This window comes from Oncorhynchus masou, chromosome 25 (assembly GCF_036934945.1).
Source record: "Oncorhynchus masou masou isolate Uvic2021 chromosome 25, UVic_Omas_1.1, whole genome shotgun sequence".
In the NCBI taxonomy this organism is placed as follows: Eukaryota; Metazoa; Chordata; class Actinopteri; order Salmoniformes; family Salmonidae; genus Oncorhynchus; species Oncorhynchus masou.
Window position 1 is genome coordinate 37,863,633 of NC_088236.1, and position 72,089 is coordinate 37,935,721.

The following is a 72,089-nucleotide window of genomic DNA, read 5'->3' on the forward strand; positions in this document are numbered from 1 at the left end:
AGTTTCACTTACGTTAGTGCTCCAATAGTGTTAGTTTCACTTACGTTAGTGCTCCAATAGTGTTAGTTCCAGTTACGATAGTGCTCCAATAGTGTTAGTTCCAGTTACGATAGTGCTCCAATAGTGTTAGTTTCACTTACAATAGTGCTCCAATAGTGTTAGTTTCACTTACAATAGTGCTCCAATAGTGTTAGTTCCAGTTACGATAGTGCTCCAATAGTGTTAGTTTCACTTACAATAGTGCTCCAATAGTGTTAGTTCCAGTTACGATAGTGCTCCAATAGTGTTAGTTTCACTTACAATAGTGCCCTGTCTCATTGGAGTATTATTATTTATTTTTTGTACAAAAGCTGCTGACAAGTAACACATGTCTGTAAAGGCAAAATATCTGAAAAAACAACAACAAAGAAACAGACAGAGAATACACAGATGTAGGATATTATTTTGATCACCCTGTTGCAGGAGAACGTTTAAAACTAGTTGTGTAGTTGAGGTTTAAAAAGCCTTCTGAAGTTTGTAATTTCCACTTTGGAACCAAAAATATCCATGAATCACATTTTCTGTTGCTGCTGTAGCAAACTGGCTCAATTTAAGATCCTAAATCTGTAAGTGCTTGAGTGAGAGATGAAGTAAAATCTTAATGACTTGCTAAACTGCTTGCTAGGTAAATGGCCTGTTGTTAGGTTAAAGAAAACACACACCCCCAGGCTCTCAGCAGATAGCTGTTAGTGTGCCCACCTGCTGGCTTGCTACCCACGCCAGATGAGTCCAGGCCCTAAAGTGCCCATTCACATGACCACTAGCAGGTACTTCCACTGCCAGTTGGAAGCCATGGCCATGGGACCACTTTCACTATCACAGTTCTTAAGTAATCTGTGTTCTTTCTGCCTGCAGTTTTACATTGACATTTGTGTCAAATTTTCAGGCGTTTACGTTTAATGGAAATGGAAGTGTATGCTTTCAGTTGTCTGAGGTGACTTTTTTCGTGTCATACAGATATTCCGTGAAGGAGTAGATGACTATTGATACCATCTGAGGTGAATTTATCATTACATTATTGTGATTTGAACTCTTTCCACATAGTTTCACTATAGCTTCTCACGCCACTGAGAAAAACATACTTTAGACATCTCCTTACCCCATGCAATATGAACCTATACCCTAACCCTGCATCACATCAGAGTAAATGCAGTGTCTTTTTTGTTGTTGTCAATTTATCATTATCACATGTAACTAATCTACTTTTATATGCATGTCCAGCATGAGGATTTTAAAGCTTCTTGAGATAAAATACACTTACATTCCCCCTCTTCAATCCTGTAATGTTTACAAGCGTGAAACACACACCTCTATGAGCACAAGCTGTGTCGCATCACATAGTGATTCTATCCTTACATGGCCAAGTTGAACTTAGCATGAGCATGAAAGCCCATATGATCAGACAGGCAGCTTTCTTCCAGGGGGGCTGATGATAACTGATCTTCACAGTACAAAGCTCTGCAGGCCTTTTCATGTCACCTACATTGAGTGGAGGGGCTGCTGCTGCTGAACTGGAGGATGAAGTGGCTGGCCCATTGAAGAGAGTAAAGAGGCCAGTAGCAGACAATGCTCCACTGCCATTGCGGTGCCACTGAAATACACAACCAAAATAGGAATTAGAGAGAGAGAAAGAGAGCACAAGAGAGAGAGAGAGATCTAGTGAGAGAGTGTTAGAGAGAGAGCGAGCTAGAGAAAGAGAGAGATAGATAGATAGAGAGATAGAGAGAGAGAGAAATAGAGAGAGAGAGAGAGAGAGAGCGAGAGAGAGAGAGAGAGAGAGAGAGAGAGATGGGGGAGTGGTGCTAAGTGAGCTCTTTCATATATTGCGTGGAGCATTTAGAAAATGCATGCACACATGCACATGCACAAGAGAACTGCAACAGTGCTACAAGATTGGCAACGCCTTTGGATGCAAAATAATACTATGAATGTTATTAGTTACACACTATAATAAATCCACTATCAGACAAATAATTGCAAACAACATAGGGCAAATGTGAAATAATCCCCGCTAGGCCCCTGATTAAACTGGTCAAACAATCAAGCTACCTTTTTCAAGTCTACTCATCTAATCTCTGATTCACCGCATAAAATTAATATGATATGTGATTGTCGCACTGTTTTTCAGGACACACGCACTGCTGTTCCCATGGACAAGCCTCTCTGGACTTCAGCGTCAGGTGGAGCCCTGCAGTAGGATGCTGGGGTCTATGTCTGTCTGTGGTCCCCCTGCTGTGGCCTCTCACCTTTGGCTGCTCATTTTCTCCTGCTCTCTTCACAGTCAACCAGCCCTGTCTGACCTTGGTGAGTGAGAGGCAAACTGAATACAGAATACAGTGAATACAGTGCTTTCGCCTTTGTTGCTGTTATGGCAGTTTGATGTCAAAGAGTGGAGCCAAATTTGGTCATGCAAATGCTGTTGCCAAATTATTGCACACTTATTGTATAGACTGGTTGCTGCACAATGATTGCATAATACTGGTGTTTTTTTTTTTTTGGTCATATCATTAATCACATTTACAGAACAGACTATACATTTTCATGAGCAATATAGGACCACACTTTATGGCCTGCAACACTAATACTACGAGTTATTTGTGTATCAATGAAATACTGATACTGTCATGATTTCTGCAATGATCGAGACTAGTTTTCTAAATAGTCCCCATGCTAATTTCCAGACCTCATGTATACACGTGACAAAAGGCCTGAAAAAACCCCTGCTCCAGCTTCATCTGTCTCCTAGCAACACGCAGCTTCACAAACACTGTTATCTGATTATCAAGGTTCTCAGATAAATTGACAGTTTGGGAACCTTCATTCATTAGATCTTTTGTAAATTCATATATGAATGTGAATCATCTTCTGTTGTTTTATTCTGTAGAGTAATAACTCAAAACAATACTCACTTTTACTGGCTGCTTCACTGTCAATGATTGCAGCTAATGTTTTGATGTAAAGTATTCATATTACATACAGTATCTAGACATTTGGGTGCCTAACTGGTGCATTAATCAGCTCTGTGTCCTTTCACACGAAGAGTTACTGACAAGTAGAGACTGACTGAGTCTCATGTGTTACTTAACCTACAGTATAGGATCCTAGTGTTTAGCCGGTTGGTATCTTGAGGAATAGACACTGCCTGGAAAGCAGTTTTACCAATCAGCATTCAGGATTAGACTCTGATTAGTGAAGCCTCAGAATTAGTATGTCAATTTGCTGCCTGTTCGCTCTCTCTCTCTCTCTCTCTCTGGTTTGTGTCTCACACTTCTGTCTGTGGTCAGTGTTCTCCACCCGTCCAGAGGATAGTGCTGGTGTGCTGGGTGCTCCCCTCACACTACACTGTGCAGTGTCTGACTCCAGCCGCCAGGGGGCACTGCCTGTTCGATGGGAAAGGGCCAGCGGAGAGGCAGCAGCACTGAGTCCAGGTCCTGACAAATGGATCCACCAAGTGGCCAACGGATCTCTGTTCTTCCCCCAGCTGAGAGAGGGGGACCTGGGGAGATATGTCTGTAGTGCGGGCATCGGAGACAAACACATCAGGACTGTTGTCCAAGTGATGGAAGCTGGTTTGTTGGCCTTCTCACCTCTTGTGCATGCCTCTGCTGAAGCAATACAATGCATTTACATTAGCTTTAGTACACAGAACATATTTGGCTTGTATGTGATGTCTGTTTCAGAAATGAGAAAAGCATAGATACATTTGATCCTTTGTTTGACACTGTGTGTAGAGCTGGAGGCAGTGTTCTTTAGTCCTCAGTCTCAGACGGTCAGTGAGGGTCAGGCAGTGTTCCTCCATTGTGTCTCAGGGAACAGCTCACCCCCTGCACACATCACCTGGCTCAAAGACAACACACTCTTCACCAAAGGCACTCAGATGCAGGTATCGAATGCATTAGTCTGTGCATGGATTTGATTGCATGTCTTTTTTGTGTCTTTGTATATGTGGATATGTGATTGTGTGTGACTGTGTGTATGTCTAAATGCACACTATGTTACTCCAGGGCCAATATGGAGGGGGTAACCAGAGGAAGACCTCAGGCACTCTGCACCTCTCTAATGTCTTAATAGAGGATGAAGGGGAATACGTCTGTGTCACACACAACGCCTTAGTGAACAACAGCCTGGAGAGCAAAGCAGCTACACTCACTGTACAAGGTGAGACAATGCACAGCCTCTTCCCTACTCCCTGCTTACCCCCTCTCTCTGCCCTGTCTTCTTAGAACAGCATGGATGACGGAACTAGAGTTGTTGCCGGTCTTTTTCTGTTTTAGCCAGCTCCTGTATCAATCTACACTGCCTTCAGAAAGTATTCATACCCCTTGACTCATTCCACATTTTATTGTGTTACACCCTGAATTAAAAATAGATTAAATAGATTTTGTTCTCATCTACACTCAATACCCCATAACGACAAAGTGAAAACATGTTTTGATATCTAGTCTACTGAACTATATGGAAATGTTTTAAGAAGGTCATACCCATGAATTCTGAAGTTAAAAAAAAATATAGACTTTTTGGGGGGGATAAATAATTGTTTTTGGCCTTACTGCTATTAGCCCATACAAAAGCAAGGAACAACAGATAGTCCCAAAAACAAATCAAATGGAAGTTTGTTCTGAAGAGGCTGTCCTATATCTTAGAGATATAAGAATGATCAGGAAACATTTGTTTCAGTTTTTTCTTGTGTAATTAACCCCGCATTTTTAGCACTGAACAGTCTCCATGTACATATACTTCCATACATTTTTTCAACTGGTACCTTCAGATGAGTCTTGTGAGGCCTGTGGCAAAACGACATGTACGTGTTTGTGAGTCTCAGAGGGGGTCATAGTGTGCAGCCCAAATTGTTCGGACGCTACAGACCGAAGTTGGCAGATCAGCGGTACCGACTTCAGACGAGTCCCAAGACCCTTGTGTGGGTCGGAGAACAAAACAGAGAACCCCATCGTGTTCGGGATAGTCTCGTATTTTCATAGAGTGGTAATTTGTAGACCAGAATACTTTGTAGGCTAAACCGTTTGGACGCTACAGGGAATTTTTGTGAGAAGACCGATTTTCGGGGTGTCTCATGGTCAAATCAAATTTTATTGGTCACATGCACATATTTAGCAGATGTTATTGCGTGTGTAGTGAAATGCTTGTAATAAAGTATGTAAACATTATTAAAGTGACTAGTGTTCCATTATTAAAATGACCAGCTTTGATGCACCAGGCTGTGGCTCGGGTGGTTGATGTCCTTGATGATCCTTTTGGCCTTCCTGTGACATCGGGTGCTGTAGGTATCCTGGAGGGCAGGCAGTGTGCCCCCGGTAATGCGTTAGGCAGACCGCACCACCCACTGGAGAGCCCTGCGGTTTGCGGGTGGTGCAGTTGCCATACCAGGCGGTGATGCAGCCATACAGGATACTCTCAATTGTGCATCTGTAAACGTTTGTGAGAGTCTTAGTGGCCAAGCCAAATTTCTTCAGCCTTCTGAGGTTGAAGAGGTGCTGTTGCGCCTTCTTCACCACACTGTCAGTGTGGGTGAGCCATTTCAGATCGTCAGTGATGTGTACGCCGAGGAACTTGAAGCTTTCCACCTTCTCCGCTGCATTCCCATCAATGTGGATCGGTGCCTGCTCCCTCTGATTATTCCTGAAGTCCACGATCAGCTCCTTCGTTTTCTTGATGTTGAGGGAGAGGTTTCCTTCCTCTCCGGCAACTGAGTTAGGAAGGACGCCTGTATCTTTGTAGTGACTGGGTGTATTGATGCACCGTCCAAAGTGTAATTGATAATTTTACCATGCTCAAAGCCATATTACATTTTTTTACCCATCTACCAATTGGTGCCCTTCTTCATATGGCATTTAAAAAACTCCCTGGTCTTTGTGGTTGAATCTGTGATATTCACTGCTTGAGTGGGTTACAGAGATGAAGTAGTAATTCATAAATCACGTTAAAGAGTATTATTGCACACATAGTCCATTCAACTTATTATGTGACTTGCTAAGCGCATTTTTACTCCACAATGTGACTTCTTCTCGAAGAAGCTCAGCCTGGCGGAGCGAAACTATGATGTTGGGGACCGGGAGCTATTGGCTGTCGTCAAGGCCTTGAAGGTGTGGAGACATTGGCTTGAGGGGGCTAAAAACTTTTTTCTCATCTGGACTGACAACCGCAATCTGGAGTACATCCAGGCGGCGAGGAGACTGAACCCTCGCCAGGCAAGGTGGGCCATGTTTTCCACCCATTTTGTATTTACCCTTTCCTACAGACCAGGCTCTCAGAATGTTAAGGCAGACACATTGTCCCGGCTGTATGAGAGCAGCGGCCCATGGATCCCACTCCCATACTCTTGCCTGGTGGCACCGGTAGTGTGAAAGCTGGACGCAGACATTGAGCAGGCATTATGTACAGAGCCCGCTCCCCTTCAGTGTCTGGCTGGGCGTCTGTACGTTCCATCTGCTGTCCGCGACCGGCTAATATAGACACCTGCCCAGAGGTAAGTTACAACCCTTATCCGTTCCACAACGGCCATGGTCGCACCTGTCGGTGGATTTCCTGTCTGATCTTCCTCCTTCGCAGGGTAACACCACAATCCTGGTCGTTGTGGATCATTTTTCTAGTGTCTGATCGGGGTCCCCAGTTCACGTCGAGTGTTTGGAGGGCGTTCATGGAACGTCTGGGGGTCTCGGTCAGCCTTACCTCAGGTTTTCACCCAGAGAGTAACGGCAGGTGGAGAGAGTTAACCAGGATGTGGGTAGGTTTCTGAGGTCTTATTGCCAGGACCGGCCGGGGGAGTGGGCAGCGTTCGTGCCCTGGGCAGAGATGGCCCAGAACTCGCTCCGCCACTCCTCCACTAACCTTTCTCCCTTCCAGTGTGTATTGGAGTATCAGCCGGTTCTGGCTCCTTGGCATCAGAGTCAGACCGAGGCTTCTGCAGTGCACGACTGGTTCTGGCGCACGGAGAAAACATGGGACGCCGCCCATGTCCATCTTCAGCGTGCCATACTGAGCCAGAAAGTTGGTGCAGACCGTCACCGCAGTGAGGCCCCGGTGTTCGCACCAGGGGACCGGGTCTGGCTCTCGCCCCGAAACTTGCCCCTTTGCCTGCCCTGTCGGAAGCTGGGTCCGTGGTTTGTGGGGTCATTTAAAGTCCTGAGGAGAGTGAACGAGGTATGTTACAGGTTACAGCTTCCCCCCGATTACCACATTAACCCCTCGTTCCATGTGTCTCTCCTCACTCAGGCCGGTGGTGGGGTACTGTCACGACTTCCGCCGAAGTCGGTCCCTCTCCTTGTTCGGGCGATGTTCGGCGGTCGACCTTCTAGCCATCACTGTTCCATTTTTAATTTTCCATTGGTTTTGTCTTGTCTTCCTTCACACCTGGTTCCAATCCCATCAATTACATGTTGTGTATTTAACCCTCTGTTTCCCCTCATGTCCTTGTTGGAGATGTTTTATTGTATGTTATGTGCAAGTCATGTGTTGGTGTGCGACAGCTTTTGTACCCACTTATATTATTTTTTGTATATTTTGGTTTTTGGAGTTTTATGAGCGCTTATTAAACAACTCCATTTATACCAAGTTCGTTTTCCTGCACCTGACTTCCCTGCCACCGACACGCACCCATTACATGAATAAGGCTTGAAATGACTTACAGTGCCTTGCGAAAGTATTCGGCCCCCTTGAACTTTGCGATCTTTTGCCACATTTCAGGCTTCAAACAAAGATATAAAACTGTATTTTTTTGTGAAGAATCAACAACAAGTGGGACACAATCATGAAGTGGAACGACATTTATTGGATATTTCAAACTTTTTTAACAAATCAAAAACGGAAAAATTGGGCGTGCAAAATTATTCAGCCCCCTTAAGTTAATACTTTGTAGCGCCACCTTTTGCTGCGATTACAGCTGTAAGTGACTTTGGGTATGTCTCTATCAGTATTGCACATCGAGAGACTGAAATTTTTTCCCATTCCTCCTTGCAAAACAGCTCGAGCTCAGTGAGGTTGGATGGAGAGCATTTGTGAACAGCAGTTTTCAGTTCTTTCCACAGATTCTCGATTGGATTCAGGTCTGGACTTTGACTTGGCCGTCATTGGGCGTGCAAAATTATTCAGCCCCTTTACTTTCAGTGCAGCAAACTCTCTCCAGAAGTTCAGTGAGGATCTCTGAATGATCCAATGTTGACCTAAATGACTAATGATGATAAATACAATCCACCTGTGTGTAATCAAGTCTCCGTATAAATGCACCTGCACTGTGATAGTCTCAGAGGTCCGTTGAAAGTGCAGAGAGCATCATGAAGAACAAGGAACACACCAGACAGGTCCAAGATACTGTTGTGAAGAAGTTTAAAGCCGGATTTGGATACAAAAAGATTTCCCAAGCTTTAAACATCCCAAGGAGCACTGTGCAAGCGATAATATTGAAACGGAAGGAGTATCAGACCACTGCAAATCTACCAAGACCTGGCCGTCCCTCTAAACTTTCAGCTCATACAAGGAGAAGACTGATCAGAGATGCAGCCAAGAGGCCCATGATCACTCTGGATGAACTGCAGAGATCTACAGCTGAGGTGGGAGACTCTGTCCATAGGACAACAATCACTCGTATATTGCACAAATCTGGCCTTTATGGAAGAGTGGCAAAAAGAAAGCCATTTCTTAAAGATATCCATAAAAAGTGTTGTTCAAAGTTTGCCACAAGCCACCTGGGAGACACACCAAACATGTGGAAGAAGGTGCTCTGGTCAGATGAAACCAAAATTGAACTTTTTGGCAACAATGCAAAACGTTATGTTTGGCGCAAAAGCAACACAGCTCATCACCCTGAACACACCATACCCACTGTCAAACATGGTGGTGGCAGCATCATGGTTTGGGCCTGCTTTTCTTCAGCAGGGACAGGGAAGATGGTTAAAATTGATGGGAAGATGGATGGAGCCAAATACAGGACCATACTGGAAGAAAACGTGATGGAGTCTGCAAAAGACCTGAGACTGGGACGGAGATTTGTCTTCCAACAAGGCAATGATCCAAAACATAAAGAAAAATCTACAATGGAATAGTTCAAAAAATAAACATATCCAGGTGTTAGAATGGCCAAGTCAAAGTCCAGACCTGAATCCAATCGAGAATCTGTGGAAAGAACTGAAAACTGCTGTTCACAAATGCTCTCCATCCAACCTCACTGAGCTCAAGCTGTTTTGCAAGGAGGAATGGGAAAAAATTTCAGTCTCTCGATGTGCAAAACTGATAGAGACATACCCAAAGCGACTTACAGCTGTAATCGCAGCAAAAGGTGGCGCTACAAAGTATTAACTTAAGGGGGCTGAATAATTTTGCACGCCCAATTTTTCAGTTTTTGATTTGTTAAAAAAGTTTGAAATATCCAATAAATGTCGTTCCACTTCATGATTGTGTCCCAGTTGTTGTTGATTCTTCACAAAAAAATACAGTTTTATATCTTTATGTTTGAAGCCTGAAATGTGGCAAAAGGTCTCAAAGTTCAAGTGGGCCGAATACTTTCGCAAGGCACTGTAATGCATCCACCTGACAGGTGTGGCATATCAAGAAGCTGATTAAACAGCATGATCATTACACAGGTTCAATTGGCATGCTGACTGCAGGAATGTCTATTGAAGCCTGAAATGTGGCAAAAGGTCACAAATTTCAAGGGGCCGAATACTTTCGCAAGGCACTGTATATGCTTTCTAAATATAGCATAATCAAATTATTAAATGACTAACAATAAGATTTCACCTTCCTTATAACTGTATAATGCCTATTTGTATGTTTAGCGTTTGAGAAAATGTACATATTTTCTAAAGGTCTCTCTTGATCAACGTCTCACAGAGCTCTAGCTTGGCTTGCTGAACTCGTTAGGAACTCGTCGTTTTTGTTTAATATTAACAGATTAATGGCTAATAAATCAATTTCTGAATGTGCTTCTGTGATGAAACCACTCTCTCCTGCTGAGCTACGATGTAATGATTGCAGGCATGTGCTTTGTCCGTGGCTGTGATGTAAGGTTTAGCCAGGAGTTGATGGACATTCAGAAGTGCAAATGAAATGGTAGGAGGGACATCCCAGCTTCAAGTCACACAGGCTCAGAAAAAGTACTCCTGGAACTACACACTACTGCCTAATTCTCACTTGAAACATTGTGTTTGCGTTTATTGGCTAAATTATACATTCTGTTAACATTATGACACCAAAGTGATCTGTTCATGAATTTTGTAGTCTATGACATTTACATATGATCATTTTTCACTAAGTAGTTGGGTGTAGTGAACTACTTTTTACATTTACATTTAAGTCATTTAGCAGACGCTCTTATCCAGAGCGACTTACAAATTCCAAAGTAACATTAGTTACGTAAGCTCGATTTTTCTTAAGGGTCGTTTTAGTGTAGCTTAACTTCTTTCAGTGTGGAATAATTGGTAGCTTGGTAAACTATATTTTCAGAGTAGCTTCCCCAACACTGACAGGAAGCCACTGTAGAGTGTTGCGACACACCCCCATGTTTATCTGTTGAACATTACACAGGAAGTCCCCCCCCCCCACACACACACATGTACTGTATCTATTGCTCTGCAGGAGTCCCTACAGGGCTGCAGATCACTCAGGGCCCTGACAACCTCACCATCGCCATGCAGGCAGAGGTCTCAATGTGCTGTGCTGCCCGAGGCTTCCCAGCTCCCACAGTGCAATGGTTCAAAGACAGCCATCTTCTGGTGAACAGCTCTTGCTTGAGTTTGCAGAACAAGGGACAGCTGCTTGTGTTCAAGTGAGGCAATCTTGAGGACACTGTGACATTATCATTGTTTTTTTATATATCTTTAAATTCAATGTAAAAAGCATCTGTGCTCCTCATTCCCAGGAATGTGTCTGAGGAAGATGAGGGTTCCTACCACTGTGAGGCCAGGAATGAGAGGGAGACTGTCAGATCTCAGCCTGCCTATCTCCTCCCAGCAGGTACTGTATACCATGCTCTGGTTGTTATTATTCCAACCTAAATATCAATACTATCACTATCTTAATTGACATACAGTACCTCTCTCCCTCTCCGCAGAGATGGAATGGAACTTTGTCCTGCAGCCCACTAACCAGACAGTGAGGATGGGAGACTCTGTTACTCTGGTCTGCAGACCCCCCTACAGCAGGCCTCCAGCCACGGTGTCCTGGTTCAAGAACAACCGCCTCCTCACTCCCAAGACACACTTCACTGTTGGGCCTAATGGAGACCTCATCTTCCACAGGTGCGTGCATGTGTGTGTGTGTGTGTGTGTGTGTGTGTGTGTGTGTGTGTGTGTGTGTGTGTGTGTGTGTGTGTGTGTGTGTGTGTGTAATGTGCATGCATACTTGCATGTGTGTGTGTATGACTATGTTAGTGTATCATATGATGATAGCCATCCAGTAACAGACAGTGTAAGCCATTTTTAACTGCTTGTTTCTCCAGTGCCCATGACACAGACAGGGGAGTGTACTTCTGCAGAGCGTCCAACATCCACCTGTACAGATCTGTGACCTCTCGAACAGCCAGACTGACTGTTCTCGGTAAGACATCACACATGACGTAGGTTTATTATTCACTAGCCTTGCGTCTGTATAGGAGATATTATATTCTGTGCCTGTATAGGAGATATTATATTCTGTGCCTGTATAGGAGATATTATATTCTGTGCCTGTATAGGAGATATTATATTCTGTGCCTGTATAGGAGATATTATATTCTGTGCCTGTATAGGAGATATTATATTCTGTGCCGGTATAGGAGATATTATATTTTGTGTCTGTATAGGAGATATTGATAAAGCATGTTTACATTCAGTAGGCATATACAATTGCAATCATCATCTGAGACACAGTCCATTGTCTGAGATATATTGATACAGAAGTAAGTTCAGCCTACTCTTCCTCCTCCCCCTGATCCCCTATTGTCCTGCCAGCTCCTCCCTCGGTGAGGCTGTGGCCCCCAGTGGTGATGGTCCCTGTGGGGGCCCAGGTGGTGTTCCACTGCCAGGTTTGGGGACATCCCCTTCCCTCCATCGTCTGGTCCAAACAGGGACGCTCTATGCAGACTGGTGGAAAGATCTCTGTGGGGTATGTTCAGTGTAACAGAAGTGGTTCTGTGAGGTTTTAGCTCATTGGGCCGAAAACAGTCTTGTGTTACTGTACACTAGAAAACATTTTTGATGTCATCAACCAATCTTTTGTCAGGAACCTTTAGCTTGACAAGGACAGGAGACCACTTCCCTTTCTGTGATAATGACCGACCAACTTCTCTGTTGTCAGGGTGAGAAACGCTACCCTCTACATCCTGTCTGTCAGGAGCTATGACGAGGGGACTTACACCTGTGCAGCCTCTAACACTGTGGGGCATGACCGGAGCACAGCTACTTTACGTGTCGCTGGTAACTTCCCTCACCCAGTACAGTACACACATTCTGTTTGATGTTAAACTATAGTACTGCATGGCTCATGCATTTCTGGATGCCAAATAGAGCAGACTAATGTAGAGACACAGGAGAGGAGTTCTTCTTTGGTTGATAGTTAATCCATGAGGTGCTCTTTGATCATGGTATTAAATACTATAGAACAAAAAGAAGTTGATGCTGGGTAGTGAAAGATGCCTGAAAAGCCTTTGTATAAAACAAACTTCCAGAAGTAATCAAGGCACTCGAATGTAGTGGAAAAATGTAAAAGCCTTTATTGTTTTAATTTAAAAAACACTAATGTGTTTTGGCTACAACAGCCTTCATCAGGGTGGCAAAGAATAGTGGTGGACAAATGTGTGTATCCCTACTCTAACAAGAAGTGACTAAATTTATTACCATATGTACACTGAATAAAAATGTAAACGCAACATGTAAAGTGTTGATCCCATGTTTCATGAGCTGAAATCAAAGATCCCAGAAATGTTCCATACGCACTAAAAGCTTATTTCTCTCAAATTTTGTGCACAAATTTGTTTACATCTCTGTTGGTGACCATTTCTCTTTTGCCAAGATAATCCATCCACCTGACAGGTGTGGCATATCAAGAATCTGATTAAACAGCATGATCATTACACAGGTGCACCTTATGCTGGGGACAATAAAAGGCCACTCTTAAATGTGCAGTTTTGTCACACAACACAATGCCACAGATGTCTCAAGTTTTGAGGGAGTGTGCAATTAGCATGTTGACTGCAAGAATGTCCACCAGAGCTGTTCCCAGAGAATTGAATGTTAATTTCTCTACCATAAGCCGCCTCCAACATTGTTTTAGAGAATTTAGCAGTACGTCCCACCGGCCTCACAACCGCAGACCACGTGTATGGGCGAGCGATTTGCTGATGTCAATGCTGTGAACAGAGTGCCCCATGGTGGCGGAGGGGTTATGGTATAGGCATGCATAAGCTACGGGCAATGTTCACAGCTGCGTTTTATCAATGACAATTTGAATGCACAAAAATACCTTAATGACCCATTGTGAGGCCCATTTAATTTAAGGTACTGTATCTGTGACCAACAGATGCATATCTGTATTCCCAGTCATGTGAAATCCATAGATTAGGGCCTAATGAATTTATTTAAATTGACTGATTTCCTCATATGAACTGTAACTCAGAAATATCAATACAATTGTTGCATGCTGCGTTTATATTTTTATTCAGTATAATTGATGAAGTAAAAAAAACTTGATCATTGGCCTATATCAGAGGTATGGACAACAAAGTTAACTTGATCAACATTACCTGGAAGTGAAGCTCAGGCATGTGATTAAGGTGTTTATTACCTGAATGAATGTACTGAGACGATGATAAGGATTGTCTGATGTGGTGCTCCCTCCCCTTTCCTCCCCCTCTCTGGCTCAGTGAGCCCCATCATATTGTCCTTCGTTGGGGACGTGAGCAGCTCAGAAGGGTCCTCTGTGGTCTTGCCATGCAGAGCAGTGGGGGACCTCCCCATCAGGTACACCTGGACCAGAGGACACTCTCAGACCTCTATCACCCCAACCCTGAAGAGGCATGTAGATGGTGAGCCAGTCACATTTAAAATGTACACCTGCTAAGTAGGAAAAACAAGCACATTCCCCTATAGAAGCAAAGCCCTTTCTAATTTTATAGAGGCAAAGCCCTTTCTACTTCTATGGCGACAAATCCCTTTCTACTTCTATAGAGGCAAGGCCATTTCTACTTAAGTAGAAGAGGTCAGATTAGTGAAAGCAACATGTTGAAGCTCTCCTTAGCTTTTCAGTGGTCTGAACAGCTTCTGCAATATTGGTTAGGGGAATGTGCTATAGGCTAGGGGTTATTTTTGTACCTGGCTATAAAGGCTGTTGTTGCCATGTTCATTCAGTGTTTGGTGAATGTGTGACTTTGTGCTTTCACGTGTGTGCAGATGAGGGGGCTCTGCATATCTCCAGGGTTCAGTTGTCTGATGCAGGGGACTACCACTGTGCAGCTGAGAACAGAGCGGGACAACAGCAAAGAAGAACCACCCTCACCATCTCTGGTATTATCCATGTCTTCATGATATCTACAGTGGAATACACACACACACTGTCAACCTATCTGTCCTCATCATTATCTCCTCTATCTAAAGCTGAAGATGACCTGGCTGACAGAGACAAGCAGCATAGACAGATTGCGTCTGCAGTGAGTAATAATTGAGGTTGATGTGAAAGTCTCTAACGCTTGTTTGCTGATTTGTTTACCATTGTTGAACATCGTGAGTCACAGCTTTGTTGCGATCTCCAGTTGTGTGTTTATTTCTAACGGCTTTCAGTGGTTCAGTTGGTATGCCTTTCTGACAATGTCATATTTCATGAATCTGACAAACATCTTCCCACAAATGGCAGGTTCCAAACACTGAAGCAGAGCAGAGAATTCCTCTGTCCAGTAACGTCCTGAGTCTAGCTCAGCGTTCTGAGATGACCCAATTACAGGCAGGAAGCACAGGTGTGTATAGCCCAAAACTTAAATCATATTATGCTATGCATGCAAATCCTTGTACGAACTACCTTTTTCAGTATTTACAAGGCTGAGGCAATATTGTAATGTGTTATGTTATGTAATATGCATGTGTTGGGGTTCGTTTCCTTGTTCAGCATTGACTCATTGGTGAAATTAGCATTATGACAATATATTTAATTAAATAATTCAAAACCCTTTATTAATGCAATTGCAGACAGAAGTTGACAACAGAAACATAACGCATGTTTCCGAGTGAGTTCTGCATGGAAGAAAAAGTTATTTTATTAAACCTGAAGTCCAGCCCTAGTGATGTCACTGCCTACGTCATTATCTTCTACTCCTGAGACCAAAACATTTACATTACATTTACATTACATTTAAGTCATTTGGCAGACGCTCTTATCCAGAGCGACTTACAAATTGGTGAATTCACCAAAACCATGCCTACTCAACACTAAACACAAAACCTCTTGTTTATATAGCGATCTAAAATCTTAGAAGTAAAATGTCCAAGTTGATTTATAGTGGAATGTCTGACTAATCTCTTATCTCTTACAGTCCCCTGCAGAGTTCTGTCTTCACAGTCACACATTTCTCAGACAGTTTCTTCATAAGAGGCAGTGAGCCTAGAACAGTTCTGTGAAACAATATTAAACCTCCTAATGTATGTATATATATATATATTGTTAATCTGTCACGTTCTGACCTTAGTTCCTTTTTTATGTCTCTATTTTAGTTTGGTCAGGGTGTGAGTTGGGTTGGGCATTCTATGTTTTTGTTCTGTTTTGTTTTGTATTTCTGCTTTTGGTCTAGTATGGTTCCCAATCAGAGGCAGCTGTCAATCGTTGTCTCTGATTGAGAACCATACTTAGTCAGCCTGTTTTCCCACTATGATGTTTTCTGTCTCTGTGTCTGCACCAGACAGAACTGTTTCGTTTTCGTTCGTTCTCTTGTTATTTTGTTTTTGTGTTCAGTTCAAATAAATATTAACATGGACACGTACCACGCTGCATATTAGTCCGATCCTTCCTACTCCTCCTCAGAAGAGGAGGAAAACCATTACAGAACTACCCACCACAACCGGACCCAGCAGCGTGGTAACCAGGAGCAGAGGGTTCTGGGCTCCTGGACTTGGGAGGAGATACTGGAAGGCAGGGGACCCTGGGCACAGGCTGGGGAATATCGCCGCCCCAAGGAAGAGCTGGAGGCAGCGAAAGCTGAGTGGCGGCGATATAAGGTAAGGCAGCGCAACAGACATGAGAGGCAGCCCCAATTTTTTCGGGGAGGCACACGGGGAGATTGGCAGAGTCAGATGATGGACCTGAGCCAACTCCCCGTGCTTACCGGAAGAAGCACAGTACTGGTCAGGCACCGTGTTATGCGGTTAAGGGCATGATGTCACCAGTACGCGCTCATAGCCCTGTGAGCTATAGGCCAACCCCCCGCAAGTGCCATGTGAGAGTGGACATCCAGCCAGGGATTATTGTGCCGGCTCAGCGTGTTTGGTCTCCGGTACGCCGTATCGGCCCAGGGTATCCTGCGCCGGCTCTGCATACTGTGTTTTCGGGGCGCTGAGAGGGTGCAGTGTGTCCTATGCCTGCGCTCCGCCTGTGCCGGGCGAATGTGGGTATTAAGCCTAAGGGAGAGGTGCGAGTGGTATGCACCAGATCTCCGGTGCTCACCCACAGCTCGGTCCATCCGGTGCCTCCTCCAAGCACCAGGCCTCCTGTAAGTCTCCCCAACCTGGTGGGTCCTGTGGCAGCCCCACGCACCAGGCTGTCTCTCCGTCTCCTCCCTCCAGGTTCTCCCATCTGTCCGGAGCTGCCAGAGCCGCCCGTCTGTCCGGAGCCGCCGTGGCCGTCCATCTGTCCGGAACCACCGGAGCCGCCCGTCTGTCAGGAGCCGCCGGAGCCGCCCGTCTGTCAGGTGCCGCCGGAGCCGCCCGTCTGTCAGGTGCCGCCGGAGCCGCCCGTCTGTCAGGTGCCGCCGGAGCCGCCCGTCAGTCAGGAGCCGCCGGAGCCGCCCGTCAGTCAGGAGTCGCCGGAGCCGCCCGTCTGTCAGGAGCCGCCCGTCAGACAGGAGCCGCCGGAGTCGCCCTTCACTCAAAAGCCGCCGGAGCCGCCCGTCAGTCAGGAGCCTCCGGAGCCGCCCGTCAGTCAGGAGCCGCCGGAGCCTCCCGTCAGTCAGGAGCCGCCAGAGTCGCCCTTCACTCTGGCACCGCCTGAGTCGCCCTGCACTCCGGCACTGCCGGAGTCTCCCGTCTATTCGGGGCCCGCTGCAAGGGTCCCCAGTCCGAGGTCGGCGGCGAGGGTGGGGTTGGGGTGGCATTCTATGTTTTTGTTCTATGTTTTGTATTTCTGCTTTTGGCCTGGTATGGTTCCCAATCAGAGGCAGCTGACAATCGTTGTCTCTGATTAAGAACCATACTTAGGCAGCCTGATTTCCCACTATGATTTGTGGGTAGTTGTTTTCTGTCTCTGTGTCTGCACCAGACAGAACACTACAATGAATACAATAGTATTCCTACCATAGTATACAGTATAGTATTTTTCATGTTTGCTTTGGTACAATTTTCACAAGTATGTGGTACATTGTCACAACACTAAGCACAAAAATCAAAACAGATCATCAAAATGGCTTGTGTGAATTACAAGTTAAATAATCTGTCTGTAAACAATTGTTGGAAAAATGACTTGTGTCATGCACAAAGTAGATGTCCTAACCGACTTGCCAAAACTATAGTTTGTTTACAAGATATCTGTGGAGTGATTGAAAAACTAGTTTTAATGACTCCATCCTTAGTGTATGTAAACTTCCGACTATATTTAAGCAATATAGACAATATACCACGGCTAAGAGCTGTTCTTAGGCACGAAGCAACCATATTGCCAGGATACAACCCTTAGCCGTCGTATATTGGCCATATACCACAAACCCGGAGGTGCCTTATTGCTACTATAAACTGGTTACCAACAAAACATGTTTTGTTATACCTGTGGTACAGTATATGCCCGATTGTACCATTGCTTTCAGACAATCAGCATTCAGGGATTGAACCACCCGGTTTATAAAAACAATATCTTCCCTCATTATCTGAATTTCATTGATATATTGTAAGCTGATGAATCTCAAGCAGAGAGACCGGCAATACTGTATAAGTTGACAAGTCATGAAGAAAAGGTGGTCTTGTACAATGTTGCATGAGGCATAAATTGCATACAGCACTGTATTATATTTTTACAGTGGCCCACTGCTTTACAATACCCCATACTGTGTTGGATCTTGTCTAGCCATCTTGTCTGAAGAGGACCACAATGGAAATAAGTCCCAGACTTTATTGTGTGTTATCCTTGATGATTTTATTCATGTGCATGTATGGCTTTTAAGTTTTATGTGTGCTTGTTTTTTTTAAATGGTCAAATTAATAAATTAAACAAACTGATCCACAAGATCTCACGGTTTGACTAATTTGACTTCAGATTCTGACGTTTGTCAACGTTTCTCCAAACGGCAAATTTCGAAGTTGCTCCAAACGTTTCGAGGTGTTTTGGACACCCTGGGTTTTCTCCTCCTGCAGCTCCTGCACCCCACATTGTTTAGGAATTCATTCCAAATGGTTCATTTAACAGTTAAGGTTTGGGACATGACACGTGTTATCAGTTTAGAGTTTTGTACTTCGAGAATATACCACTGACAAATATGATAAAGTGATTGACTATTTTGCTTAGAAACCACAGGAAGCAGTGGTATTCTTGTTTTTTTGACTAGCATGCATTGTTTTGTTTGACACCACTCTTTTCATTCATTTCTAGTTTCATTCCAAGCATCTCAAAGAGACTTGAGCAACGACATCACCCACGTGTCTGCCCCTGACACTTTACGACTGCTCTCGTCTCTCAAGAAGACAGCTTTAGGACGAGCAGGTCTCAGCGGAGGACAGACAGGATTGCTGGTACTGCCTGACCTTCACTCTCAGCTCCCATTGGACCAGGCCTCGGCCAAATCAACCCAGCCCACAATCACACAGATCCAGCTTCCAGTGCAACAACCCCCACATCCACCTCTATATCAACCCTTAGACCTACGAAGCCAGCCTTCAGTAACTCATAGAGTCGCCTCACTTACCCAGCTTCCAATAATACATACCCAGCCAACATTAGCACATAATCCACTCCCAGAGACACAACGGCAGGTTTTAGTCCCACATAGCCAATCTCAATTAACACAGTCCGTATCCCAAAGCATCCACAACCAGCCATCAGTCATGCATATCCAGCATCAAGTCACTGGCCAACCAATTAAGCCACTAAAGCCCATCACCAGTATTACCCAGTCTCTGGTCCCACGCCCACAACCTTCTCCAGACTCTCCCACCCACCTTTCAAACCCCTCTACCCAGAGTCCTGAATGTCTTACCCAGCCCAGAGAACCTGTGACTCAGTCTCTACTCATGCAAACCCTGCATCCTTCTGACTCAATCACTCAAATTCACCATCCTGCAACGCAAAGTTATCCTTCATATTCACATAAACAGCATCCTAGCCCTGTCACCCTGTTTTCAGTCACACAAATCCAGCCTGAACCTACACAAACTCAGTCTGAACCTACACAAACCCAGCCTGAACCTACACAAACCCAGCCTGAACCTACGCAAACCCAGCCTGAACCTACGCAAACTCAGCCTGAACCTACGCAAACTCAGCCTGAACCTACACAAACTCAGCCTGAACATACACAAACTCAGCCTGAACCTACACAAACCCAGCCTGAACCTACGCAAACCCAGCCTGAACCTACGCAAACTCAGCCTGAACCTACACAAACTCAGCCTGAACATACACAAACTCAGCCTGAACCTACACAACCCCAACCCCAACCTACACAAACTCAGCCTGAACCTACACAAACCCAGCCTGAACCTACACAAACTCAGCCTGAACCTACACAAACCCAGCCTGAACCTACACAAACCCAGCCTGAACCTACACAAACCCAGCCTGAACCTACACAAACTCAGCCTGAACCTACACAAACCCAGCCTGAACCTACACAAACCCAGCCTAAACCTACACAAACTCAGCCTGAACCTACACAAACCCAGCCTGAACCTACACAAACCCAACCTAAACCTACACAAACCCAACCCCAACCCCAACCTACACAAACCCAACCCCAACCCCAACCTACACAAACTCAGCCTGAACCTACACAAACCCAGCCTGAACCTACGCAAATCCAGCCTGAACCTACACAAACCCAGCTTGAACCTACACAAACTCAGCCTGAAACTACACAAACCCAGCTTGAACCTACACAAACCCAGCCTGAACCTACACAAACCCAACCTGAACCTACACAAACCCAACCCCAACCCCAACCTACACAAACCCAGCCTAAACATACACAAACCCAGCCTGAAACTACACAAGCCCAACCTGAACCTACACAAACCCAGCCTGAACCTACACAAACCCAACCTCAACCTACACAAACCCAACCTCAACCTACACAAACCCAGCCTGAACCTACACATACCCAGTCTGAACCTACACAAACTCAGCCTGAACCTACAGAAGCCCGACATGAACCTACACAAACCCAGCCTGAATTTACACAAACCCAGCCTAAACCTCGACGAACCCAGCATACACATCTCCTGACCCAGCCTTCAGTCTCAATCACACATGCTCCTGACCTGAGCACCATACCCCCCATCCCTGACCCCAAAGGCCCTAGTGCCCCATGGACCACACCAGACCTCCTGCAGCAGAACATGAGTCAGCCCGCTAAGCCAGTTCATCCAGCCAAACCAACCAGGCACAATGACTCAGAGCCCATAGAGTGGCTGAAGAGGAACACTTCTCAGTCCCCCATCAGGACCAGTGAGGACCCCAGGTAGGGCACCAGTGGCAAGAGGTGGGAGACGGAGTTGACCTTTATTTTGAAATCATCCCAGTTATCTACTTACAGCATAGATAGTTTTTACTGTATCTGCCAGTGATGGAAAAGTACCCCATTGCCATACTTGAGTACAAGGAAAGATATCTTAATAGAAAAGAGAAAGTCACCCAGTAAAATAATACTTGAATAAAAGTCTAAAAGTATTTGGTTTTACATATACTTAAGTATCAAAAGTAATGTAATTGCTAACATATACTTATGTATCGAAAGTAAAAGTATAGATCTTTTCAAGTTCCTTATATAAAGGACATAATTTACAGGCAAAGCATGTGTTTAAGTGAGTCCGCCAAATCAGAGACAGTAGGGATGAATTAGACAATTTATCTGTCCTGCTAACCATTAAAAATGTAACGAGTACTTTTGGGTGTCAGGAAAATAATTTTCTTTAGGAATGTAGTGAAGAAAAAGAAAAAGTAGTCAAAAATATAAATAATAAATTACAGAAAAAAAAAATACAGAAAAAAACTACTTAAGTAGTACTTTCCAGTATTTTTACTTAAAGTACTTTATACCACTGGTATCTGCTTACAGTGTGCATGCATTCTTTGCAAAGCAAAATATACAGTAATACTCAATGTTTTGAGTGATTATGTGCGATGTGGACAATGGTGAATAGGGGTAATGCAATATTAAGGCTTAATCAAGAGATCGCTTTCTGTGAATCTGAGGGGTCGTATCAGGATCTACGAGATCATTTACCACTTTATATATGGGGCTCACAGGCTTAAACTGCTGACAAGACTCCAGATAAAACTCTGCAACCACCACAGCTGCTATCACACTTGGGGATCTATTCAATTTGCATCGCGGGAGTTCAGCTTTACGGCGTGACTGAAATTTACAGGCAATTTTCCTGCTTTAGCGGAGACTTCATTCATGGTACATGCTGCATATCAAGGCTCAATCAGAAATGACCTTTACACTTCTGTTGCGGAATCTGTAACTCTTCAGTAATACAGACTGAATAGAACCTTTGATCTTGCTTAAATATTTGCACAGTTGAGACATACATGTGGGTGAATTATTCTGTTGGCTGTAATGACTAACGTTTTTACACAACGAGGCCATGAATTTGTTTTACTCCTAATTATTTGGATTGGATAATGTTCAAAGAGAAATGTACATCACAACTGAACGTCCTAATATCTAAAGTCTGTCTTTTACCTATTGTATTTGGAGGTACTTCGACGAAATGCTGCATTTGGACATAATTATGATCACCATTAAGAGTGACAACAATGGAACAATCTTTCTCTTGCTCTCTGTCTCACTCCCTCTCTCCCCCAGAGTAAAGCCTCCTCCTCCATGGCTCCCAGTGCTGGAGAAACATGACATCCCCATCGTGGTGGGAGTGGGCGTGTCTCTGGCCTTCATCTTCATCACCATGGCCTTCTACTCCCTGGTCCAGAAGAAAGAGCCTGCCCCCGCTATTAGAGGTCAGTGGACTGACCAGCTCAATCTCTGCTGGATCTCAACCCTAATGCCTATCTTTTATCATACTGTTTTCATGGTTCAAATTACTCATGGGCAGGACACTTGTAAAAAACCAGGGCACCGCCTATTAAATGTGAGCACCCCTGCAATCATAAACAATCTTAACAACCAGAAATTGCAAGATTCTGACAGTGATTTGAACCCTGGGCACGGAGTTAGAAAAGGGGAGGTATACTGAGCAAAACTTTAAACGCAACATGCAAACTGTTGTTCCAATGTTTCATGAGCTGAAATAAAATATCTCCGAAATGTTCCATACTCACAAAAAGCTTATTTCTCTCAAATTTTGTTTGCAAATTTGTTTACATCCATGTTAGTGAGCATTTCTCCAATCCAAGATACAGTGCCTTGCGAAGGTATTCGGCCCCCTTGAACTTTGCGACCTTTTGCCACATTTCAGGCTTCAAACATAAAGATATAAAACTGTATTTTTTTGTGAAGAATCAACAACAAGTGGGACACAATCATGAAGTGGAACGACATTTATTGGATATTTCAAACTTTTTTAACAAATCAAAAACTCAAAAATTGGGTCGTGCAAAATTATTCAGCCCCTTTACTTTCAGTGCAGCAAACTCTCTCCAGAAGTTCAGTGAGGATCTCTGAATGATCCAATGTTGACCTAAATGACTAATGATGATAAATACAATCCACCTGTGTGTAATCAAGTCTCCGTACCTGCACTGTGATAGTCTCAGAGGTCCGTTAAAAGCGCAGAGAGCATCATGAAGAACAAGGAACACACCAGGCAGGTCCGAGATACTGTTGTGAAGAAGTTTAAAGCCGGATTTGGATACAAAAAGATTTCCCAAGCTTTAAACATCCCAAGGAGCACTGTGCAAGCGATAATATTGAAATGAAAGGAGTATCAGACCACTGCAAATCTACCAAGACCTGGCCGTCCCTCTAAACTTTCAGCTCATACAAGGAGAAGACTGATCAGAGATGCAGCCAAGAGGCCCATGATCACTCTGGATGAACTGCAGAGATCTACAGCTGAGGTGGGAGACTCTGTCCATAGGACAACAATCAGTCATATATTGCACAAATCTGGCCTTTATGGAAGAGTGGCAAGAAGAAAGCCATTTCTTAAAGATATCCATAAAAAGTGTTGTTTAAAGTTTGCCACAAGCCACCTGGGAGACACACCAAACATGTGGAAGAAGGTGCTCTGGTCAGATGAAACCAAAATGTAACTTTTTGGCAACAATGCAAAACGTTATGTTTGGCGTAAAAGCAACACAGCACATCACCCTGAACATACCATACCCACTGTCAAACATGGTGGTGGCAGCATCATGGTTTGGGCCTGCTTTTCTTCAGCAGGGACAGGGAAGATGGTTAAAATTGATGGGAAGATGGATGGAGCCAAATACAGGACCATTCTGGAAGAAAACCTGATGGAGTCTGCAAAAGACCTGAGACTGGGACGGAGATTTGTCTTCCAACAAGGCAATGATCCAAAACATAAAGAAAAATCTACAATGGAATAGTTCAAAAATAAACATATCCAGGTGTTAGAATGGCCAAGTCAAAGTCCAGACCTGAATCCAATAGAGAATCTGTGGAAAGAACTGAAAACTGCTGTTCACAAATGCTCTCCATCCAACCTCACTGAGCTCGAGCTGTTTTGCAAGGAGGAATGGGAAAAGATTTCAGTCTCTCGATGTGCAAAACTGATAGAGACATACCCCAAGCGACTTACAGCTGTAATCGCAGCAAAAGGTGGCGCTACAAAGTATTAACTTAAGGGGGCTGAATAATTTTGCACACCCAATTTTTCAGTTTTTGATTTGTTAAAAAAGTTTGAAATATCCAATAAATGTCGTTCCACTTGAGTTGAGTTGAGTTTATTTTTATTTTTACAGGGACAGTGCACATTAATCAACGTTTCAGTAAAAGTGCCGGTTTTAGCCAGCCGGCTAATTTTCAACCGCAGTCCCTGGGCAGGTTATTAAAAACAATTACAATATAGACAATAGCAACATAGAACAAGCAAGACATAGCAACATAGGACAAGCAATACGTAGCATACAGACAGAGCAACATAGAGCAAAAAGCAGCAAGACAAAATTCATAAAAGCAAAAATTGTTTCCACACCTCACAAGCTACAGACAACAGACAACATGGAAAGCGGCAACACACAGCTAGGGACCATGTTCACAAATCTGATTGACCTTTAGCCATGTCTTCAAGCATTTTGTGAAAGTGTGATATGTGGTGCAGTTATGTGTGTCTGATGGCAGTGTATTCCAGACATGGGAAGCTCATGAAACTTCATGATTGTGTCCCACTTGTTGTTGATTCTTCACAAAAAAATACAGTTGTATATCTTTATGTTTGAAGCTTGAAATGTGGCAAAAGGTCTCAAAGTTCAAGGGGGCCGAATACTTTCGCAAGGCACTGTAATGCATCCACCTGACAGGTGTGGCATATCAAGAAGCTGATTAAACAGCATGATCATTACACAGGTTCAATTGGCATGCTGACTGGAGGAATGTCTATTAGAGCTGTTGCCAGAGAATTAATGTTCATTTCTCTACCATAAGCCGCCTCCAACGTCGTTTTAGAGAATTTGGAGGTACGCCCAATCTGCCTCACAACCCCAGATCACATGTAACCAGGACCTCCACATCCAACTTCTTCACCTGCGGGATTGTCTGAGACCAGCCACCTGGACAGCTGATGAAACTGAGGAGTATTTCTGTCTGTAATAAAGCCCTTTTAAGGTGAAAAACTCATTCTGATTGGGCTGGGCCTGACTCCCCTTAGGGTGAGCCTGGCTCCCAAGTGGTGGGTCAATGCCCTCATGGTTAGTCAAGGTAATTGAGGTAATATGTAGGTAGAGTTAAGACATATAGGTAGAGATATTAAAGTGACTATGCATAGATAATAAGAGAGTAGCAGCAGTGGGGGCAATGCAAATAGTCTGGGTAGCCATTTGATTAGATGTTCAGTCGTCTTATGGCTTGTGGGTAGAAGTTGTTTAGAAGCCTCTTGGACCTAGACTTGGCACTCCGGTACAGCTTGCCATGCGGTAGCAGAGAGAACAATCTATGACTAGGGTGGCTGGAGTCTTTGACAATTTTTTGGGGCCTTCCTCTGACACCACCCTGTATAGAGTTCCTGGATGGCAGGAAGCTTGGCCCCAGTAACGTACCCTCTGTAGTGCCTTGCGGTCGGAGGCCAAGCAGTTGCAATACCATGCAGTGATGCAACCAGTCAGGATGCTCTCGATAGTGCAGCTGTAAACCTTTAGAGGATCTGAGGACCCATGCCAAATCTTTTCAGTCTCCTGAGGGGGAATAAGTTTTATCGTGCCCTCTTCACGACTGTCTTGGTGTGTTTTGACCATGTTAGTTTGTTGGTGATGTGGACACCAAGGAACTTGAAGCTCTCAACCTGCTCCACTACAGCACTGTCGATGAGAATGGGGGTGTGCTCGGTCCTCCTTTTCCTGTAGTTCACAATCATCTCCTTTGTCTTGATCACGTTGTGGGAGAGGTTGTTGTCCTGGCACCACACGACCAGGTCTCTGACCTCCTCCCTATAGGCTGTCTTGTCGTTGTTGGTGATCAGGCCAAACACTGTTGTGTCATTGGCAAACTTAATGATGGTGTTGGAGTCGTGCCTGGCTCTGCAGTCATGAGTGAACAGGGAGTACAGGAGGGGACTGACACACACCCCTGGGTGGCCCCTGTGTTGAGTATCAGCGTGGCCGATGTGTTGTTACCTACCCTTACCACCTGGGGGTGGCCCGTCAGGAAGTCCAGGATCCATTTGCAGAGGAAGGTGTTTAGTCTCAGAGTCCTTAGCTGAGTGATGAGCTTTGAGGGCACTATGGTGTTGAATGCTGAGCTGTAGTCAATGAATATCATTCTCACACAGGTGTTCCTTTTGTCCAGGTGGGAAAGGGCAGTGTGGAGTGCATTAGAGATTGCACCATTTGTGGATCTGCTGGGGCGGTATGCAAATTGAGTGGGCCTAGTGTTTCTGGGATGATGGTATTGATGTGAGCCATGACAAGCCTTTCAAAGCACTTCAAGGCTACAGACATGCCTGCTACAGGTCGGTAGTCATTTAGGAGGTTACCTTAGTGTTCTTGGGCACAGGGACTATGGTGGTCTGCTTGAAACATGTTGGTATTACAGACTCAGACAGGGAGAGGATGAAAATGTCAGTGAAGACACTTGCCAGTTGGTCAGCGCATGATCAGAGTACAGGTCCTGGTAATCCGTCTCGGCCCTGCGGCCTTGTGAATGTTGACCCGTCGAAAGGTCTCACTCCCATCGGCTGCAGAGAGCGTGATCCCACAGTCGTCCGGAACAGCTGATGCTCTCATGCATGTTTCAGTGTTACTTGCCTCGAAGCGAGCATGGAAGTAATTTAGCTCATCTGGTAGGCACGTGTCACTGGGCAACTCTCGGCTGTGTTTCTCTTTGTAGTCTGTAATAGTTTGCAAGCCCTGCCACATCCGACGAGCGTGGGAGCCGGTGTAGTACGATTCGATCTTAGTCCTGTATTGACGCTTTGCCTGTTTGATGGTTTGGTTACAGTTAACTGTAACTCAGTAAAGTTGTGGAAATTGTTGCATGTTGCGTTTATATCTTTGTTCAGTATATTAATTTATCTTATTGAATCCCATTAGCCTTGTCTTCCACAGTTCCCAGGAACCTGGGAGTCCCCTTCAGACATGCTGAACGTCTGGCCACTGGGAGGACTTATGAGAACAGGTGATTGTTGTTGGCACTATTATTATGTTTGTTGTTCTTCTTGTTGTTGAGGATATCTCTATGAAAATAGGAATGTACTTCCCCTAATGGCTAATGTACAGTATATGTATCCTCGGTTCTGGAAGGGCGTTTGAGGATGATGATTTGGTGGCTGTGATTGAACAAAGCCCCGACACGTCAGATACACGTACCAGGCCCCCTGCCCCCAGCCCAGTCACTGTGATGATAGACCCTGCTTTTGATGAGACTCAGGAGACACAGCCTCGCCCCCCGTCCTCTCCAGAACACTCAGTCATAGCAGAGACCTACCCTGAGCCCATCGAAGACACACAGGTCAGTATATATGTGTGTGTGTGGTGTGTGCGTGTGTATGCATGCATGTGTTCTCGCGCGTGTGTGTGTATGTAAAATCGTGTCCAACATTTCAACACACATTGCCATGCCAAGATATTACAAATTTGTGAGTAGCAGCTGTCTGGATCCTTTCCATCTCAGGTTGCCCCCTTCCTGGATGAAGAGAAAGACTGCAGCCTGTCTCACCCCAGCATCCAGCTGCAGTGTGTGGAGGACTGGGGGGGTGGAGGAGTATACGGACAATGTCAGGGCCAGGACTTTCTCCCTGAGCCCCCCTCTCTCACTCCTTCACCTTTCCGCTCCCTGTCTCCCTCCCCTCCTGTGCGTGAGGAAAGCCTGCGCTCCACCCTGACACTCCAGACCACTGAGCCCTGTGCCACACCCATCCACCACAGCGTCAGCATCTCCCACGGTAACGCCCCCCTCCTCCTCTCCCACTGCATCTCCCTAGGCCTCACCACCGTCGCCGTTGATGTTCACTTCTACCCAGCAGCTCTTGCGTCAGCCACCGCTGCCATGGCGACCGTGACAGCCGCCACACAGGTTAATGCTACCGCCGCTGCTGCTCCAGGGCCCCAGCTCAGCTCTCGATTGGCACAAGGTCAGGAGCATGACCAATCGGCTCCCAGCATGTGCCAGAGTAAGTAACTAGATAGAGGGAATGCTGGATGGAGAATTGGTTCCAACACAGATGTTGCCATTAGTCTCCACTTTGGACAGCTTGGCTGGATTGTTGGTTGTCTTCACGTCTCTCTGTGTTTATCAGCCTGTTTCCTCTTTCTTGATCTGACACTGGTGTGGAGAATGTGTTTGTGTTGGAACCATACACTGAAGACTATAGGACAACATCCTAAATGGTCTACACATACTGTACCACAGTCAGCTATAAACACGTCAACTACATAATGTCAATGTATTCTGTTTCTGTCCTTCATAAAGAAAAGTCATATGAGATGTTCATTATTGATCATGTATATTATGGCTTCATTGTGTATTACAAATGTCAGTTACATAATGATGCTTGAGGCCTAAAATAATGCATTTATAGGAAGCAAAAACTAGAATATGTATAACTGCTTTCATAATCTTCTTTTACATGCCAATGTTTCTCTGCCTTGACTGAATATATAGCTCATCATATTTATATATACACTTTATAAACTCATTTGTGTCAAATACATTTTCTCATTTGAATATTCTACAATGAAAAAGCCAAGGAGAAAACAGCTGTGTACAAAATATTGCAATCTTTGTTACACTTCCTAATCAGGTAATACACAACCTCTCTCTGTTGCACCATAAACCGACTGTTACTGCTGAAACCAAAGGAAGATGACGACAGGGCTTTACATTTAAGTCCCAATTGAGACCCAGCTGACCTGAAAATTCATTTATCTGTATCAGTTCACTTTATGATCAGTGAAATGTCTATAATTTTCATGAATTTCCCTTTCCTTTGCTACTGCCATGAATTCATTACTCTTAAATGAATGTGTTAAACTGAAAATTATATTTTTTCCCCCTGTATTTCGCATCTTATTTGTTTCAATAACATGTCCAGTATCAATTGTTGCTAACAAAAGTTAGTCATTTTTTAAATTTTTATCTTACATATTTATATTTGAGTGTATTAAATCAGTTATTAAATTATTACCTTTGTATGGGTGATAAAATGCCAACAAAAAAATATTAAAAGTTATGACACAGATCTAACATTCACATACTGTGATAATTATTTTAAGTACTGTATCAAATGGATTTTTATTTACTTAACAATGCCAAAAATAAAAAGGGAAATAATACTGCTGTATTTATTTTTGTTTGGTAGCTTCTGCAAAAATACAGTTAAATCAATTATCTCAGCTAGATCACTATAGATGTACTGTAATGTAGACCTAAATCAATGTCAAATAAACCTTATTACAGAGTGGATGGTTCCGGATGGATCCCACTTTCTCATACATAGGGCAGTTACTGAGCTCAGCAAAACCACCTTTTCCTATTGTGCACCGGAGGCATAGAACCAGTGGAGGCTCCTCAGAGGAGGAAAGGGAGGACCATCCTCCTCAGTGAATTTCATAAAAATTTAAATGGATAACTTTTTTTTAAATGTTGCACTTTTTTAGATAAAACTATACTAAATATATTCACATCACCAAATAATTGATTAAAACGTTTTGCAATAAAGGTTTACAGTAGCCTCAACAGCACCCTGTAGGGTAGCACCATGGTGTAGCAAAAGGACAATTAGTTTGGTTGACTTCAATACAAAACTTAGAAGACGCATGGTTCTTACCCCCTTCCATAGTCTTACACAGTAATTATGAGAACTTCCGGAGGACTACCTCTAACCTATCAGAGATCTTGCAGCATGAACTGACAATAATCTAGTACTGAAAGCATAAGCTACAGCTGGCTAGCACTGCAGTGCATAAAATGTGGTGAGTAGTTGATTCAAAGAGAGAGAAAGACAATAGTTGAACAGTTTGGAACAAATTCATTTCTTTAAAAATGGAGACGCGAGAGAAATATTTAAAAAATGTCACGTTCACTTTCACTTAGCCAACACTAGCTATGGCTATCCAACATGGGAGCGCTTCCAAGCCAAGGTAAGCTTTTGGTTTTATTAATTGATTGCCACCGGGGCCCGCTGGTGTAACTGCTAAACTGCTTGCTTATTGTACAATGTACTTCATGATTTTAGCGGGTTAACTGAGTTATTTCTGGTAGCTAGTTTGACTATGGCATTAGCTAATACGGTGACAATGATGTAGGCTGTGTGTAGCATTTAGCGGTTATCATTCAAAGGTTTTTTCGCCTGGTCACAGGCAGATGATGTGTTGTGCAAACAAGTCCACAAGCAAAGGGAAAAGGTGAGAGTAGGAGAGTGCGTAGGGTCAAGGAGGAATTATACAACAAACAAAATTATCATGCTGTTTGTTGGTGGCTGCCATGAAAGTGAACTGTGAACGGCAAACAGACCGAAACTGGGATAAACATAACTCGTTTGCTTTTGTTGCACTAATGATTACACCCTAGATCAGCGAGATGCAGGCAAGAGTGTGCAAGGCAGTATTGAACGTGTCACTGTCTGTCACCATGATCCCTCAAATTTCTCTACGTTGTAAACCTTAAAAAAGATATATATTATACCCTTATTTAACTAGGAAAATTCTTATTTTCAATGACGGCCTAGGAACAGTGGGTTAACTGCCTGTTCAGGGGCAGAACGACATATTTATACCTTGTCAGCTCAGGGATTTGAACTTGAAACCTTCCAGTTACTAGTCCAACGCTCTTACCACTAGGTTACCCTTCCGCCCAGGTGGGTTGATATACAGAAAGACCAAGTCCATGTTATGGCAAGAACAGCGCAAGCCTAAAGCTATCGATGTTACATTGAGCTTGGTGAATGGATATGAATGATATTTCTATTACAGTATGCTGGAAGACTAAGGCCACGCTCATTAAAAAAATGATCGTCCTCCCTCCTCTTAAACCTCACCGACCACCACTGCATGGAACAGTCTGCTAAATACCCTTCACATAGATGTAAACGCAGCAAAAAAAGCAAAAAAATAAGTCCCTTTTTCAGGACCCTGTCTTTCAAAAGATAATTCGTAAAAATCCAAATAACTTCACAGATCTTCATTGGAAAGGGTTTAAACACCGTTTCCCATGCTTGTTCAATGAACCATAAACAATTAATGAACATGCACCTGTTGAACGGTCGTTAAGACACTAAAAGCTTACAGACGGTAGGCAATTAAGGTCACAGTTAGGACACTAAAGAGGCCTTTCTACTGACTCTGAAAAACACCAAAAGAAAGATGCCCAGGATCCCTGCTCATCTGTGTGAACATGCCTTAGGCATGCTGAAAGGAGGCTTGAGGACTGCAAATGTGACCAGGGTAATAAATTGCAATGTCCGTACTGTGAGAAGCTTAAGATAGCACTACAGGGAGACAGGACGGACAGCTGATCGTCTTCGCAGTGGTAGACCACGTGTAACAACACCTGCCAAGGATCGGTACATCCGAACGTCACACCTGCTGGAAAGGTACACGATGGCAACAACAACTGCCCGAGTTACACCAGGAATGCACAATCCCATCATCAGTGCTCAGACTGTCCGCAATACGCTGAGAAAGACTGGACTGAGGGCTTGTAGGCCTGTTGTAAGGCAGGTCCTCACCAGACATCACTGGCAACAATGTTGCCTATGGGCACAAACCCGACCGTCACTGGACCAGACAGGACTGGAAAAAAAGTGCTCTTCACTGATGAGTCGCGGTTTTGTCTCACCAGGGGTGATGGTCGGATTTGCGTTTATTGTCGAAGGAATGAGCGTTACACCGAGACCTGTACTCTGGAGCGGGATCGATTTGGAGGTGGAGGGTATGTCATGGTCATCAGACTGAGCTTGTTGTCATTGCAGGAAATCTCAACGCTGTGCGTTACAGGGAGGACATCCTCCTCCCTCATGTGGTACCCTTCCTGCAGGCTCATCCTGACATGACCATCCAGCATGACAATGCCACCAGCCATACTGCTCATTCTGTGCGTGATTTCCAGCAAGACAGGAATGTCAGTGTTCTGCCATGACCAGCAAAGAGCCCGAATCTCAATCCCATTGAGCACATCTAGAACCTGTTGGATCGGAGGGTGAGGGCTAGGGCCATTCCCTCCAGAAATGTCTGGGAACTTGCAGGTGCCTTGGTGGAAGAGTGCGGTAACATCTCACAGCAAGAACTGTCAAATCTGGTGCAGTCCCTGAGGTAGAGATGCACTGCAGTATTTAATGTAGCTGGTGGCCACACCAGATACTGTTACTTTTGATTTGATTTTGACCCCCCCTTTGTTCAGGGACACATTATTCCATTTCTGTTAGTCACGTCTGTGAAACTTGTTCAGTTTATCTCAGTTGTTTAATCTTATGTTCATACAAATATTTACATATGTTAAGTTTGCCGAAAATAAACGCAGTTGACAGTGAGAGGATGTTTCTTTTTTTGCCGAGTTTAAAACTCTGGGCCAAAACTCTGTAGAGGAAGAGAGTAAATGTTTTCTGGAGGCCGGATGTGCGCTTACTGACATGTTGTGATTTTTGTCATGTAAATTGTGTAATGTATAGACTACTGCTGCTTTCTTGGCCTGTGTCTCAACGGGTTTTTGTTCTCTCGTGTAATTGCATAGCCTATAGCAATGTTGCGCAACACGAGCTCATGGGATCTCATTGTTTGATTAGATTTGCCATTACCTTTGCATTGATGTTAGCGTGATTAGACAGACAATAGTACTGAGTACCAGGCAGTTAGCAAGTTTGGTAGGCTAATAATGACCATCAGCAGCATCAGAGCTTGGAGAAGCCTAATTACCGTGACTAATGTGGAATTTGACTGCCTTCATGACTCGTGACCGCGGTGTGGCAATTAATACAGTCACCGCACAGCCCTACATGCAATTACCTATCTTCCATGAGAAATTCCATCATTTGATGTTTTGCTGATGGTGGGACTTGATCCAGCAGAAACCTTTCGGTTACTATCCCAACGCTCTAAAACCACTAGGCTACCTGCCACCCAGGTGGGTTGATATACAGAAAGACCAAGTCCATGTTATGGCAAGAACAGCGCAAATAAGCAAAGAGAAATGACAGTCCATCATTACTTTAAGACATAAAGGTCAGTCAATCCGGAACATATCAAAAACTTTGAACATTTCCTCAAGTGCAGTCACAACCATGAAGCGCTATGATGAAACTGGCTCTCATGAGGACCGCCACAGGAAAGGAAGACCCAGAGTTACTGCTGCTGCAGAGGATAAGTTCACCTCAGATTGCACCTCAGATTGCATCTCAGATTGCAGCCCAAATAAATGCTTCAGAGATCAAGTAACAGACATCTCAACATCAACTGTTCAGAGGAGACTGCGTGAATAAGGCCTTTATGGTCAAATTGCTGCAAAGAAACCACTACTAAAGGACACCAATAAGGAGAAGAGACTTGCTTGGGCCAAGAAACTGTGTGGTCCTGTGTGGCTCAGTCGGTAGAGCATGGCGCTTGCAACGCCAAGCGTCGTGGGTTCGATTCCCCGCTGGGGCCACCCATATGTAAAAGTAGTGGCCCCAGCCGACTTGTAAGTCGCTTTGGACAAAAGCGTCTGCTAAATGGGATATATTAAGAAACAAGAGCAATGGACATTAGACCGGTGGAAATCTGTCCTTTGGTCTGATGAGTCCAAATGTAAGATTTTTGGTTCCAACCGCTGTGGCTTTCTGAGAGGCAGAGTAGGTGAACGGATGATCTTCGCATGTGTGGTTCCCACCGTGAAGCATGGAGGATGATGATGGTGATGGTGTGGGGATGCTTTGCTGGTGACAGTGTTAGTGATTTATTTAGAATTCAAGGCACACTTAACCAGTATGGCTACCACGGCATTCTGCAGCGATACACCATCCCATCTGGTTGGCACTTAATGGGACAATGATTTGTTTTTCAACAGGACAATGAGCCAAAACACACCTCCAGGTTGTGTTAGGACTATTTGACCAAGGAGTGATGAGTGCTGCATCAGATAACCTGGCCTCCACAATCACCAGACCTCAACCCAATTGAGATGTATTTTTGTCATTTAACCTTAATTTAACCAGGGAAAGCCAATTTGGGATGAGTTGGACCGCAGAGTGAATGGAAAGCAGCCATCAAGTGCTCAGCATGTGGGAACTCCTTCAAGACTATTGGAAAAGCATTCCAGGTGAAGCTGGTTGAGAGAATGCCAAGAGTGTGCAAAGCGGTCATCAAGGCCATGTCATGTTTCATGTGGACCCCAGGAAGAGTAGCTGCTGCTTTTGCAAAAGAATGGGGATCTTAATAAAATACCAAGGCAAAGGGTGGCTACTTTGAAGAATCTCAAATATAATATATATTTTGAGTTGTTTAAAACTTTTTGGTTACTACATGAGTCCATATGTGTTATTTTATAGTTTTGAGGTCTTCACTATTATTCTACAATGTAGAAAATAGTAAAAATAATGCAAAAGAGTGGGTGAGCCAAACTTTTGGTTCTATATACAAATATTTATTAAAAATAAAAAAGTTTGGCCTTATTGCTATTCGCCAATACAAAAACGCATTGAATAACAAATTCACTACATGGGGAGGACTCTGTTGTTCCAAGAAATAAAGGGAAAGGGGAGTTTGTTCAGAAGTGTTTCTCCTATATCTGAGAGATAAGAAAGATCAGGAAACATTTGTAAAAAATACTTGACAATTATTCAACCTCTTATTTTTGGCACTATACAGTCTCCATATATACACTTCCGTTAATTTTGTCAACTGGTACCGAGGGACCTTCAGACGAGTCCTGAGGCCTGTGGTCGTCCTAAAGCAAAACGTGAGAGTCTCACCTTTGCATAGAGGGGTCATAATAGTTTGTACAGTAGGTCAAACCCTTTAGACACTGCAGAGGACTTTGTGAGAAGACTGATCATGGTTTGACCAACACCGCTCTAGCTCTGTCACAGATGCAGTGGATTGAGACTCATCCAATACAACAACAAAAAGATATCTGTAGCTTAAATTGACTGATTTTCTGGGAATTATTTTATTATGGGGATTATATTTCCACTGGGGTGCGGATATTGACCTTAGGGTGTTCATTAACTCCGAAACCACACTGCTTTCAACATACTTTATTCCTAATTTATTCAAGCGGTTCCTTTATTTTGTCACCTGTACATAGGACATAAGCAACATGGGAATGATTTATAAATGCAGTCTATGCATTGTAAATGTAGTATAGAGTACAGGCATCATAGGTGGACATGGGAACTACGGTAAGACCATACAAAAAAAAACGAACGTATCACAATCGCTTACAGTTCAGTGGACTGTTTCCTTGGCGGCTCCTCCTGCCCGGCCGGAGGGACATTGAAGGCTACGTATGGACACCAATTAGTGTTCAGACACACCAGTCTCTCCAGCGAGGCCGAGTTGACTATATCAAAGCCTGTCTGGCCTCCAAATGTGCTGGGCTTCCAGTACTCAGGGGAACAGATGGGGTTACCCAGAAGGCCTTTCAGGGAGAACGGAGCCCCCATCTCCACCATGCTCTCACCAAATATGGCGTTGGGGCGTGTCTTCTCCAGCATGATGGCGGGGTAGAACTCCAGCGCATCGATGTCACCATAGAGCTCCTCCAGCTCCCTGGCTATCTCCTCCTCACCTGGAGGACAATATAAAATATCATTATTGTCCCAGAAGGGCAATTCGGTTGCAGCAAACTACACAGATAGGGCACATTTAAAGTAAATTAATACAAATACAATACAGAAGAGAAGAGTAAAAGAGTACATTAGAAACATGATCAAGTTAAAGAGAAGACTGGTTTGAGATGAAAGGACAACAAAGACTGCAGTTGGCTTCTTAAGAGGCTGACCCACGTCAGGATGATGCTGAATGACAGCTGCTTTGAGAGAACGTTGTTATTTCCCATATTTTCAATTTGCATGAGGGGCAAATACACGGTGACAGAGTGATGCTGAGACTCTGATTTGTTACTTTAAAATGTATGCCAAGCAAAACTAACCGTTGCAAAGTTAAACAAGCCATACAACGATGCACAAGGAGGACTTAATTTCCACTGAACATTTTATAAGAACACATTTACTTGCAGAACAGTGCAGATTCCAAGTTTGGTAACAGAATGAGTGCACAATTCATCATTCTGGTTTGTTTAACTTTGCAAACCATACAACTCAATGCACAAGAAGAGCACAGATGCAAAGTTTGGTTACAGAATGACGCAGTCATTCGGTTACCAAACTTTGCATCTGCACGGTTCTTCAAGTAAATGTGTTTTTATAAAATGTTCAGTGGAAATGGTTAAGTCCTCCTTGTGCATCGAGTTCTATGGCTTGTTCGACTTTGCAACGATTAGTTTTGCTTGGCATACATTTGAAAGTAACAAATCAGTCTCAGCATCACTCTGTCACCATGTAATTTCCCATGAGCATATATAGAAATATGTGGTCTTACATTTTTTTTTTTTTTAAAGTGATGTGTAACAGAAGTTAAGCTGCTTTGCATAGACAGTACCTCTTTCCATAGAAGCCTTTTGTGGTGCCGGCATGTCCAATCTCTAAAATATGTGGTCTTACCAGTGAAGTCAGAGAAAGATGTGTAGGGCTTCAGGTTGAACCTCTTCCTGTACTCGTTGAAGGGTTGGAGACGCAGAGTCCTGGACTCTTCAATAACCCCCTCGGCCACATTGGTCACCACTGGGTGGATGTTCCGACCTCCTCCTATCTGAGAAACAGGATTAAAATCAGACAGACCCCATACCCATTGTAGGCAATGGTGTACACTACACTAAGGGCTCGATTCAATCTGCTTCGTGGAAATTCAGCTTTACATTGTGATTGTAATTTAAAAAAGGCAATATTCCCGCTTTATCAGAGACTGCATTCCGGTAATTGCTCCTTATGTCACCAGCTCAATCAGAAATTACCTTTACGTTTCTATGGCGGAATCTGTAACGATTCAGCTTTCCGGATTGAATAGAGCCCTACATCTGAAAGGATCAAACAGGCACCTCACTGTATAAATATAGGATGCATGAGAACTAAATGGAAAAAAGTAATTCAAATAAATTAATGACCCGCCTATGAAGGGCCCGAAATGTGTTACTCCATATACACCTAGGCACCCATTACCATACCACGTTCAAAGGCACTTGAATATTTTGTCTTGCCTATTCACCCTCAATGGCACACATACACAGATATCATGTTACTCGCTAATACTCCATAGATAGATGCTGCTCTGCTGATAAAGATTGATATCAATAAGCCACAGAGAAAATTATTTACAGCAGACAGATAGCATCTTGTTTAAGCCTTCTGTCATGATCTATCACAGCTTCTAATCAACAGAAAACCGCTCTGTAGTTGATTCTGTAGATACAGAACGCAGAGCACGGACAAGTTTGCAGGGCTGTGGTGAAAGTTACAACATGTGCTATTTTACTGCACACGATTATGGACTTCACACCAAGTAGTGTCAAATTTACAATCAGGCTACTCAATCTTGCCTTATTTGCCCTGTCCAAACCTCACCCTCCCTCTCTCTTACACAACGTCTGCCTTGCTCAAAAGAAGAAGTACCAGAACACACAAAGCTCACAGGGCTCGGTTCTAGGCACTCTTCTCGCTATACACCAAGTCACTCGGCTGTGTCATATCCTCACATGTTCTCGCCTATCATTGCTATGCGGATGACACTGAACTACTTTTCCCCCTACTGACACCCAGGTGGCGACACGCATCTCCGTGTGCCTGGCAGATACCTCAGCTTCAATGACAGCTTACCAACTCAAGCTCAACAAGACTGTGCTACTCTTCCTCCCGGGAAAGGCTTGTCCGCTCCAAGACCTCTCTATCACGGTTGACAACTCCATGGTGTCCCCCTACCAGTGTGTAAACTACCTTGGCATGACCCTTGACAACCCCCTGTCATTCGCTGCAAATATCAGAGCAGTGACTCGCTCCTGCAGGTTCATGCTCTACAACATCCATAGAGTTCTCTCATGTCACCCCGCTCCTCCACACACTCCACTGGCTCACTACAAGACCATGGTAATTACCTACAGAGCAGTAAGAGGAACTGACCCTCCCAACATTCAGGCTCTGCTTAATCCCTACACCCCAACCAGAGTTCTCGGTTCTGCCAAGTCTGGTCTCTTGGTCCTCCCACCCCTACGGGAGAGCAGCTCCCGCTCAGCCCAGTCTAAGCACTTCTCTGTCCTGGCACCCCAATGGTGGAACCAGCTTCCTTCCCTCTGAAGCTAGGACACCAGAGTCCCTTGCCCATCTTCTGAAAACATCTGAAACCCTACATCTTCAAAGAGAATCTTAAATAATCCCACAGCAACCCCACCACCTCCTCACCCCCCCAAAAAAGACTTGTGTGAACTAACACTCACATTTGACTCTTTTCCCCCTTACTAGCTCCGACTTTGCTGATAGCTACTTTATTGAGGAAAAATGTACTTACTATGACTGTGATAAGTGTTTGTCCCACCTAGCTATTTTAAGATTGTCTGCAAAAATGACAAAAAAACTAAGATTTTAAATTCAGGAAGTGATTTCAAATAAATAGCTTCTCCTTGTCAGTTTATTGAGAACTCTTAGAAAATAAGTGCCATATTAGCATTGACACCAACCGACTTATGTATGGCATGACAACATTATCGAGACCAGGGTTTAGCATTACAACACTGCATATGAAATCCCGTAGTCACCACACACACCATACCTGTCCAGCACACTGGCGGGAGAAAGCGTCCACCAGTTTCTCCACCCCGTAGTGTGTGACGATGGAGGTGTTGAAGATGAACTGGGAGTAGGGCACCACGTCTCCGTCTATGTGGAAGCTGTCTGGCATCAGGGGGTGCCAGTGGTACAGCTGTTTGAACTCCACAGCGATGCGGTTCCTGTACTGGAACGTGGACTTGAAGAGCAGGACTGGGTCAAACTTCAGATCCAACAGGTAGCCACTCAGGTGCTGCACGTACTCCTCGATCACTATCCGGATGGTCTCACCTGGAATATGAACTAAATATGCATCTACACCCAAGAAAATACATTTTGGGGAGAATCTACTGCAGAAGTGTGTTGATTCTTATTCCCCCCAACTACTCACACAACCAAGCAGGGACAGCTCTAATCTTTTGGGGGCCCTAAGCGAGATTTGGTTGGGGATCTCCTGAAGGTCAGGGGCCCTGGACACTTGTCCTGCGTGAACGGTCGGTATTCGGCCATGATAACTACAAGTTTAGATAGCTGGGAATAATAACATAACAATGTAAAAATTGTTAGCTGACATGGCTAATTGAGTGACTGTCAATGACTGACAAAACAAGAGAAAAATTGCTGATGCACAAGCAAATTTAAAACTTGCACCTACTATTCTAACTCGCAACAGTAAGTTGAGACCCTGCTATGGGGCCCTAAGCAACCCAGCACATGAAAACATTTCCTAGAAATGTATATTCTGCCTAAAGCACTTGAGTGTCTTAAATGGGCAATCTCTGGTGGTATGAAAGGCTAGAGAGAGATCCCTGTCCAGTCAAGTATGTACTTACCTATCACGATGAGCCTGGCGGTCTGGAAGAGCTGCTCATCCCCCCAGGTGGGGTGCTCTGCCTTCAGGATGTCACAGACGCGGTTGTGTTCTCTCAGCCATAGGGTGGCGTACATGGTGAGGCCTGGCAACAGCCCAAACACCTCCTGCCCGATGGCCATACGCTGCCCCACGGGAGTCCCTTGAGGGTATCTCATATTCACCGCCGCCTCAGCCACCGTAGGAGGGTACACCTCACCTTTAACCACCTGGAAGAGAAGATAGTATTAGCCCTTAAGAGCTTTACTGATCCATTAGCACAATGTAGTACCTTGTGAGCATAATGGAATAATGGAAAAACGTATGTGGGGTCCCCTTTGGGTTTTTGTGGAAAAGTGATGTCAAAAGGTCTTGAGCAGTGGAAAAAAGGGTCATGACCCCAACATTTTGGAAACACTACTGTAAATAATGATTATCTGAACTCCACCCATACAGGTGCCTTCAGAAAGAATTCAGAACATGAGACTTTTTCCATATTTTGTTACGTTACAGCCTAAAATGGATGAAATAAATTAAAAATCCTCAATCTTCACACAATACCCCATAATGACAAAGCGAAAATAGGTTTAGAAAGGTTTGCAAATGTATTAAAAATATCTTATTTACATAAGTATTCAGACCCTTTGCGATGAGACTCGAAATTGAGCTCAAGTGCATCCTGTTTCCAGTGATCATCCTTGAGATGTTTCTGTAACTTGGAGTCCACCTGTGGTAAATTCTACTGATTGGACATGATTTGGAAAGACACACACCTTTCTATATAAGCTCCCACAATTGACAGTGCATGTAGGAGCAAAAACCAAGCCATGAGGTCGTAGGAATTGTCTGTAGAGTTCCGAGACAGGATTGCGCCGAGGTAGAGATCTGGGGAAGGGTACCAAAACATGTCTGCAGCATTGAAGGACACCAAGAACACAGGGGCCTGCTCTATTCTTAAATGGAAGAAGTTTGGAACAAACCAAGACTCTTCCTAGAGCTGGCCGCCCAGACAAACTGAGCAATCAGGGGAGAAGAGTCTTGGTCAGGGAGGTGACCAAGAACCTGATGGTCACTGACAGAGCTCCTCTATAGTAGAGTTGCCAGCGGAAGCCACTCCTCAGAAAAAGGCACATGACAGCCTGCTTGAGAGTTTGCCAAAAGGCACCTGAAGACTATCAGACCATGAGAAACAAGTTTCTCTTGTCTGATGAAACCAAGATTGAACTCTTTGGCCTGACTGCCAAGCGTCACATCTAGAGGAAACCTGGCACCAAACCTTCACCACCAGTGAAGAGTGGTGGTGGTGGCAGCATCATGCTTTAGGGATGTTTTTCAGCAGCAGGGACTGGGAGACTAGTCAGGATTGAAGCAAAGATGAATGGAGCAATGTACAGAGAGATCATTGATGAAAACCTGCTCCAGAGCACTCAGGACAGCAGACTGGGGCAAAGGTTCACCTTCCAACAGGACAACGCAGGAGTGGCTTCGGGACAAGTCTCTGAATGTTTTTGAGTGGCCCAGCCAGAGCTCGGATTTGAGCCCGATCAAACATCACTGGAACGACCTGAAAATAGATTTGCAGCAACGCTTCCCATCCAACCTGACAGAGCTTGAGAGGATCTGCAGAGAAGAATGGGAGAAACTCCCCAAATACAGGTGTGCCAAGCTTGTAGCATCATACCCAAGAAGACTCAAGGCTGTAATTACTGCCAAAGATGCTTCAACAAATTACTTAGTTATTAAGGGTCTGAATACTTATTTAGATGTGATATTTCCAATTTTATTATAAAAAAATAAAAATTTAAAAAAGCAAACAATAGCAAATATAGCACATTTCTAAAAAAAAAATTAAAAAAAAAAAACGTTGATTTGTCATTATGGGGTATTGTGTGTAGAGTGATGAGGAAAAAACTATTTAAATCAATTTTAGAATAAGGCTGTAAACTGGAAAAAGTCAAGGGTGTCTGAATACTTTAAGGCACTGTAAATAACCAACAGTTGCTCAGTCATCTCATCCTGAGTTTCACATGCATACCACTGCCAAAAGAGACAATCAATGGGGTTCTTACAACACAACCTCTCCCTGACTCTGAGCCAACACCTTTTCCAAAAACAGATATCCTCAACGTCCTTCTTTGGAGTCGAATTCAGCTTATTCAACAGATAAAGAAAATGGGCCTCATGGGTGTACTTCTTTATCCTGAAACGAGTCAGGATTTCTGGTCACTCAAATGATCCACTAACTGGCACCTGGTCGCTGAACAATGACTATGCTGTTGCCTGCTACCTCTGTGCGGTGGTGGGAGAAGGACTCAATTGTCATACTTGTGTAAAGGTAAAGATACCTTTAGACTTCCTTACTTGCCGACTTTCACTTTTACCTTAATAGAAAATGACTAAAGTATCTGGTTTTATAAATACTTAAGTATTAAAAGCAAATGTAATTGCAAACAATATACTGAGTATAAAAATTAAAAGTATAAACCATTTCACAGTCCTTACATTAAGCAAACCAGAGGACACAATTTTCTGGATATTTTAAGTTATGGATAGTCTCCAATACTCAGACTTAATTTACAAACTAAGCATTTGTGTTTAGTGAGTCCACCAGATCAGCAGCCTGGATGTAACATAGTAAATGTAAATCCGTGACACCAAAATTAGTATAATATGTTATATTTGGTATGGTTACATGACAGATGGTTACTTAATGCAACGTGAACGTCTAGCAAACCAAAGTTTGCGAGTTCAAATCTCAGACAACTTTAGCATTTTTTGCAACTTTCAACTACTTTGCTACTCTGCAATTACTTAGCATGTTAGCTATCCCTTCCACTAACCCTTTAAACTAACTCCTAAACCTTAACCCCTACACTCTCATTTGTAACATACTGTACACTTAGAAAATTGGTAACATAATACGAATTGCAATTCGTAACCTATCATACAAAATGGGTGATAAACATTAATGATTTGGAAATGTGAACTTCACATTTCCAAATCTTGTCTTGCTTGTATGACATCATAGCAGTATTTATTATAATCCTCAACTCAAAACACATTGAGTCCTCAATTTACAGAACTGCCCTCCCCCAGAGAACAAAAAAAACATGCAAAGGCTGCTCAATTAGCGGGAGGGAAAGAGGCATATTCTTGTCGCACGAGGTGCTCAAGTTCAGAATGGCAGTCAGTCAAAATCCATACAGAGCTGTGAAGCGCAGAGCCAGACCTCTGACATCATGTAACTGTACAGCCACTGCGTTCCTATGTAGGTGTTTATCGTTTATCCGTGCCCAAATCTGCCATTTTAAACCTGTTTATAGAAGAGCAAATCCGTTTAGAGATTTTTCTTTAAATGCAATTTATGTTGGTTCCACCTTTTTTTGGATATATTTAACCACATTAGTATGAAAAGGGTTGGAAAGGGTTAAAAGTGTAAAGGGTTGAAAGCACGTGGACCTCAGAGTGGACCTCAGAGTGGACCTCAGAGTGGGCCACAGTGGTACCGTGGTCTACAGTACCATTCCAGTGGAGACATGTCCATGCTTTCTCATAGCTGGAGTGGAGTTATGCATTCCTCCACATACCTGATATTTCATCTTTCCATCTTTAAGAAGCCGGAGGTTCAGTTGACGCACCAGATTATCTCCGTAGACATTGCCGGCATCCACCTGGTTAGAGATTAATAACATGAGATTAACATGAAATATGAGATAAAAAAAATAAAAAAAGAGATTCACATTCGTGAGACAGGATGCATGCAAGAGACATAGATGAGTATGACTCCCATGTATCTCGCAGAGCAAGATTTGGTTCCAGCAAAAGAACAAGATTATATTGTGGCTGTTGGAATAGTATGGAGAAGGAAAAAAGTATGGAAAAAGTACTGTAAAATCGCTCTGGATAAGAGCATCTGCTAAAATAAAAAAAATAAAAAGTGTTCTAAGGATTGGAGTTGTCCACCTCTTCCTAACACCTAAATACATCACTTACCGGTCATCCTCCCCTAAACATAATAGAATAAATACAATTATTCGATCAAATTGAATAATATAATATACAGTGTATTCGGAAAGTATTCAGACGCCTTGACTTTTTCCACATTGTGTTACGTTACAGCCTTATTCTAAAATGGATTTTAAAATATATAAATTCTTAATCTACACACTATCACAATTACATAAGTATTCAGACCCTTCACAGTACTTTGTTGAAGCCCCTTTGGCAGCAATTACAGCCTCAAGTCTTCTTGGGTATGGCGCTATAAGCTTGGCACACTTGTATTTGGGGAATTTCTCCCATTCTTCTCTGCAGATCCTCTCAAACTCTGTCCGGATGGATGGCGAGCGTCGCTGCACAGCGACCCACTCATGGACATTCAGAGAATTGTCCTGAAGTCACCCCTGTGTTGTCTTGGCTGTGTGCTTAGAGTCGTTGTCCTGTTGGAAGGTGAACACTCACCCCAGTCTGAGGTCCTGAGTGCTCTGGAGCAGGTTATCATCAAGGATCTCTGCACTTTGCTCTGTTCATCTTTCGCTCAATCATGACTAGTCTCCCAGTCCCTGCTGCCGAAAAACATCCCCACAGCATGATGCTGCCACCACGCTTCACCGTAGGGATGGTGCCAGGTTTCCTCCAGTTGTGACGCTTGGCACAAATCTTGTTTCTCATGGTCTGAGTCTCCAAGCAGGATGTCATGTGCTTTTTACTGAGGAGTGGCTTCCGTCTGGCCACTACCATAAATGCCTGATTGGTGGAGTGCTGCAGAGATGGTTGTCCTGGAAGGTTCTCTCATCTCCACAGAAGAACTCTGGAGCCCTGTCAGAGTGACCATCGGGTTCTTGGTCACCTCCCTGACCAAGGCCCTTCTCCCCCGATTGCGCAGTTTGGCCGGCTCTAGGAAGCGTCTTGGTGGTTCCAAACTTCTTCCATTTAAGAATGGAGGCCACTGGGACCTTCAATGCTGCAAAACAAATGCGGTAGCCTTCCCCAGATCTGTGCCTTGACACAATCCTGTCTTGGGGGCGCTACGGACAAACCTTCGACCTCATGGCTTGGTTGTACTGTCAACTGTGGGAATTTATATAGACAGGTGTGTGCCTTTCCAAGTCCAATCAATTGAATTTACCACAGGTGGACTCCAATCAAGTTGTAGAAACATCTCAAGGATGATCAATGGAAACAGGATGCACCTGAGCTCAATTTCAAGTTTCATAGCAAAGGTTCCGAATACTTATGTGAATAAGGTGTTGGAATCGGCTAAATTTTGAACATTGAGATATTAAATAAATGATAGAGACAAAGCCTTGAATAGAAAGAATCTGTAGCAACTCAGAAGGCTTTGGAATGTGTTTGATGGAGGAGAGGAGAGCAATGTGTTGATATAGGGAAGACAGAAGGATATCTGTGGATTAGGTGAAGGAGGGGTTGAGGTCAGGAGGTGAGGGGTGAGGTCAGTTCCCCTTAAGGGAGTAATCAGGGTTTGTCATCCTGTTACCCTCTTTATTAGCTTCCTGTGGAGCCATAAACTGTAAGGAGGACGAGTGTCTTAAGTAGAATGTATATAACTGAGAAAAGAAATGTTTTGCTGTCCGATTACAGCTGTACAGAACCTTTGGGAATGATTAAACTTGGTTTACTCTGAAAAATAAGAATGTAACAGACAGCGCTGCGAGCAGGGTTCATCATGACTTAGAGTCAAGCCATGGAGTCCAGATTAGTGGAGCAGAGCTGGCAACAAACAAAAGGTAGGCCAAGTTCCTATATCTGATGGTTATGGAGAATCATGGGGAAAAGGAGACCAGTGAATCGTTAGACTCGGTGGAGAGATACTATTGCCCTGTTGTGGGATTTATTGGAAGGAGTCTTTTCAATTCAGTTAAAAATGGGTATGCAGGAGAATGAAATGTTTTGAAGAGGTATTTAAATGGTGTCTGGAGGACAGGGAAAGAAAGGGAGAGGAAACATTTTAATGGTGTCGAAAGCCTTGAATAATAAAAATCCCTAATGAAGAATGATCAACTTCATTAGGAATTAAATAGAAGGGGGGGGTTTCAGCATAAAATTCATGAGAAACACCGTTCTCTGTCCAAATTGTACCATTACTTTAGGAGATTATTATTATTTATGTAGGGAGTTATAAAGAGTTGTAATTCTAAATAGTTCATTTTTGATTTAACATGTTTTTTTTTTTTAAATCACAAGTGTGTGAAAGGGGTAAATGACCAGTTCCATGAGGTCCTGGTCTTCGGGGTACTTATACAGTGGTACTGTGTTCAGGCAGCATATAGAAAGGGAAATATATGTTAATAAGGGATGACAGTAACTTCCTAGGAGGGTGAAATATGTATTGCCATCTTCATGATCTGGTAACCATCCTAGAGGTCGCCAATAGAATAAAGGGAGCAGGGACTCATTTAGAAAATGTTTATTTGTATTTTTTTTAGCAGTAACATTGTTATGCTTTTTGACATTTGCCTTTGAGATGGTATAAAGGAAAGGTTAATGTCATAATTCGTCATATATTCAATGTTTGTCTAATTTAGACAGAAATGTAATGAACTTAACTGTTGTTATGATCTGTGTTTTTTTGTTTGTTTAGGTTTTCATGGAGGGTGATGTCAGATAGAAATAATTTGACCATAGACGGTGTGTGTTAACCTCACGACCCTGCCTTAACGGCTGAAGAAAAAGCGACGAAGGCGTGCTATAAGAGACAGTGACTTTTCCCGCTCCTATCTGAGTCCGAGCCATAAAACAGGACCGGGGTGCTGAGAGCGCGTGTGGAGTGAGCGTAGAGAGAGAGAAGCTCAGCTGAGAGACTCGTGTGGGAGAAACTGAAGTATCTATTTGGATATTAAAATCAGGACATTATCAAAGGCCATGAAATGTGACAGGCAAAAGTTACATGTGCCGTTGGGGAAATGAACTGTAAATGATATCCGAAGAAGACACGCTAGAATGATAAGTGACGTGTGAAGGAAGGAAGGGTGGGTGGGTGGGTGGGGTGTATACGCCCTGCTAACTATTTAAACTGAAAATGCATTGAGATCCTGATCTTTCTTTACCAGGCCACTCATGACAGGAAAACAGGGGGAAAAGGGGGGGGCTGTAATGAGAAGAGTTATGGCCGGCAATAAAAGGTGCTTCATAAATGTGTTCTAACAGGGATGTATTGTGGGGAGTTGATCAACTGGAATTTGAGCCTTAGACTCAAAGTAAGCACTGAGGTCAGTCATTCTACATTCGGGTTGGATAAGTTCCATAATGTTTTCGTTGTGATTGGAATACTGAGAGAGAGACTGGATAAAGCACGACGAGGGGCCGGGCCGCTGCTAACATTTATGTGGCCGAAAGGGTTTGAAGAAACTTCTCTAAGTGTCATCGTGAGGGGAGGTCATTTGTGTGGGAGACTCACTGGATGACAGCTTGGGACAACCATGAAAGTTGTTTTTTGTTTTACCCTCTATTCAGAGTTGATATGTTACGTCGCATCAACGAGTGGTGCAAAGTCATTAAAACGTGTACTTTGTTTCTCTTTTCTTTTCAAGTTAATATGTTTTTAGGTTTTGTGGAACATGAGGGTGTTTCATTGTTCCAGAGGAGGGAAGGATGTATATTGACTAAATTGATTTGAGAATGTGTTGGTAGGTGTGTAAATGTAGAAAATGCATTTGGAGTATAGTGTGTTGTGAATTACACGTAATGATAGAGGAGTATCATTCCCAGAGACTGAATATTGTTACAGGAGATAGTTGCTCTCCTTCCATTAGCTAACTGTACACAATATGGGGATTTAATTGAACGTTACACATACCCAGATCATGGTGAAAGTAGAAGAGACAGTGTTGTTATATCAGACACCATTTTCAACTTTCAGTAATGAGTTTGTCACAGAAGGCATAACATTTGAAAGAATAGCAACAGATCCCTGTATACAGGAGGCCACATCGCCAGAAGGACTAGCTTCAGATCCCTGTATACAGGAGGCCACATTGCCAGAAGGGAAGTTTGCTGTGATAATAGCATCACATCTCCTGCAGAGTGTGATTAAGAAACATGTGACTCAGAGTTTTGTACGGTTGGAAACTCTTCCAACGCCACTAATCTCGCCCCCATTTCTGACAGCTAATAAACATACCTCCCAGTAGATTGGGACCGAACCACAGTAAATGGTACATGTCAGAAGGTGGCTGCTTATCATCCGTTGGGGCCCAAAGTTTACACTGTAACAAAGGTGTTTACAAACGGGTGGGATGAGAAATGAGCACAGGGATGTATTATCCACAGGTACCAACTGTAGCAGAATACAGGAGGTCAGTGGAGATGTTGGTGACTAGAGACCAAGGGACATAATGAGAAACAGGTCGGGGGTATCTGAACGTTCAGTCCTAGACTTATCAGTAAAACACGAAGGCAATAGAAGAGCAGGAAACAAATTACGGGCAATAGCTAGTCTCACAGCAGTCCCTGTAGGGACAGTAACAGAAAAAGCAGTAGCAGAAGCGTAGAATGCTATATTGATAGCATGGAATTGGACAACTGCGCAAATGAGGGGTATTGTGAGACTATAGTCATGGGCCATGTTGGAAGTGGCTATGGTTACATTTCTAGCATTGTTGGGATATCAGTTTATGACGACTCATGTCACATGGATTGGTTGCTGGTAACTGGAGAACCGATGGGATGACAGGGGATGATGTTATTCAAATATCACAAATTATGTTGCCAGGAAATAACCCATGTGTTGCAGTGTGCATATCCTCAGGTGGAACCAAGATATAACCAAGGGCACGGGCTGAATTCTAGAGATTGAGTGTACATCAAGAGACACCAGGGGGGTGTTGGAACAGCATTGACTTGAGAGACACACTACTTTGAACAGTACCTGCAGTGGTTAAGATCGTCATGTCTCTCCTTGGGAGGGGGGGGGGGGGGTGCATAGTTCTCACGTGAAGTGAGATCCAACAGCATAATGGGTGAGTGAAGACACTATGACACAGGAAGCGGAGCGAGAGAGAGAGACTAGATTCCACTGTAAGATATACAGATGGGTTGGGTCTGAGAACTACTAGAAACATCATAGTTGGTTTGGGGTTTAGCTGCTTTATGGGTTAATGCATCATATGATAGAGGATAGAGGGGTAATTGTACTGTGAACAAAATGTTGAAGGCATTGATGTGAAAGCAGATACAGTGCCGAGTTCCCTCAAATTCAAATCAAATCTAATTTTATTTGTCACATACACATGGTTAGCAGATGTTAATGCGAGTGGAGCGAAATACTTGTGCTTCTAGTTCCGACAATGCAGTAATAACCAACGAGTAATCTAGCTAACAATTCCAAAACTACTACCTTATATACACACAAGTGTAAAGGGATAAAGAATATGTACATAAAGATATATGAATGAGTGATGGTACAGAGCGGCATGGGCAAGATGCAGTAGATGGTATCGAGTACAGTATATACATATGAGATGAGTATGTACATATGAGATGAGTATGTAAACAAAGTGGCATAGTTTAAAGTGGCTAGTGATACCTGTATTTCATAAAGATGCAGTAGATGATAGAGTACAGTATATACGTATACATATGAGATAAATAATGTAGGGTATGTAAACATTATATTAAGTAGCATTGTTTAAAGTGGCTAGTGATATATTTTACATACATTCCCATCAATTCCCATTATTAAAGTGGCTGGAGTTGAGTCAGTGTGTTGGCAGCAGCCACTCAATGTTAGTGGTGGCTGTTTAACAGTCTGATGGCCTTGAGATAGAGGATGTAACGTGGATTAGGGATATGCACTTGCGCATCAGGTGTTTGTGCCAATCAGGTGAAATGGAGAAGATGGGGAACAAAGTGAACATGACATGGGAACACTTCTCGGAACCTAGGGCCAAAAGGGGAAGACTGGGTGAAAGCATGAGGAAGCTTTTTAGAGCTTTCATTTTTGTGGAACCCAGCAGGAAATTATCTTGGAGGGATAGAGTCAGGTGAAGAGACAGTGGGAATTGTCATGGTTTCAGACTTTGGTTTTCATGCATATATAAATGTATATCACATTGTTAATACTGTTATGATTTATGTTTTTTGTTTCAGTTTTTGTTTTTTATAAATTTGCTAATTTTTCTAAAAACCTATTTTGGCTTCGTCATTATGGGGTATTGTGTGTAGATTGATCATTTATTTAATCAATTTTAGAATAAGGCAGGAACAAAATGTGGAAAAGGTCAAGGTGTCTGAATACTTTCCGAATGCACTCTATAACATAGTGTACAGTACAGGGAGTGCCATGTAACTCACCCCATGCCCCAGAGCCCTGGTAAAGCCCAAGCCCATACTGTTTCGGGTCTTGAAGAACTGATGGGTGAAGTGCTGAGCGAAGAAAGCAAACATTAGGTTGGTTCCCCTTGGATCCCGCCTGAATTGCCTCCTCAGAAGAAACTTCTCCACCACCAGCTTTGGGTCTGGGAGGACAGACTTTCCTGGAGAAAAGAGAGGAACGAAAGTATGTTAGCTATGCATGTTGCAGTTGGGAAGATTTATTTCACTGGGTAATCTCCAGTAAAGTCTTTGTGGGATGCCTTCATCCTATTTTCTGATAGGAACTTTGGATGCCCTCCATCTCACCTTTGGTACCCATAGGGGTGGGGCAGTCTTCTGGCACAGGGGGTAGGATACGGGTGTAATAGGAAACATTGGAGTAGGACTCCCAGCTGAGGTATCCATACTTGGAGTTGAAGGTAGGAGGACTCGGAATAAGGTTGGATCTGACTTTGGGAGGGAGAAAACATAATTGTTTGACACATTGATCATTATAGCCCTAAGGTTTTACTGAAAATGCAATAACAATGTTAGGAGGAAATACAACCCATGGGATAGGTGTGTGTGTGTGTGTGTGGTTGTACTATCCTTGTGGGGACCAGAAGTCCTCACAAGCAGTGGAGGCTCCTCAGAGGAGGACCATCCTCCTCAGTGAATTTAAAAAATGTTTTTAATTGTGAAACATTTAAATTGATCCATTTTAGATAAAGCTACATTAAATATAAATCACATCACTAAATAACTGATTAAAAACACACTATTTTGCAAAGAAGGTCTGCAGTAGCCTCAACAGTACTCTGTAGGGTAGCACCATTGTGTATCCGGAGCTCAGTTAGCTTCTGTACTCCTTTAGGTACATTGACTTCAATACAAAACCTTGGAGGCACATGATTTTCACGACCTTCCATAGACTTAGACAGTAATTATGACAACTTCCGGAGGACATCCTCCAGAATATCAGAACTCTTGCCGCATGAACTGACATGTTGTCCACCCAATCAAAGGATCAGAGAATGAATGAATCTAGTACTGAAAGCATAAGCTACAACGAGCTAACACTGCAGTGGATAAAATGTGGTGAGTAGTTGACTCAAAGAGAGAGACAATAGTTGAACAGTTTAACAAATTAATTTATTCCAAAATGAAGGAGAAGCAAGAGAGACAGAGATTGAAAGTAAAAAAAAAAGACACTTACCTAGCAAATGCAGCCAGCTAGTTTAGCATACTGAAACACCCTGCTCAAACAGAGGTATGCTATGTAAGCTAGCTGGCTATGACTTTCCAACACAACACCGGAACTCTTCCAAGTCAAGGTAAGCTTTTGGTATTATTAATTTATTGCCACTGGGACCCGCCGGTGTAACTGCTTACTGACTGTACACTGTAAAATGACTGCATGATTGTAGCCGGTTTACTAACACAGTCAGTATAGCTAATAGAACTAACTATACTGACTATGACTTTACTCAGGCTAATATGGTGACAACGATGTAGACTGTGTGTAGCGGTTTGGCTTGGAGAAGTTGTTTTTGCCTTGTCACATACAGCTGATGTGTTGCACATTGAAGTCCACAAGCAAAGGGAAGAGGTGAGAGAAGGAGAGCACATAGGATGTGGCTGCCATGAAAGTGAACTGTGTTTACGAGTGATCAGGGATGTACTCATTCGGCCGATTCTGTTAAAAAAACGGAAGCAAGCGGAATAAACATACCTGAATTTCTCCAATAAAAACTATTGTTTGCAACTGTTGAACTAATGATTACGCCCTGTATCAACTAGATGCAGGCAAGAGTGTGCAAGGTGGTGTTAAATGTCACTGTCTGTCCATATGTCACTGCCTGTCACAAATTTGTCTGTGGACCTGTGTGCACCTACATTGCAAACTTTCATTCATAGGCTAGATTGATGATGAGTACATGGAAAATGTGAGTATCATGTAGTAGCCTAAACCTATCGCTGTTACATTGAACTGGGTTGTTGGAATAAGAATGAGTCATCTTAGAAATAAGGCCATGCTCATGAAAAAAAAAATTGGCCTCCCTCATCTTACTGACCACCATTGCTCACAAGGATAGTAAAACAAGAAATTCAAACATGTCGCCATTCCCCACAATGAAAAGGCTATTTTAGGCTTAGGGGTTAGGTTTAGGGTTAGAATTAGGGTTTGGGATTAAGGTCAGGGGTAAGGGTTAGATTTAGGGGTTGGGGAAAATAGGATTTTGAAAAGGAAAATCAATTGTTTGGTCCCCACAAGGATAGCAAAACAAGTGTGTGTGTGTCACATTTTAGATGAAGAGATGTCACTTCTCTCATACTCGTAACGTCAGAAAATAACGGTAACCGCAGAACCCAGATAATCAGTTAAAACTGCAACTTCCAGCAGAGTTAAGACATTCTCAACTTTGAAGAAACTTTCAATTGAAATTAAGAAACATTATTAACGTTCAGTTTAAGACCATGACTCAATCCAAGGCACATTATAAAGCAGTACAGTAGACGCCCCCTTCAAGGACAATTTATTCGCCGTTCACGGAGATTGCACTCACGGTAAAAGCTACGGATGTCGGCTCAAGCAGAAATTACCTTTACAAAAGGGCAATGCCGTCTAGTGCCACACACTATAACACACCATGGATTGAATCCCAAATAAAACGAAGAAACGTTCAGTTAAAGAAACACGCAGACTGAAAAATATGATTTAATTCATTTGAAGTGTAGCTTGATTTGGAAAGCCTCAAGCAAACATTTGAGGGATGAAAGTATCAATGTGATGTAACTTAAAAGCAATTCACATTATAGTACATAATATCAAAAAACTATACTTTAACTTTGTCTTTCACATGCAAAGCAAAATAAACCTGTGTGCTCTATCATTATTATTTGACACACAAGTCAGGTTTTGCATTTTAGCCAGGGGTTGGAACCAAAATTATTTTCCAAAATGTTTTTCATTTTGTTCCAGTGTTCCGACCAGCAAAATAAAGTTCTGAACCGGTTCGAACAATAAAAAAAATATATATATATATATATCAAAATTAAATTACTTCACCAATCAGTCTGGATAGAGCAGCTTGCTATGGTGGCGGCAAGCTATAATAGTTATGTCGGGCGCGAGATGCGACTGAAATTACAACTGTCTGCAGTTCTAGCGAGTTAGATGGAAGAACTCAGAGAATGGTGATGACACCATGGGTCAATGTGTGTTATCCAAACATTTACATGGGGAGAACATAACAGAGAAACCATGAAGCAAATGGACACAAGTTGTAAGCAAACTATCCAATGAGTGCATTGGTAGGGAAGAGAAACTCTTCTCTTAAAGTAACACCATAAGAGTAGATATGAATATGCACAGTAAGGGTCTGAGTAGTGATAATGGGATAAGGATTCAATTCTAGAAGCACTTTGGAGAGCATTTATGCATTTTCAACTGTTACAACAGCACAATGGATCCATGCATACATTTCTATCATCATAGCATGTTTCACCTGGATGTAAAGCACTGTACACTTTATGGCACTAAGTTAGCCCTTCCACCACTTATACACAGCGCCCACTATAGCAACCATTTTGTGCCAGAATACTCATGGCTGCATTGAATGTCAGGCGACTAACCTGTGAGCACCACCCTCATGAGCCAGTCCCGCATGAAGGTCCTGTTGATGAGGTTCCACAGCCAGTGGAAGTGTGTGAGGGTGTAGTGGACCATGTCAGGGCTCGGCTTCAGCTGCTGGTGGACTCTCGTCCAGAACTCAGCTAAAACACACAGAGAGCAGACAAACAGCACACTGTAATTAAAAATTAAATTAATCTAGTCATTTCAGCTAATCATTATTAAGTAACTGGTTCCACAGCCTTTGTATTTTAGATTACTCAACTTTTCAGTCAAAGTGTTACCTGAACTTAAAATGTATAGTTGGTCCAAACTTAGCTCCAACTTGAGAAAACTTAGGCAAAAATGCAGTCAACTTAAAATGTGTTTGCTCAACTTGTCTCATATGTTCATTCAACTAGAAATTATTATTTGGGCAGCTTCACTAAATAAAAAATGTAAAAAGTTGTGGAACTAAACACACGGTGCTTTTCGGTCACACACTGTGCTTTTTCTTTTCATCTTGTTACAAATCCTTCTGCACATGAGGAAAGGATAACAATGTTTTGATAAACTAGAGAGGAAAATTGAAACTATAACTTGAATCAGAAAAATGTAGACGCAAAACACTTAACTTACGGATAGTGCAATTCTGTCCATAGAAGCCGGTGCGAGTGCAGTCACAGTCATAGCGGTCAATGCCAAACCTGACACACACACCCCAGTTCTGACAGGGGTAATAGCAACAGGGATTCACTGCAAATGATAAAACATACACATGTCAATTAAAGTATAGTTTAGGCACTGAGCTTTTCCTGACCATGTGACCTTACCAGGAATAGCAGCTTTTCCTAGTAGCGTACATACTTTTTCCTGATCAGCACAGTGCCTCATTGTCATAAATTTGCCAGCTACAGTAAAGACTGCCAAGACACAATAGAGGGTGTCCATTTGTCCAATGTCTCTCTAGCTTGGGTGCCAGCCTGAAAACTGTGCTTATAGCATCAGTGGAACAATAATCTCAGGCTGGAACTTGATGTGTTGCTCCCTTTCGTTTGATGAGGTAGGGAAGACATTTATTACAGTAACTACGTGACATTATCTGACGAGGATACTACCCGGAACCACAGCTTAATTACCTCGGAGCATGGTATCTTAGTCGGGTACAAATCAAAACTCAAGATGTGTGCACAACCTAACCTACTATTGTCACACACATCTCCCACTGGCAGCAATGCAAAATTGCATTTACAGTAGGTTAAATCATCTCAAATTAAGATTCAGCCTAGAATAAACTAGCAAACTAGAAAAGAAGAGGGTTAGGACTACTGGGAGTCTGACTGGGGTCAGAGGGCTGTGGTAACAGAAACGTCTGCTGCCATGAGACAAGCAAGATGCCAACTCTCACATCCTTGGCCCTGCCATCTCTATCATGTTACGGCTTCCTGTCCTTCCCTCACGGACAGACATACATCCATTGAGATGATCATAAATAGCATTTATCATGTTCAAAATGAAGAGTGGATGTATGAATGGCAGTAGTTCAGCAAACCCTTCCTAATTGAGCAGGATTCTTCAGTCATGTCATTTAGATAACTGGAGTCTTTCAGTCTCTTTCTGCCAAGAGGAAACTCTGTCTTCATGATAGGAGACAAAACCCTATACTGTGCTAGTAGTCAACACATTCAACTGACAGCACAGATATTGTGGTGAATATTTATAATATAAATTTGTATTAACACCATGGTGCCCCCCCCAACAACAAAAAAAACTTTAAAATGACCAAATAATGGAAGTTAAAGATATGTACAATTAGGGCTGTCAATTTATTTGTACAAATAAATTGCATGATCCTTCCATGCAAATCTTCTTGCTTATTTCAAACTAGCTTCCTCCACTTGCAAATATGTTTACTTGTGTCATCTGTGTTGCCATACAAACAAATATGTTTGGATGCCTGTTCATTGGAGCTTCATATTGTAATGAAACCTTGAGCCCGAGGTCCGGCGCGCTATCGACTGTGCCGCAAAAGCATGCTCGTGCGGCAGGGTCGATTTCCGTGCTTATAAAGTCAGGGTCGTTACACTATTAAATGTTGTAAACTTTGGAAAGTGTAAAAGACACAATGTGCTCTTTCTAGATGTTTTGGATATTCTTTTCAGCAGTTTTAAAAAACTGTATACATCTCATTTGATCCAGTTGATAGAATTTCAACATATTGATACTAGATAATAATGACACTATAGTTCAGGGATGGGCAACGTTGATGGGGTTGGGGACAAAACAAAATATGAACTCATGATGAGCCTCAGTGGCTAGAAGGTCTGTGTACCCATACCCATAAAGGATTCCCGAGCCTTTAGTCAGAGTTAGCCATTCCACCTGTTGCCCATCGCTGCAAGTTGCCCGCCCCTGCTATAGGTTTTAAAATATTAAACACCTACCAACAGTACTGGCGTCTTCCACCTCATCCCCGCGACATATTGGTAACCTTTGCAGCAGGATACATGCCCAGACGCACACGACGCACTCTTAAAACACAATTATTAACGTGAATGAATGACCAAACCTAAAATGATGGACTGATTGGTAAAAACAAAAAACAAAATTGTCAAAAACTCACCTCTCATTGTAAGATTTACTGCATAAGCACCTTCAGCGGGAGCGTCTTCCCAATACAGCAGTGCACAAATAATATATGCTGCACTCATGAAGAAATACTCATAACCATTACGATGTATTTCCTTCCTGGAAGCTGTTTAGATACAATCTAAAAACAAGTCCACACAGAATTGCATACGTGAAAGTTCATTTCGGTAGGGGCGAAAAAAATGGTAAGCAACCTCTCCATCTCCTGGTTCACTTCTATACAACACATGGGACTGCTTCATCTTCTTCTTCTTTGGGATTGGGTTTGCGGATCGCATCCAACTTTGAGGTGTTTACACCGCCACCTACTGTACTGGAGTGTGAGGCCAGTCACGGCCTACCTAAATTACTTTCCGGTAATACAGAATTGGGGAAAAGGACAATTAGCCTGCCAACTATTAGCCCCGACAACAACAACAAAAAACACCCCTCCATTACCCCCATTTAATAACCCTTCTAATTCTTCTCAAGGCGAACTGTCTGGGAGGACAGAATCACATTGGACTTGATGCAGTTGCGCATATAAGGAAGAGGCAAAGGAAGAGGCTCCACTCCCTTCAAAATATTTCTACAAGAGAAGACAACGATAAGCAGAACAAGTGGAGATGTTTTGTATGGAGGTCTGGAGGTTTTCTGAATTTGGTCTATAAAATGTATTAAAAAAAATGTTATTGGTATTTGTTAAGTGAGGGGTATTTGATCGAATATAAGTTACGTAATGTTTAGGTTACAAATGTACTGATATGAGTGGACGCATGTGGCTTCTCTGCAACTTTGAGAAAATGATTTCATATCGGAGTTGTGTCTGCTGTGCACATACGTATCTGCCCTCTGATTGACGAGAATGTTCCCACCTGATGTTCCGCCTTTTCAACAACGACTCCGGAGAGGAAGAGGCGGAGCGAGAGTGTCCCTTCCCGTCAAAATCTGTCCACGCGGGAATACAGCTATAAACAGGGGCATCATGCACCCCAAAAATCTGAGTGGGAACAAGTATGTGAGGCCACACACATACCTACTGCCAACCACTATATGAAGAAGTTTAGGAAAACATCAACTCAAATTGCTCCTTTTGTAATGACCACCCAGAAACAGTGTTGCATCTTTTTTGGCATTGTATGCATGTAAGAAATCTGTGGCAAGACATCAGTAGGTTTATAATTGAACACATTAATTGTGGAGAGATGTACTGTTTGGATTCTCTTCTCTGCATACCTGCTAAAATCTGGGTAAATAATTGAAACGAATGTGAGTCTTATTCAGTACATTTAGTTTTCTAAATTCTACCAACATTGCAAGCAGGCATGCTAGCTAAGATAGTTATACAAGTTAACTACTCTAACATGATTGATAGCCTGAAATGAAGTCTTGGTAACTAGTTATGAGGTTGGGAGATTGGGAACCTAATAGAATATATAAATACATATACAGTACCAGTCAAAAGTGTGGACACCTACTCATTCAAGGGTTTTTCTTTGTACTTACTATTTTCTAACTTGTAGAATAATAGTGAAGACATGAAAACTATGAAATAATACATGTGGAATCATGTAGTGACCAAAAAAGTGTTAAACAAATCAAAATACATTTTAGATGTTAGATTCTTCAAAGAAGCTACCCTTTGCCTTGATGATAGCTTTGCACACTCTTGGCATTCTCTCAACCAGCTTCATGGAATGCATTTCAATTAACAGGTGTGCCTTAAAAGTTAATTTGTGGAAATTATTTTTTTAATGCGTTTGAGCCATTCAGTTGTTTTGTGATAAGGTAGGGTGATATACAGAATATAGACCTATTTGGTAAAAGACCAAGTCCATATGATGGCAAGAACAGCTCAAATGAGCAAAGAGAAATAACAGTCCATCGTTAATTTAAGACATGAAGGTCAGTCAATACAGAAGATTTCAGTCGCAAAAACCAGCAAGTGCTATGATGAAATTTGCTCCCATGAGGACCCCCACAGGAAAGGAAGACCCAGAGTTACCTCTGCTGCAGAGGATAAGTTAATTAGAGTTAACTGCACCTCAGATCTTAGCCCAAATAAATGCTTCAAAGAGTTCAGTAATAGACACATCTCAAAATCAACTGTTCAGAGGAGACTGCGTGACTCAGGCCTTCATGGTCGAAATGCTGCAAAGAAACCACTACTAAAGGACACTAATAATAAGAAGAGACTTGCATGGGCCAAGAAACACCAGCAATGGACATTAGACCGTTGGAAATCACCGTTGGTGTGGGGGTGCTTTGCTGGTGTAACTGTCTGTGATTTATTTAGAATTCAAAGCACACTTAACCAGCATGGCTACCACAGCATTCTGCAGCAATTCTCCATCCCATCTGGTTTGCACTTAGTGGGACAATCATTTATTTTTCAACAGGACAATAACCCAACACACCTCCAGGCTGTGAAAAGGCTATTTAACCAAAAAGCAGGGTGATGGAAGGCTGCATCAGATAACCTGGCCCCCACAATCACCTGACCTCAACCCACTTGAGATGGCTTGGGATGAGTTGGACCGCAGAGTGAAGGAAAAGCAGTCAACAAGTGTTCAGCATATGTGGGAACTCCTTCAAGACTGTTTGAAAAGCATTCTAGGTGAAGCTGGTTGAGAGAATGCCAAGAGTGTGCAAAGCTGCCTTCAAGGCAAAGGATGGCTACTTTGAAGAATATATATTTTGATTTGTTTAAAACTTTTTTTGGTTACTACATGATTCCATATGTGTTATTTCTAGCCTAGTTGTTAGAGCGTTGGACTAGTAACCTGAAGGTTGCAAGATCGAATCCCCGAACTGACAAGGTAAAAATCTGTCGTTCTGCTCCTGAATAAGGCAGTTAACCCTAGGCCGTTATTAAAAATAAGAACTTGTTCTTAACTGACTTGCCTAGTTAAATAAAGGTAAAATTAAAAAATTTAAATCTAAAAAAAATTATACAAAAAGAAAAATAAAGAAAAACCCTTGAGTGAGTAGGCGTATCCAAACTTTTGACCAGTACTGTATGTATATATATATATATATGTATGTATGTATGTGTATGTATATATATTTATATACTATGTATTTTAACACGGCAAATATGAGGCGGCAGACTGATAAGCAGAACGCCTGCCTTCCCGCCTTTGGAACAACGACAAGACTTTCTCATCATTATATAGTGTCTCTTGTGCATTCTAAGCACCTTGGGTAGTGTGCAATGTAGCTTACTAGCTCCATCTATTGGTTGATCTATGAGCATTACCGTTCATTGTGTAGATACTTGATACTAGTATGGATACTTGCTTTTCTTGCAATTGTAATATCCTTGAATGTTGCAAATTACACAACACAAAATTCATCATCATCTTCCTCATTATCATCATCATTGTAAGGTGGCCCAGCAGTAAGGCTTGAAAGGATCGGAACGGAGGCAGTGAATTTACAATACAGGATTTAAACAACTAAAACCCAAACATTTTTAAACATTGAACCACACTTTTTGGGATTGAAGGATGTCATAGGCGAGGAGTTGCACAGAGCTGGAGAAGTCCTTTCCTCTCAAGTCCCTGGTTATGCATTCCGTTATGAATTTCCCACCTTTCAGTTTCCGCATCCAGTAGTGGGCTGCGATACACCATTTTGGGATGCAGTCTGCCCTAAAAACCCACCTGAAGAAGAACCCTGTATACACCTCATTGGAATCTCCCGCCTCAGTTCAAATAATGTATTGGAATTACTTTGACAAAACAGAGAGACTTGTTCAATGTTTGGTTAATTAAACAACTTTACTTTTGAGTTGTTACTCATAAGTTAAACTTTGGGATGAAGAAATGCCTTTACAGTTAAATATCTGGATATAAAGTGATGAGGTCAGCTCTTCAAACATTAAATTACCTTTAATTTTGTGTTGTTGACGACATTGCCATGCCAACAAATGTTTTCCTGTGGTGTGACCTTGGAGGGGTGACCTCGAAACCAGGTATACGTCCCAAAGGGCACTCTATTACCTATGGGCTCTGGTAAAAAAGTAGTGCACTATATAGGGTGCCATTTGAGACGCTGACCAGAACACCCCTGGTCAACCTGTGTGTTTAAGCTAATGACACAATTAGCTAATATAAAACATGTATTTATTTGAGATCGTTTATATGTACAGACATATAATGATAAATATGCAATGATGAAACATAAACATGATGTGCTGGGAAAATTAATGTGTTGGTAGGCCTTTCCCGACTACAAATTTGTGCTATATGACCATGGAATAAAGTGCATGGATTATGTGAGCAGTGCTAACAAATACACAGATAAGTATTACAAACATGTTATTTAATGTGTGCCGCCATGTGGGCATAATGCAACTGAGATAGACATGAATGAAAATGACTTGTGTGTGTAAATAGTTCTTTCACATCAGTGTAGGTTAAGAAAATGAGACAAAAATACTTCAGACTATTAAAATGCATCCATTGATAAACTCCAATAATCCAATAAAGGGAGAGGTGGTCTTTTTTACTTTAAAAAGCCATCATCAGCATAGTCGTTCTTGGCCATAGAGAATGATCGAGAGAGCGTCTTTATATATATGTCCCATTATGGCGTCTGTGAGCACAAGGGCAGCACCATTGAGGAAATCTCCATTTTGAAGTTGTCAATTTTCTTCTTCAACAACTTCTATGAAAGTGTGCATACTGCCACCTAGAGTGTGTTGTTTGAACAGGTATAAAGCCAAGGTTTGCAATTTAATGCCACCTACAGTCATGGAACATTTGTTCACGGGTATAATTCATTGCCTGATCCCTCATGATGGCCGTATGGAATCATGTGATCTTTCCTTAACCCATAGGAAGTCCCAACCAGTTGACTACTTTAAAATAGTGGGAGCCCTCAATGGCAATGACTGCCAAAATGGGTTTTTATCCATATAGAGTCCTCTATTTAGCTCTATGGTCTTGTGTTTCAATGGAGCCCAAGCATGAGTGAATCCCAACCCTCTAAATCTGCCAACTTAATTTGGTATGTTCTGAGTGAGAGAGATATAGAAAGAGAGAGAGAGAGCGAGAGAGTAGGGGAGAGACCAAAAGAGGGGGATAGAAAGGGGGAGGAGTAGCTTTGTCACTCTGCAGCCCAGAGACTGCAGGAGAGAGAGGAGACACAGCTGGTCCTGTATCCTTCATGTCCAAGAGCCCAAGACTGTGTCAGTAATACATCCACTCTGAAAATGGCGGCCTCTTCATCAGGGTGAAGATACACATGTTAAGCAGCTTTTCTCTTTTTAGGCTTATCACAAAATTGGGATTTTAAAACTGACCACTGGAGTATTGCGAGCTAAACTAATTGATTTCTAATTAAGCTGTGCCAATACAGTTCCCTCCAAACTGTGATTATATAGTACCCACCATAGAATAAGAATGTTTCTATTCTATTCACCTCAGAAGAATCAGTCTGAACTTGACTATGTCTGATGTTTCTCCAAATTGAGCTCGCAGCCGCAAAATGACAATCATCTCGTGATGGATATAAAAAGGAATAAAAAAGCACAGGGAACCAATTATCAAATAATAATTTCCCCCTTTTCAAGATGCATGAAAAAAATGCTCAAACCGTATCTGAATAGGTCTATAATCTTGCTATTGGTTAAAATGGCCGCACTGCATTATTTGGCTCATATAAAAGCTCCTATAGGTCTCCCAGGCAGCAGTAATTGAGATCAGATGCGTGATACGTCTCCGACCTGGGCTCTGACTGTGACTGAGTAACCTGGAAGCATTTATTTTATGGAATAGATGTTTAGTTAAGAGCAGCAGCGTAGCTTAATGAGTCTGGACCCAGGCGGCCTGGGCTGGTGATGAATATGATTGGTGAAAGCACTGAAGGCTGGTTCCTGAGTCCTTCCTTCCCCCTGGATCAGGTTTCAGATTAGCAGACTTCCTGTCCAGTTGGTGAACGGAGTGGACTTGACTCTTCAGTTTTAACTGATGGTTTCTGGTGGTGGTGGGGAGCATCATGTATTATCTCAGATGGGGTTTACGACAGAGCCACAATGCACTGGTGCTCTAAGAGGCCCTCTGAATCTAATTTGTAACAACTCTGAGGAGAAGCAGCTGATTCAAAATAAGTTCTTCCCTTTTTTGGGGGGGAGAAGTACCTTGATGGCCCTCTTTGGAGATGTGGTGTGGGATTCCGATAGTGTAGTAGGTGGTCTCCGACTGCATAAGGTGCCCTCTCCCCATTTCGATTCTTTGTGAGTTTGTAATAGGATCAACTTGAGTTTATATAGGTTTACCTGCTTTATATACTTTGAGTGTACAAAACAATAGGTACACCTGCTATTTCCATGACAGACTGGCCAGGTGAATCCAGGTGAAAGTTATGATCCCTTATTGATATCACCTTAATTCTACTTCCATCAGTGTAGATGAAGGGGAGGAGACAGGTTAAAGAAGGATTTTTAAACCTTGAGACAATTGAGACACGGATTGTGAATGTATGCCATTCAATGAGCAAGACAAAACATTTAAGTGACTTTGAATGGGGTATCGTAGTAGGGTTCAGGCACACCGGTTTGAGTGTGTCAAGAACTGCAACGCTGCTGGGTTTTTCATGTTCAACAGTTTACTGTGTTTATCAAGAATGGCCCACCACCCAAAGGACATCCAGCCAACTTGACACAACTGTGGGACACATTGGAGTCAACATGGGCCAGCATCCCTGTGGAACGCTTTTGATACATTGTAGAGTCCATGTCCCGGCGAATTGAGTCTGTGTCACGCCCTGACCTTAGTTATCTTTGTTTTCTTTATTATTTTGGTTAGGTCAGGGTGTGACGAGGGCGGTATGTTTAGTTTTGTATTGCCTAGGTTTTTTTGTATGTCTAGGGGATTTTGTAAGTCTAGGTGTTTATATGTCTATGGTTGCCTAGATTGGTTCTCAATCAGAGGCAGCGGTTTATCGTTGTCTCTGATTGGGGACCATATTTAGGTAGCCATATTCCTTGGGTAGTTTGTGGGTTCTTATTCTATGTTTAGTTGCCTGTCTGCACTATCCATATTAGCTTCACGGTTCGTTTTGTTGTTTTTTGTATAGTTTGTTCAGTGTTTCGTTCTTTCATTAAAGAAGTGTACTCTTACCACTCTGCGCCTTGGTCTCCTCCTTATGACGACTGTGACAGAAGAACTCACTATAAGAGGACCAAGCAACATGAAAAGGAGGAGCAGCGTTTGATGGAGCAGACAGCATGGACATGGGACAAAATACTGGATGGTAAAGGATCCTGGACGTGGGAGGAAATACTGGTAGGAGAGGATCGCCTACCATGGAGGCAGGTGGAGATAGCACGGGAGGAACGGCGACAATGTGAGGGAATAAGGCTAGCACGGAAGCCCGAGAGGCAGCCCCAATAAATATTTTTGGGGGTGGCACACGAGGAGATTGCATGAGTCAGGTCGGAGACCTGAGCCAACTACTCGTGGTTACTGTGGGGAGCATGTTACTGGTCAGGCACCGTGTTATGCGGTGGAGCGCATGGTGTCTCCAGTGCGCTATGCTAGCCCGGTGCGCTCTATTCCAGGTACTTGTATTGGCCGGGCTAGAATGGGCATCCAGCCAGGAAGGAGGGTGCCGACTCAGCGCTCCTGGTCTCCAGTATACCTCCTTGGACCAGGATATCCTGCGCCGGCTCTCCGGTGAGTCTGCACAGCCCAGTGCGTCCTGTGCCAGCGCCCTGCATTTGCAGGGCGGGAATAAGCATCCAGCCAGGACGGGTTGTGTCAGCTCTACACTCCAGACCTCCAGTGCGCATCCACAGTCCAGTACATCCTGTGCCTGCTCCCCGCACTCGCTTTGAGATGCGTGTCACCAGCCCAGTACCACCAGTGCCGGCACCACGCACCAGGCCTTCAGTGCGCCTCCAGGGTCCAGTACGCCCTGTTGCTGCTCCTCGCACTCGCCCTGAGGTGCGTGTCACAAGCCCGGTACCACCAGTGCCAGCACCACGCACCAGGCCTACAGTGCGCCTCGGCAGTCCAGAGTGTCCGGCGACAGTACCCAGTCTAGAACGTCCGGCGACAGTACCCAGTCCAGAACACCCGGCAACAGTTCACAGACCGGAACCTCCAACTATGGGCCACAGTCCGGAACCTCCAGTGACGGGCCACTGTCCGGAGCCTCCGGCGACGGGCCACAGTCCAGAGCCTCCAGCGACGGTCCCCAGTCCAGGGTCTCCAGCGACGGTCCCCAGTCCAGAACCTCCGACGATGATCCATGCAGCGAGGGTCCACAGCCCGGGGCCTACGGCGAGGATCCGCAGTCCAGAGCCTCCGGTGATGATCCACGGGTCAGTGCTACAAGGGCGGAGGGCTCAGTGTATAGAAGGGGGGTGGCGTCCAGAACCAGAGCCGCCACCGAAGTTAGCTGCCCACCGAGACCCTCCCATATAAGTTTAGGTTTGCGGCCGGGAGTCCACACCTATGGGGGGGGGGGAGTCAGGGTGTGACAAGGGTGGTTTGTTTAGTTTTTGTATTGTCTAGGGTTTTTTGTAAGTCTCTGTGTTTATGTCTAAATCAAATCAAATCACATTTATTTATATAGCCCTTCGTACATCAGCTGATATCTCAAAGTGCTGTACAGAAACCCAGCCTAAAACCCCAAACAGCAAGCAATGCAGGTGGAGAAGCACGGTGGAAAAACTCCCTAGAAAGGCCGAAACCTAGGAAGAAACCTAGAGAGGAACCAGGCTATGAGGGGTGGCCAGTCCTCGTCTGGCTGTGCCGGGTGGAGATTATAACAGAACATGGCCAAGATGTTCAAATGTTCATTAATGACCAGCATGGTCAAATAATAATAATCACAGGCAGAACAGTTGAAACTGGAGCAGCAGCAGCACGGCCAGGTAGTCCTGAGGCATGGTCCTAGGGCTCAGGTCCTCCTAGAGAGAGAAAGAAAGAGAGAAAATGAGAATTAGAGAGAGCATACTTAAATTCACACAGGACACAAGATAAGACAGGAGAGGTACTCCAGATATAACAAACTGACCCTAGTCCCCGACACATAAACTACTGCAGCATAAATACTGGTGGCTGAGACAGGAGGCGTCAGGAGACACTGTGGCCCCATCCGATGATACCCCCGGAGAGGGCCAAACAGGAAGGATATAACCCCACCCACTTTGCCAAAGCACAGCCCCCACACCACTAGAGGGATATCTTCAACCATAAACTTACCATCCTGAGACAAGGCCGAGTATAGCCCACAAAGATCTCCGCCACGGCACAACCCAAGGGGGGGCGCCAACCCAGACAGGAAGATCACATCAGTGACTTAACCCACTCAAGTGATGTCTAGGGGATTTTGCAAGTCTAGGTGTTTATATGTCTATGGTTGCCTAGATTCGTTCTCAATCAGAGGCAGCTGGTTATCGTTGTCTCTGATTGGGGACCATATTTAGGTAGCCATATTCCTTGGGTAGTTTGTGGGTTCTTATTCTATGTTTAGTTGCCTGTCTGCACTAGCCATATTAGCTTCACGGTTTGTTTTGTTGTTTTTTTGTATGTATCCGCAGTCCAGAGCCTCCGGTGATGATCCACGTTTTTTTGTATATATCCGCAGTCCAGAGCCAGTCCATTCCAGAGTTTAGTGTTTCTTTCTTTCATTAAAGAAGTATGTACGGTTACCACACTGCGCCTTGATCTCCTCCTTACGACGACCGTGACAGTCTGTTCTGAGGGCAAAAGTGGGTGACCCTAATGTTTTGTGCACTCAGTGTAGGTTGACATGCATAATGATGTCTACAACATAAGTGACAATTCAAAATGTCTTATATAGACAGGAAGTCTCGTCAACGTATAGCCTAAGAGTATATCGTCACCAAACAAAATATAGTGCTGCTAGTAGGAGCCCCCCCCCCCCATGCGGTGTGTAGTGTGAAATGATCTGTAGGCTGACTGGGGAGCCAGTATTGTGCGCATTTATCATCTGTCAGAAAGTTGGCACAGTCCACTGCAAGAAAACACAGAGGGTCCTCATTATAATGTAGTCATCGTGAGGCAGGGGCCGTGCCGTAAGAACCTGGGTTGAGGCTTTCAAAGGCAATTAGTGAAGGAGTCCTTTAGGGATTTTCTCTGCTCAGTGTGCATCAAAACAGAATACACACAGGAGCTCATTTGCTGTAGCACTTTGGTTGTCTACTATGTGGGTTATGTCACTTGATGATGAGTCCAAAATTCTACACCGGGAGAGTATGGCCTGTCAACTAAAGTCTTTGCCCCTCAGTCCCTGATAAATTTCCAATTGCCTATATCTATCCTTGTGCTGGGCAGTTGAAGGGTGTAGACTTGTATCACATGTTTCGTCTCCTTCTCAACAGTGGCAAATGAGCAGTGGGACTCATTGAAACCCAACTGCTGTGGAGGAGAAATGACTCTATTACAGACTCTATCCAGTCCCACTCTTATAAATACTAATCTCCTTCCTGTCCCACCTTGAGTATTCCCTCTGGTTGTTTAGAGTATACGAGTGGCAAGCCTCTGCCACCTCTCCTTGACAGTGCTAGATTGGATACACTCTGAGTTGTTAGGATCAACAGGAGGAGCAGGATATTGCAGCCGGCATTAAAACAAACATACAATGGCCTGCTGCACAAATAATCTCCAAGTAGAGCCGATATGATCTGACAGTTTAAACACTTGAACTCAAAGACGCCCTGTTTTGAGGGGGATTGCTCAGTGCCAGGGTGTATTCTGGACCCAAGGGCTTTTTCTTCTGATTAGGGCTTGTTTCACTGTGAATTGCTCAGGTCACTGTAGGTAAGTGTCGGAAGGAAACCATTTTCCTCCTCTAGCTAGTTACCTGATTGTGTAAATAGCTGACCCCTGACCACAACCCCACTCCACACGTATCTGAGGCTGGGGCTGAGGTTAGAACTGTGGCTGGGGTTAGGGCTGAGGTTAGGGCTGGGGCTGAGGTTAGGGCTGGGGCTGGGGTTAGGGCTGAGGATGGGATTAGTGCTGAGGTTAGGGCTGGGGCTGGGTTTAGGGCTGGGGTTGGGGCTGGGGCTGGGATTAGGGCTGGGGCTGGGGTTAGGGCTGGGGCTGGGGTTAGGGCTGGGATTAGGGCTGGGGCTGGGGATAGCGCTGGGGCTGGGGCTGGGGTTAGGGCTGGGGCTGGGATTAGGGCTGAGGTTAGAACTGTGGCTGGGGTTAGGGCTGTGGCTGGGGTTAGGGCTGGGGCTGGGGTTAGAACTGGGGCTGGGGTTGGGGTTGGGGCTGGGGTTAGAACTGGGGCTGGGGTTGGGGCTGGGGTTAGGGCTGTGGCTGAGGTTAGGGCTGGGGCTGGGGTTAGAACTGGGGTTAGGGCTGGGGCTGGGGCTGGGGTTAGGGCTGGGGTTAGGACTGGGGCTGGGGTTAGGGCTGGGGTTGGGGCTGGGGTTAGAACTGGGGCTGGGGTTGGGGCTGTGGCTGGGGTTAGGGCTGGAGCTGGGGTTAGAACTGGGGCTGGGGTTGGGGTTGGGGCTGGGGTTAGAACTGGGGCTGGGGTTGGGGCTGGGGTTAGGGCTGTGGCTGAGGTTAGGGCTGGGGCTGGGGTTAGAACTGGGGTTAGGGCTGGGGCTGGGGTTAGGGCTGGGGTTGGGGCTGGGGCTGGGGTTAGAGCTGGGGTTAGGGCTGGGGCTGGGATTAGGGCTGGGGTTAGGGCTGGGATTAGGGCTGGGATTAGGGCTGGGGTCAGGGCTGGGGTTAGGGCTGGGATTAGGGCTGGGATTAGGGCTGGGGCTGGGGTTAGGGCTGGGGATAGGGCTGGGGTTGGAGCTGGGATTAGGGCTGGGGCTGGGGTTAGGGCTGGGGCTGGGGTTAGGGCTGGGGTTAGGGATGGGGCTGGGGTTAGGGATGGGGTTAGGGCTGGGGCTGGGGCTGGGATTAGGGCTGGGGTTAGGGATGGGGTTAGGGCTGGGGCTGGGATTAGGGCTGGGGCTGAGGTTAGGGCTGGGGCTGGGGTTAGGGCTGGGGCTGGGGTTAGGGCTGGGGTTAGGGATGGGGCTGGGTTTAGGGATGGGGTTAGGGCTGGGGCTGGGATTAGGGCTGGGGCTGGGGTCAGGGCTGGGGCTGGGATTAGGGCTGGGGCTGGGATTAGGGCTGGGGCTGAGGTTAGAACTGGGGCTGGGGTTAGGGCTGGGGCTGGGATTAGGGCTGGGGCTGGGATTAGGGCTGGGGCTGAGGTTAGAACTGGGGCTGGGGTTAGGGCTGGGGCTGGGATTAGGGCTGGGGCTGAGGTTAGAACTGGGGCTGGGGTTAGGGCTGGGGCTGGGATTAGGGCTGGGGCTGGGGTTAGGGCTGGGGCTGGGATTAGGGCTGGGGCTGGGATTAGGGCTGGGGCTGAGGTTAGAACTGGGGCTGGGGTTAGGGCTGGGGCTGGGATTAGGGCTGGGGCTGAGGTTAGGGCTGGGGCTGGGGTTAGGGCTGGGGCTGGGGTTAGGGCTGGGGTTAGGGATGGGGCTGGGTTTAGGGATGGGGTTAGGGCTGGGGCTGGGATTAGGGCTGGGGCTGGGGTTAGGGCTGGGGCTGGGATTAGGGCTGGGGCTGGGATTAGGGCTGGGGCTGAGGTTAGAACTGGGGCTGGGGTTAGGGCTGGGGCTGGGATTAGGGCTGGGGTTGGGGTTAGGGCTGGGGCTGGGATTAGGGCTGGGGCTGAGGTTAGAACTGGGGCTGGGGTTAGGGCTGGGGCTGGGATTAGGGCTGGGGCTGGGATTAGGGCTGGGGCTGAGGTTAGAACTGGGGCTGGGGTTAGGGCTGTGTCAATGTTTACCACAGCGGTTGACAGTCAGTCAGTCTGTCAGTCACCTGGACACCTGCACACGACCCCCGAAACGAGTGGACAAATCCATTACCATATTTACAGAGTCCCCTTACAGCCTGTATATTTTACATCCTTCAGAGAAAAAAACATGAACTCTCCTTGCTGCTCAGCTCCAACCTATCGGCTGCCTCCTAGTCATAAACACGGAGGCATACTGTAATCCACTTGATAAATATCAACTAAAATAAAGCAATCAGCTGAAAGCAATTTGCATGTCTGTGTTGGAGCCAGCGGCTGGTGATTTTCTCTGCTGTCATCCATCACGGGCTCCCGACTCAGGCCAAGATACACAATGCCCTTAAATTGCTGTCATATGGAGCCTAAATTCTAAAAAACCCACCATTTCTCCTGGTCTGTACTTCAAATAAACTTGTTTGTCTAATGACTAGAGTTTTTGTTTTTCCACTTACAGTACAACAATGCTTCAGAGAGAAAGTTGATGTAAAGTGTTATTTCCTTTGATTGTTGTAAGGTTGGCCGCATTTGCAGAACCTCAACTAGAGGTTTTATATTCTGAGAGTAGTGCCAGCCCAGCGTTACAGTAAACTCCTCATGGGGATGGACAACCATGGGCCAGCATCTGTACCGGGTCACAATTCAATATGTCATTATAAAGGCAACATGTGTCCACCCATTAGTTAGCTTATTTATCAGAGATAATTTTTGAGTCATTTCCATTACAATAAAGGGTTTCAGGAATCTCCGCACCAAACCAAAAATATAGAGAAAGCTGTATATGAGCTGCGGTGTTTACCCAAAAAAGTATCCAAAAGGGGGCTGACTGAAATACATTGAATTAATAAATGTAAAGTAAGCAAGAACAAACTTGTATTTTCTTCCTCTACAATCAAATCAAATCAAATCAAATTTCTTTATAAAGCCCTTCTTACATCAGCTGATATCTCAAAGTGCTGTACAGAAACTCAGCCTAAAACCCCAAACAGCAAGCAATGCAGGTGTAGAAGCACAATAACTGACCAATGTAAAAATGAATATAATAAACTGCCAACACCCATTGGTTCACCCATCATTTCCAATTCCACAATGTTTATCAGTGTGTTGTATGGTGAAACAAGCCCACAGTGGCAGAGGTACTACAGAAACAAGATAAGGTCCCAGTGTTGGGCTTGGGCTTCGCTGCCTCCTTCCCCAAACATTTTCTTTCAGCGAACATGCCAAGCAGAGCATCTGTCATTCTGTCAGGCTGTGTGTGTGTGTGTGTGTGTGTGTGTGTGTGTGTGTGTGTGTGTGTGTGTGTGTGTGTGTGTGTGTGTGTGTGTGTGTGTGTGTGTGTGTGTGTGTGTGTGTGTGTGTGTGTGTGTGTGTGTGTGTGTGTGTGTGTGTGTGCGTGCGTGCGTGCGTGCGTGCGTGCGTGCATGTGTGTGTATGTGCAGGACATCTGTAATCGACACCATCAGGGGAAAACCCTCGAACGATACAGAGGGGTGTGAGTTTACCTCAACTGCACAGGAAAGATCAACATACTTTAGTGAGCCTTGTCCCACATTATGCTGAAGGGGACATAGACATCTGGTCAAAAACATTTCAGTAAAAGTGAGCTGGAAGCTATTCCAAATCCTGTACTAGACTAGTATAACAGTTTTGGACTAGACTAGTAATAGATTGATTGTGCCGTGGCAATATGTGATAACTGGTATTAACCATGAGATGGGGCTGTTTGTTTCACCCACTCAGAACAAAGCAAATACTGTAGCCTACACGAATAGGCATTGGAGAAAATACCTATCATGATGAGAGAATCTATAAAATGTAACATCTTCTGAATCCCATCTCTCCACTGTCACCTCAAATAATGAAGTAACGCTTCAAGAGCCTTGTTTACCTGTTACATACTGAAAGACCGACAGACTAGAACATGTTGTTCCAGTTTACTTGTTTTCCAAGTGCAACAATAGGACTCCTCCTTAACGCTGATAATTCCCCTCTATGCACTGAGCGCACAAATAAATAACGTCCTCACATAACCCCATCCCCATCTTACACATGCGTTCACACACACCCAACGACACGTTATCTGTCCTCGACGTACTGCCCCATGGACTGTCCATGGGGCCTATTCAGTGACTGTGATGGCTTCAGCATGTGTAATGCAGGTTGTTGCTTTTGAGGTGGGGTACTGAACACTTATTTTCTGTGTGGAACATGGACAGATGTATTCTACCTACCAGAAAGGCAGTGCAACAGGAACACGGTCTTGTCGCTGCACCTCATCTCATACATCCACAGAACAGCACATGATGCAGCAGGTGGCACATCGCCGTCAGCGAACTTTCCTATTATCTGAGGTTACAGCCAATCTTAACACACTTCATCATTTTGTTGATTTACAGTAAGTCCTTAGAGCAGCAGCTGAAGAAGCAAACACAAAGAAATTGATGCAGTGCAGAATGACTAGTCTCTCTAGGCAGATGGGTTGCCTCCCACAATGTGAACCATGTTCCAGCATAGGTCTGGGATTTCCAAGGCTACAGAATGACTAAACAGAAAAGAAAGAGTAATGTTTATTCTATTTGAATGTATTACAGTAGGGTCATAGGTTACAGTTAATTGCATGAATATTCTACTTCATAATATAGAAGGACTGAAGGAGACAGCAGAAGCCTGTTACTGACAATCCCATGCTGTGCCATTACAGATTTGCATGGATGGCTTGCAGGTGGAGTCTGGGAAAGTGACACTCCCCTGAATTGACACAGTTGAATATATTGTTGTAACACTCTGAACAATGACGCTCCTCCGGTTCATACGTAAATCATCTTTGTTTATTTTTTTTTCAGAAGAAGTAAGCAGGCCTAAATCAATGGAGGTTCCTGAAACAATCCCAATGTGCAACAAATCATACCTCCAAGGAGCACTTAATGTCCTCGCAAACACGTTGAACACTGTTTTCAGTGTGTTCTCTCGACATGAAAGATGGGCGGCATGGTTTTCTGGGGAGGGATACTTTGATGGAACACACACACGCTTCTGACATGTCCAC

At 44.0% G+C, this 72,089-nt stretch overlaps 2 protein-coding genes across 3 annotated transcripts; one reads left to right on the forward strand and one right to left on the reverse strand.

Moving 5' to 3' along the window:
* The first annotated feature begins 10,672 nt into the window (after positions 1 to 10,672).
* LOC135514272 (proteoglycan 4-like) lies at positions 10,673 to 29,310 on the forward strand. Of its 2 annotated transcripts, none has more exons than XM_064937632.1 (15): positions 10,673 to 10,816; positions 10,910 to 11,004; positions 11,102 to 11,288; positions 11,489 to 11,586; positions 11,979 to 12,132; positions 12,325 to 12,443; positions 13,889 to 14,050; positions 14,415 to 14,528; positions 14,619 to 14,671; positions 14,875 to 14,974; positions 18,802 to 20,884; positions 22,238 to 22,386; positions 27,094 to 27,178; positions 27,304 to 27,511; positions 27,674 to 29,310. In XM_064937632.1, the coding sequence occupies exons 1-15, from the start codon at positions 10,680 to 10,682 to the stop codon at positions 28,178 to 28,180; spliced, it is 4,251 nt and encodes a 1,416-aa protein (XP_064793704.1). In that variant the 5' UTR covers positions 10,673 to 10,679; the 3' UTR covers positions 28,181 to 29,310. The 2 variants fall into 2 exon arrangements, with proteins under 2 accessions (XP_064793704.1, XP_064793705.1); XM_064937633.1 differs by having other exon boundaries at positions 27,109 to 27,178.
* A 5,900-nt stretch (positions 29,311 to 35,210) lies between these two features.
* LOC135514273 (prostaglandin G/H synthase 1-like) lies at positions 35,211 to 56,462 on the reverse strand. Its single transcript, XM_064937634.1, has 11 exons — positions 56,241 to 56,462; positions 56,062 to 56,148; positions 54,257 to 54,373; positions 53,641 to 53,781; positions 50,332 to 50,475; positions 50,005 to 50,186; positions 43,281 to 43,364; positions 39,677 to 39,923; positions 38,848 to 39,134; positions 36,693 to 36,840; positions 35,211 to 35,758 (listed from the first exon to the last, which is right to left on the reverse strand). Exons 1-11 carry the CDS (start codon positions 56,326 to 56,328, stop codon positions 35,409 to 35,411), a joined length of 1,875 nt encoding a protein of 624 aa, XP_064793706.1. The 5' UTR covers positions 56,329 to 56,462; the 3' UTR covers positions 35,211 to 35,408.
* Between the last annotated feature and the right edge of the window lie 15,627 nt (positions 56,463 to 72,089).

Excerpts from the sequence above, each read along its gene's own strand:
- LOC135514272 (XM_064937632.1), top strand. The coding sequence starts at position 10,680 with ATGCAGGCAGAGGTCTCAATGTGCTGTGCTGCCCGAGGCTTCCCAGCT. Across the intron at positions 11,587-11,978 it reads AGCCAGACTGACTGTTCTCG|CTCCTCCCTCGGTGAGGCTG; the intron begins GTAAGACATCAC and ends TTGTCCTGCCAG. Across the intron at positions 14,051-14,414 it reads CCTGAAGAGGCATGTAGATG|ATGAGGGGGCTCTGCATATC; the intron begins GTGAGCCAGTCA and ends ACGTGTGTGCAG.
- LOC135514273 (XM_064937634.1), bottom strand. The coding sequence starts at position 56,328 with ATGAGTGCAGCATATATTATTTGTGCACTGCTGTATTGGGAAGACGCT. Across the intron at positions 54,374-56,061 it reads GGAAGACGCCAGTACTGTTG|TGAATCCCTGTTGCTATTAC; the intron begins GTAGGTGTTTAA and ends TATCATTTGCAG. Across the intron at positions 53,782-54,256 it reads TGGACAGAATTGCACTATCC|CTGAGTTCTGGACGAGAGTC; the intron begins GTAAGTTAAGTG and ends TGTGTGTTTTAG.